This window comes from Dasypus novemcinctus, chromosome X, assembly GCF_030445035.2.
Source record: "Dasypus novemcinctus isolate mDasNov1 chromosome X, mDasNov1.1.hap2, whole genome shotgun sequence".
Lineage (NCBI taxonomy): Eukaryota > Metazoa > Chordata > Mammalia > Cingulata > Dasypodidae > Dasypus > Dasypus novemcinctus.
Genome location: NC_080704.1, coordinates 136767569 through 136839657, shown reverse-complemented (window position 1 = coordinate 136839657; position 72089 = coordinate 136767569).

Genomic DNA, 72089 nt, shown 5'->3' with positions numbered 1-72089 from the left:
AAGAGAAAAGAAAACCATCACATACAAGGGAAGCTCAATTAGATTAAGTGCTGATTTCTCTTCTGAAACCATGGAGGCAAGAAGACAGTGGTATGATATAGTCAAGGTACTAAAGGAAAAAAATTTCCAACCAAGAATACTCTATCCAGCTAAACTAGCATTCAAACATGATGGAGAGTTCAAAATATTCGCAGACAAACAGAAACTGAAAGAGTATACCAACAAGAAACCTCCCCTTCAAGAAATTCTAAAGGGAGTTCTGCAGGAAGAAAGGAAAAAACAGGAAAGGCAAAGTTGGAGGAGAGTATAAGACCAACAACAACAACAAAAAAGACAAAAAAATATATACAGTCAAAATATGACAAACAAATCCAATCAAAATATGGCTAACACAAATAATTCCTTGACAGTAATAACACTGAATGTCAACGGATTAAACTCACCTATCAAAAGATTCAGACTGGGACATTGGATAGGGAAATATGACCCATCCATATGCTGTCTACAAGAGACACATCTTAGACCCAGAGATGCATGGAGATTGAAAGTGAATGGCTGGAAAACAATCATACAAGCTAACAATAACCAAAAAAAGGCAGGAGTAGCTATATTAATATCAGACAAAATAGACTTTAAATGTGAAACAATTGTGAGAGACAAAGAAGGATACTACATTTTAATCAAAGGGAAAATCTGTCAAGAAGATCGAACAATCATAAATATCTATGCCCCTAACAAGGGTGCCTCTAAATACGTCAGGCAAACGCTGGAAAAACTAAGTGAAAGAATAGATACATCTACAATTATAGTGGGGGATTTTAATACACCACTATCAACTCTGGACAGAACATCTCAAAAGAGAATCACCAAAGAAACAAAACATCTGAATAGTATATTAGAGGAGCTCGATCTAATAGACATATATAGATCGCTACACCCAAACACAGCAGGATTTACATTTTTCTCAAGCGCACATGGATCATTCTCCAAGATAGATCACATGCTAGGCCACGAAGAAAGGCTGAACGAATTCAGAAAGATTGAAATCATACAAAACATTATCTCTGACCACAGTGGAGTCAAGCTGGAGATTTGCAAGGGACAGAAGCCCAGATTTCACACCACGATTTGGAAATTAAACAGCACACTCTTAGAAAAACAGTGGGTCAAAGAGGAAATCTCAAAAGAAATCAATGACTACCTTGAAACAAATGATAATGATAACACAACATACCAAAATTTATGGGATGCAGCAAAAGCAGTACTGAGAGGGAAGTTTATAGCCATAAATTCATATATCAAAAAAGAAGAAAGAGCAAAAATTGAAGAACTAACTGCACATTTGAAGGAATTAGAAAAACAACAACAAAGTAACCCAACAGGAAGAAGAAGGAAGGAAATAACAAAGATAAGAGCAGAACTAAATGAAATAGAAAATAAGAAAGCACTTGAACAGATAAACAAGACCAAGAGCTGGTTTTTTGAGAAGATTAACAAAATTGACAAACCTTTAGCAACACTAACAAAGAAAAAAAGAGAGAAGATGCAAATACACAAAATAAGAAATGAGAAAGGCGATATCACCACTGACCCCACAGAAATAAAGACTATCATAAGAGGATATTTTGAAAAACTATATTCCAACAAAAATGACAATCTAGAGGAAATGGACAAATTCCTAGAAACACATAAGCAGCCCATATTGACAAAAGAAGAAATTGATGATCTTAACAAACCAATCACAAGCAGAGAGATAGAATCAGTTATTAAAAATCTCCCAACTAAGAAGAGCCCAGGGCCAGATGGCTTCACAGGTGAATTCTACAAAACATTCCGGAAAGAACTGACACCAATCCTGCTGAAACTATTCCAAAACATCGAAATAGAAAGAACATTACCCAACTCCTTCTATGATGCCAACATTACCCTAGTACCAAAGACAAACAAAGACATCACAAGAAAGGAAAATTACAGACCAATTTCTCTAATGAACCTAGACGCAAAAATACTTAACAAAATACTTGCTAATCGTATTCAACAACACATTAAACGTATTATACACCACGACCAAGTGGGATTCATCCCAGGTATGCAAGGATGGTTCAACATAAGAAAATCAATCAACGTAATACACCATATAAACAGATTGAAGGAAAAAAATCACATGATTATATCTATTGATGCAGAAAAAGCATTTGACAAAATACAGCACCCTTTCTTGATAAAAACACTCCAAAAGATTGGAATACAAGGGAATTTTTTGAACATGATAAAGAGTATATATGAAAAACCTAAAGCCAATATTGTTTACAATGGAGAAATCCTAGACTCCTTCCCTCTAAACTCAGGAACAAGACAAGGATGCCCACTGTCTCCACTCCTATTTAACATTGTCTTAGAAGTACTTGCTCGAGCACTGAGGCAAGAACCAGAAATAAAAGGCATTCAAATTGGAAAGGAAGAAGTCAAAATTTCATTATTTGCAGATGACATGATCCTATACATAGAAAACCCTGAGAGATCTACAACGAAGATTCTAGAACTCATAAATGAGTTTAGTAAAGTCACAGGTTATAAGATCAATGCGCAAAAATCAGTAGCATTTCTGTACACCAATAATGAGCAAGATCAGGAGGAAATCAAGAAACAAATACCATTCACAATAGTAAATTAAAAAATCAAATACTTAGGAATAAATTTAACTAAAGAGGTAAAGAACTTATACACTGAGAACTATACAAGATTGTTCAAGGAAATCAAAGAAGACCTAAATAAATGGAAGACTATTCCTTGTTCATGGATAGGAAGACTGAACATTATTAAGATGTCTATCCTACCAAAACTGATCTACACATTCAATGCAATCCCAATAAAAATCAACGCAGCCTTCTTTAAGGAACTAGAAAAACTAACTATGAAATTTATTTGGAAAGGAAAGAGACCCCGAATAGCCAAAGACATACTGAAAAAGAAAAACGAAATTGGAGGAATCACACTACCTGACTTCAAAACATACTATAAAGCTACGGTGGTGAAAACAGCATGGTATTGGCATAAGGAGAGACACATAGACCAATGGAATCGAATTGAAAACTCTGATATAGAACCTCACATATACAACCACATAATATTCGATAAAGCCACCAAACCCTCTCAACTGGGAGAGAGTGGCCTATTCAACAAATGGTGTCTGGAGAACTGGATAGCTATATGTAGAAGAATGAAAGAGGATTACCATCTCACACCTTATACAAAGATCAACTCAAGATGGATCAAAGACCTAAATATAAGAGCGAAGACCATAAAAACCTTAGAAAGCAGTGTAGGGAAACATCTACGGGACCTTGTAATATGAAATGGATTTATGAATATCTCACCAAAAGCACGAGCAGCAAAAGAACTAATAGATAAATGGGACTTCCTCAAAATTAAAGCCTTCTGCACCTCAAAGGAGTTTGTCAAGAAAGTAAAAAGGGAGCCCACACAGTGGGAGAAAATATTTGGCAATCATATATCTGATAAGAAACTTATAACTTGCATATATAAAGAACTCCTATATCTTGAAAATAAAAAGATAAACAACCCATTTAAAAAATGGGAAAAAGATTTGAACAGACACGTCTCCAAAGAAGATATACAAATGGCAAGAAAGCACATGAAAAAATGCTCAAAATCACTAGCTATTAGGGAAATGCAAATCAAAGAAACAATGAGATACCATCTTACTCCCAGAAGACTGACAGCTGTCAAAAAATCAGAAGAATACAAGTGCTGGAGAGGATGTGAAGGAACGGGAACTCTCATCCACTGCTGGTGTGAGTGCAGAAGGATCCAATCATTCTGGAGGACAGTTTGATGGTTTTTCTAAAAACTAGCTATAGATCTGCCATATGACCCAGCAATTCCCCTGCTGGATATTTACCCAGTAGAACTGAAAACAAGGACACGAACTGATATATGCACACCAGTGTTCATGCCAGCACTATTCACTATTGCCAAAAGTTGGAATCAGTGCAAATGCCCATCAACAGATGAGTGGATAAATAAAATGTGGTATATACATACAATGGAATATTTCTCAGCTATAAGAATGAATACAGTAAAAACACATATGATAACATGAATGAATCTTGAGAACCTTACGTTGAGTGAAGCAACCCAGGCATTGAAGGACAAATACATGACTTCTCTGGTATGAAATAAGTAAACCAAGCTTATTTCTCAGAGAGCTAGAGACTGGATGACAGGCTTAAAGGAAATTGGGGATAAAGGAAGATGACACCTACCTGGATGAAATCTATGATAAGATGGAGGTAAGTATTTGTACAGGGAAGGGATAAAATGGGAGCATAGGGATACCTTTGGGTGGGGCTTTGTGGGCTTGAAGGGGGCTAGGGATGGGAGGAAGGGTCAGGTGGCCCAAGAAATTTGGGGGAGGGTGGGGGATACATTTGAACATAGGAGATTGCCAGGTATATGGTTGAAATTATAATGTAAAGAAAACTCTTTAGAAAATACAATAAGGAAGGTTACCTGTTTAAGATGCTTATGGGGGGGGGATCATCTGACACAGGGCAAACTTCTAGGGAGTGTGGGAGTGCTCATTTTGTCATAGTGGGTTATATCATTGTGTGGAGACACATACAATGGGAGTGAAGGTATACCCACATCCTGGGGAGGATTGATGTTCTCAAACAGAGGGAATTGTATCTCTCGAGAGAATTGGTGTTTCCCAATGGGTTAGGGCAGTCTAGTATGTCAAGCCCTCAACATTGTTGCAAGCATCTCAGAATATGTTCCTTCAAGTAATGAAGATTGATTGTCACAGTGGACCCTGAGGGGAGGGGGAAAGAGGTATTGAATACATGGAATCAGTGTAACTGTGGGGCAATGGAAGTGTTCCTCAAGATCATGCAATGATAGATATAGCACATGTAAAATTACACCAAAAATGTCTAAAAATCTATAAGCTAAAATGTAAACTATAATGTAAATCCATAAGGAACCATGTTTGAAAGCTATTGTCTCAATATCTGTATATCAGCTGCAGCAAATATAATATGAATCTTGAAAAATATCATTGTTTGGAAAGGGACAAAGTGTTTGATGTTGGATATGTGGGAATACCATAACTTGCATATGTGAATTACTGTGATCTAAAACACATGTGAAGACAAACTTAATACTTAGAAGAAAAAAACAAAGAAAGGATGTAGACGCCGAGGAAGAAATGGAAGAAATTGCCTTGCCACTCTACATAAAGGGCAACACCTATAGCAGTGATGAAAGGCAAAATGTCAAAAACAAAGCTTTTTCATTTTTTCATTTTTTGATACCCCAATTTATTTTTATTTTATTCAGTTTTTCTAAATTATATGTATGCTATATCTAACATTTAAACTCTTCACTATATCCCATTTTACTATTAATGGAAACTGGCAAAATATTGGGCTTCCTTTTTAAAGAAGTTTTGGACTACAGAGTGGTTCAACTATGGCAGGGGAGGAACACTGGTGTGAGGTGTTATTGATGGGGGCACATGGTTGGGAGGGATTTCTCCAGGGCATGCATACAGGGTACATAAAAATATTTAGATATTTTCATAGTGGTTTCAGTTAAAAATGACAACTGAGAGAGTGTTGAGTTACTAGCCAGGGGAACTCTATCACATTCCCCAATGCAACAGCAACAATCCTCCAAGGCAATGGCAAAGAACAATAAAGATGGATGGTCCAACAATAAGCCCTTGATACTGATGGCTATGATTGTGAGCCTGTGTGCCTGAAATATAAATTAGGCCTAGAGCTGCAGGGAGCATAAGAGTTACATCCCGAGAACCTCCATGTTGCTCAAATGTGGCCACTCTCTAAGCCAAACTCAGCATGTAAATGTATTCCCTTCCCCCTAGTATAGGACATGACTCCCAGGGATGAGCCTCCCTGTTGCTAAGGGATTACTACCAACCACCAGCTGATGATGTAACAGAAAAGGACCTTGAATAAAAGAGTCAACTCAGACCAGCAGAACATCTCAGCCTACATTGTAATATCAGATGTTAAAAGCTGCTTTTTCACTTTGGATAAAAGGGGGACATGGAAGGGACAAATGAGTTTATATGGTTATGAATCTCCAAAAAAGAGTTGGGAGTTCATCAGAGGGGTAATGCTTATGCATGCCTCAGCAGGGTACCAGAGATGGCCAAAGTAAATAGAAGCCCAGGTACTGGTTCTCCTAAGGGCTACAGAGACCCACAGGTTCTAAGGTCATGACAGATGACTCTGGAGTTCATTGCCATATCAGTTGGCCCTACTTTGGAGTTTGTGTTCCTGAGTGTGATGGAGTTGGACTCAGATATGACCTTTCTACACATGCCCCTTCTGTTACTTTTACCGGACCTGTGGTTGGCGTTGGGGTTGGTGTATATTCAGGAGACCTGAATCTCTGGACTGTCCATGTGACAGCCAGATCCTGAGCCTCAGCAGACTTGCAACTCCTACCCTCTGGTTTATTGGACTTATCCCGGCCACCTAACAGGGAGATGAACAAGTTCAATCACCACACCAGGTAGCCAAGAGTGCCTACAGCTGCAAGCAGGAGAATTGCCTCCATCATCCATGTGGAATCTAAGCCCCCTCTTGATGTAGAGGGGGACTGGACATAACCATCCCAGGGTCCACAGGATGGAGGAATAGAGTATGGAGTACAATGGACTTACTGGTGTTCTACTGGGGAACTATTGTGATTAGTAATGGAAGAAATTGTAGTATTTATGTGAAAAAAGTGGCCATGGCAGCTGCTGATGCTAAGGAGACAGAAGAAGAGATATGGTGTGGGGGCATTTTCAGGATTTGGTGTTGTCCTGGGTGGTGCTGCAGGGACAGATGCTGGACATTGTGTATCCTGCCACAGCCCATTGTGTGGACTGGGGGAGAGAGTAGACTACAATGTAAACCACTGTGCATGTGGTGCAGCAGTGCTCCAAAATGTATCTACCAGGTGCAGTGAATGTGCCATGATGATGGAAGAGGTTGTTGATGTGGGAGGAGTGGGGTGAGGGGGGTAGGGGGTATGTGGGGACCTCATATTTTTTGAGTGTAACATTTAAAAGAAAATTAAGAAAAAAAAAAAGATGAGGTTCCCGTATATCCCCACCCCCGACCCTACTCCTCCCACACCAACAACCTCCTCTATCATTGTGGCATACTCATCACACTTGGTGAAAACATTTTGGAGCACTGCTGTACCACATAGATAATAGTTTACCCTGTAGTTCACACTCTCCCCCAGTACATTCAGTGGTTTGTGGCAGGATATATAAAGTCCAGCATCTGACTACTATAAAACTATTGTGACTAGTAGTAGAAGAAATTGTAGCAATGAGGTGGAGAAAGTGGCCACAGTATTTGCTGAAGACAGGAAGAGGGAAAAAGTGATGTGATATGGGGGCATTTTTGGGACTTTGAGTTGTCCTAAATGAATGTTCATTTAATAATGTACAAAATAAGTTAAAAAAATTTTTTTTAAAAACTGAAAAAAAATAAATATTTATGTGCATGATAAAATTTGATATAAGACTTTTTCTTGTTATAACCTGGTAGGGAGATTGTGAAAAACTAAATAGCGCTCATTCATCTCAAATTCAAACTTTTGTGGCTACCATTATCTTCCCATAAACAAATATAGATAAAATCAAATTGATTAAGGACAGTTTGTAACACATGGTAATTGCTCAGTGAATGTTTATTGTTATTATTACATTTCACAAAGAATTTAATTCGAACCTGCCACACAGAGGGAAAAGGGTTTGGATTTCCTTATAATGCAAATAGAAATTTCAAATAACCACACATGTATGACCAGACCAAGTAAAAACCCATGGAGTGTACTTTTCAGAAGCCCACTACCACACATGCATAACTAAAAACACTGCAAGGAAAGGGGTTGGAAACCCATCAAATAGCTTTGCATAGTAATATAAATCCTATTCTTAATCACAAAAGCAAATGTACTAACTCCCAGTGGGTAAAGAATGTTTCTGGAAGTCAGATGGTGTTTAAGCTCCATTTTAAAATAATACATCTTTATCCTTGTAAATGCTTTTTACTTTATTTTTTTCTTTTTTAAATATTTTTATTAAAGTTAATAGATCACAAAGAATGTTACATTAAAAACATAAAAAAACAAGAAACATAGAGGTTCCCATATAACCCACTCCCCACCCCCCACCACATCATTTTTGTAAATTTTATTTTTTTGAAGATATATATATCACAAAAAAATATATGAGGCTCCTGTAGACCCCCACCCCCCTCACCCCACTCCTCCCACCACAACAACTTCTCTCATCATTGCAGCACACTCATCACACTCAGTGAACACATTTTGGGGCACTGCTACACTACACAGATAGTAGTTTATCCTGTAGTTCACATTCTCCCCCAGTACATTCAGTGGGTTATGACAAGATATATAAGATTCAGCATCTGACCCTGCAATATCATTAAGGACAACTCAAAATCCCAAAAATGTCCCCACATCACATCTCTTCTACCCTCTCCCTGCCCTCAGCAACTACTGTGGCCACTTTCTCCACCTCGATGCTAAAATTTCTTCTATTACTTGTCACAATAGTTTTATAGTAGAATTTCAGTAAGCATGTTCACACAGCTGATCATTTTACTTTCTCCACATCAATGTAAGATAGACAGGGAAGGCATTATTCTTATTGTATAGATGAGGAAACTGAGCCACAGTGAAAGGGAATAAATTGACTAAAGGAACGCGTGGACTCACATGTTCTAATTCTCTGCACAAGGTTTTATTCAATGCAAATTCAAGTTGGTATATATTTAGGTTCAATTGGGGTACCAACTAGGAGAATATCACAATTTTGAGGCAAAAAAAAAAAAAACCCAAAACCATGTGAAGCCAAGAGGAAAATATATGATGCATTATTTCCCCAATAGAGTCACACTTTTTCTTTTTCACATTGTAACAACTTTGGTAACATTCAGAGGCAACATCCAAATGTAGATTCAAATCAGAAAACCATGCCACCACTGCTGCAAAATCACACCACCCTACCAGAAGCCAAAGTCATTGGCCTTTACTGTTATGATGAACAGGCCACTAAATGTGAACTCAGAACCACAGAATATCAAGCCTCCACCCTACCTTAAGAGTAGAAGCAATGTGGGCTAGAATGGTAATCCAAATGAGATCACCTGAAACTCAGTGTCAGGACCGAAGCTTGGAAGCTGCTAACTGGATGGGAGTTAGCAAAAAGGGAGTGACTCTGCTTGGAAATTCCTTCCCTTAAGCTGAAAACAGTTCTTTTCTCCCATTACCTATGTACTTTTAGTTTGTGCTATTTAATAAGTATAAAACTGGAAAACATCTATGAATATCTTCTTATGAGCCGAGACTATAATAGGATAATTCAGAATAGCACACATAAGAAGTGGCAAGTACCATTACTGCTCTAAAAAGAGTTTTACTATCAGGTTGTGGAGAAAAGATATTTACATACATTTAACAATGAGCCCAGTGTACAGGGCATTAGATAATAAAAGTCTGTTATGTAATAAAGAGTAGGGAACATAAAATGTCAGAAAAGAGGCAGTAAGGAAGGGAATTAATTTTATACTTATAGTAAGCCTATGAGTTAGACACTAGTTATATTCTGGTTTTACAGATGAGGAAACTAAAACTAAGGACTAAGAGATGCTATATAATTTTCCAAGGAAACAAGGTAGTAAGCAGGAGTGTTGTTAGTTGAACCAAGGTCTGTCTGAATCCCAAGAGAACTGGAGAATTCAGAGAATGTTTCCTGGAGGAACTAAGGGTTGAACAAGTCCTTAAAATATGGGAAAGGCTTAAAGTATGAAGGGTCTTGAAAATAGGAAGGAATTTGGCAACCATCAAAAGTCCTTGTGTGACTTCTGGCTCAGCCATAAGTTGGCATAAGATGATCCAGTGTGCCATTCCCTCACAAAATCTTTGAACAACTACCAAAATCTGGCAGAGCCATCATCGTCCAAAACTCCAGAAAGCTGTTAATGGTTATGAATTACTGAGTAAGTGTTAATTCAAGAAAATGCGCCCACCCAGTCTACGGCGCGGCGGCTCCTTTAAGAGCCCGTGGTGTTTGGGGAGCGCACGAGGACCTGCTGGCGTGTTCTGGGGGTGCCGCCCGGGACCCCGAGAGCAGGAGGGACGTGTCGTCGGCCGGCGTGGGGGGCTGCGGGGAGGGCTCGGCTCCGCGCCCCGGGACCCCGTCCGTGTCCTTGGCCCGCGGTAGCATTGTAGATACTCTCGGTTCCCTGGTGTGGCTGTTGACCATTCTCCACTTCCCTGTCAGCTGACCTGGTTTTGGCTGCTATGCACTTGCCCTAGGAATTGATAGACACAATTTCATTTGTCTTGGATAAATTTCTTGGAGTGGAATTAGCAAGAATTATGGTCCTACAGGAAATACCTCACATTTGCTGGGTTTCCTCACCCTCCACTGCCTCATTTCTCTGTGAATAGATTTAGCCTATCTACACTATCCCCTTTCCCCTACAACTTGATATCCTCCACCATCTGCTATCTCTCCTATATTCCATCTCCCTTTCTTTGATCCACAAAGTGTCTAACTCTTAATTTCTAATACCTTTGTTTAGTTTTCCATCTGGTATTCGTCCCTGAAACTATTACCTTTCTTTTCTCTTTCCCTCTCTCACGAAAACAATAGCCTCTTAGTACATACCACATTCCTCCCATATTCAGTCGTCTACCTCATTATAGGTACTTTCCTACTACTATAACTCTACACAATTTACATGATCTAACCTCCATCCTCCCAGAACTCATATTGTTGCTTTGTAAACATATATCACCAATACTACTTCACACTTTCTCCTTCCTTACACAATTGACTTTCCCCAGCACTAATACTTTCCTTTAAAGTGAGCTTAACTAGCAATAAGAAATTGGAATAAGAAGAACAAAGTGACAAAGAGAAGATATAACACTTACGCAAAAACAACAGCTAATTAACCTCCAAGACTAGACAAAGAAGCTAAGGAACTGATTAAACCCGTCAAAGAAAAAATGTTGACAAGACAGAAACAAAAATCTACAAACCAAACCAGTAATCAGGAAAACATGGCTGAATCCAATCAACAAACTGAAAATCAGGAAGGGGGGTAGGACTTCGCACAAGCAATGAAAGATCTCAGAACATTTATCACTGACAAATTTGATGAAGTAATGAAAGAGGTTAACAGCGTGAAGACAACACTTGGAGGGGAAATTGCAGACATGCGCAAAAAAATAACAGATATGATGGAAATGAACACCACAATTCAAGAAATCAGAAATAAACTTGCAGCAAATATCAGCAGACTAGAAGAGGCAGAGCAGAGAATTAGTGATGTGGAAGACAGTGCATTGGAAATCAAACAGATAGTAGAAGTGGTCAATAAAAAGGTAGAAAAAATCCAGATAGGACTTAGGGACCTGAACGATAATGCAAAACACTCAAACATACGTATTATAGGCATTCCAGAAGGAGAAGAGAAGGGAAAGCGGTCAGAAGGAGTGTTGCAGGAAATAATGAATGAAAACTTCCCAAATCTACTGAAAGAGACAGATGTACATATCCAAGAAGCACAGCGCACTCCACTGGTCATAAACCCCAACAGGCCCACCCCAAGACATATACTTGTCAAATTATCCAATGCTCAAGACAAAGACAAAATTCTAAAAGCAGCAAGAGAAAAGAAAACCATCACATACAAGGGAAACTCCATAAGATTAAGTGCTGATTTCTCATCTGAAACGATGGAGGCAAGAAGGCAGTGGTATGATATAGTCAAGGTACTAAAGGAAAAAAATTTCCAACCAAGAATACTCTATCCAGCTAAACTAGCATTCAAAAATGATGGAGAGTTCAAAATATTCACAGATAAACAGAAACTAAAAGAGTATATCAACAAGAAACCTCCCCTTCAAGAAATTCTTAAGGGAATTCTGCAGGAAGAAAGGAAAAAACAGGACAGTCAGAGATGGAGGAGAGTGTAAAAGCAACAAGAAAGACAAAAATAGAAGGGGAAAATAAAATAATACAAACAAAATATAACAAACACAAATCCAACCAAAATATGGCTACCATAAATAACTCTCTAAACGTAATAACACTGAATGTCAATGGATTAAACTCACCTATCAAAAGATTCAGACTGGGACACTGGATAAGGAAATACGACCCATCTATATGCTGCCTACAAGAGACACATCTTAGACCCAGAGACTCATGGAGGTTGAAAGTGAATGGCTGGAAAACAATCATACAAGCAAACAACAACCAAAAAAAGGCAGGAGTAGCTATATTAATATCAGACAAAATAGACTTTAAATGCGAAACAATTGTAAGAGACAAAGAAGGATACTATATTTTAGTGAAAGGGACAATTTGTCAAGAAGATCGAACAATCATAAATATTTATGCTCCTAACAAGGGCGCCTCTAAATATGTGAGGCAAACGCTGGAAAAACTAAGTGAAAGAATAGATGCATCTACAATTATAGTGCGGGATTTTAATACACCACTATCAACTCTGGACAGAACATCTCAAAAGAGAATCACTAAAGAAACAAAACATTTGAACAGTATATTAGAAGAGCTGGATCTAATAGACATATATAGATCATTACACCCAAACACAGCAGGATATACATTTTTCTCAAGCGCACATGGAACATTCTCCAAGATTGACCATATGCTAGGCCACAAAGAAAGGCTTAATGAATTCAGAAAGATCGAAATCATACAAAACAATATCTCTGACCACAGTGGAGTCAAGCTGGAAATTTGCAAGGGACAGAGACCCAGACTTCACATGACAATTTGGAAATTAAACAGCACACTCTTAGAAAAACAGTGGGTCAAAGAGGAAATCTCAAAAGAAATCAATGACTACCTTGAAACAAATGATAATGATAACACAACATACCAAAATTTATGGGATGCAGCAAAAGTGGTACTGAGAGGGAAATTTATAGCCATAAATTCATATATCAAAAAAGAAGAAAGAGCAGAAATTGAAGAATTAACTGCACATTTGAAGGAATTAGAAAAACAACAACAAAGTAACCCAACAGGAAGAAGAAGGAAGGAAATAACAAAGATAAGAGCAGAACTAAATGAAATAGAAAATAAGAAAGCACTTGAAAAAATAAACAAGACCAAGAGCTGGTTTTTTGAGAAGATCAACAAAATTGACAAACCTTTAGCGAGACTAACAAAGAAAAAAAGAGAAAAGATGCAAATACACAAAATAAGAAATGAGAAAGGTGATATCACCACTGACCCCACAGAAATAAAGACTATCATAAGAGGATACTTTGAAAAACTATATTCCAACAAAAATGACAATTTAAAGGAAATGGACAAATTCCTAGAAATACATAAGCAGCCCATACTGACGAAAGAAGAAATTGATGATCTTAACAAACCAATCACAAGCAAAGAGATAGAATCAGTCATTAAAAATCTCCCAACTAAGAAGAGCCCAGGGCCAGACGGCTTCACAGGGGAATTCTACAAAACATTCCGGAAAGAACTAACACCAATCCTGTTGAAACTATTCCAAAAAATTGAAACAGAAGGAACACTGCCTAATTCCTTCTATGATGCCAACATTACCCTAGTACCAAAGCCAAACAAAGACACCACAAGAAAGGAAAATTACAGACCAATTTCTCTAATGAACCTAGACGCAAAAATACTTAACAAAATACTTGCTAATCGTATTCAACAACACATTAAACGAATTATACACCATGACCAAGTGGGATTTATTCCAGGTATGCAAGGATGGTTCAACATAAGAAAATCAATCAATGTAATACACCATATAAACAGATTGAGAGAAAAAAACCACATGATTTTATCTATAGATGCAGAAAAGGCATTTGACAAAATACAGCACCCCTTCCTGATAAAAACACTCCAAAAGATCGGAATACAAGGAAACTTTTTGAACATGATAAAGAGTATATATGAAAAACCTAAAGCCAACATTGTTTACAATGGCGAAATCCTGAAATCCTTCCCTCTAAAATCAGGAACAAGACAAGGATGCCCATTGTCTCCGCTCCTATTTAACATTGTCTTGGAAGTACTGGCTCGAGCACTGAGACAAGAACCAGATATAAAAGGCATTCAAATTGGAAGGGAAGAAGTCAAAATTTCATTATTTGCAGATGACATGATCCTATATATAGAAAACCCTGAGAGATCTACGACAAAGCTCCTAGAACTCATAAATGAGTTTAGCAAAGTCACAGGTTATAAGATCAATGCACAAAAATCAGTAGCATTTCTATACACCAATAATGAGCAAGATCAGGAGGAAATCAAGAAACAAATACCATTCACAATAGTAAATAAAAAAATCAAATACTTAGGAATAAATTTAACTAAAGAGGTAAAAAACTTATACATCGAGATCTATACAAGATTGTTCAAGGAAATCAAAGAAGACCTAAATAAATGGAAGAATATTCCCTGTTCATGGATAGGAAGACTGAATATTATTAAGATGTCTATCCTACCAAAACTGATCTATACATTCAATGCAATCCCAATAAAAATCAACACAGCCTTCTTTAAGGAACTAGAAAAACTAACTATGAAATTTATTTGGAATAAAAAGAGGCCCCGAATAGCCAAAGACATATTGAAAAAGGAAAACGAAATAGGAGGAATCACACTTCCTGACTTCAAAACATACTACAAAGCTACAGTAGTGAAAACAGCATGGTACTGGCATAAGGAGAGACACACAGACCAATGGAATCGAATTGAAAGTTCAGATATAGAACCTCATGTATATAGCCATATAATATTCGATAAAGCCACCAAACCCTCACAACTGGGAGAGAATGGCCTATTCAACAAATGGTGCCTGGAGAACTGGATAGCTATATGTAGAAGAATGAAAGAGGATTACCATCTCACACCTTATACAAAGATCAACTCAAGATGGATCAAAGAATCTCTGGACTGACAATGTGATAGCCAGATCCTGAGCCTCAACAGACTCCAGCACCTACAATCTGATTTATTGGACTTACCACACTCAGCTAAGATGGAGGTGAAGAAGGACAACCACCACACCATGGAGCCTAGAGTGATTACAACTGAAAATGGGAGGATTGCATCCAGCATCCAGGTGGAATCTGAGCCTCCTCTTGACATAAAGGTGCAATGGACACAACCAATCCAGTGTCCACATAGAAGAGGTGGCATTGGATTGGGAAAAGTGGACATAATGGACAAAGGGTATGGGGAAAGGCAGGAAGAGATGAGAGGTGGAGGCGTCTTCGGGACATGGAGCTGCCCTGGATGGTGCTTCAGAGGTAATCACCGGACATTGTAAATCCTCACAGGGCCTACATGATGGAATAGAGGAGAGTATGGGCCATGATGTGAACCAATGTATATGAGGTGCAGAGGTGCCCAAAGATGTACTTACCAAATCCAATGGATGTGTCATGATGATGGGAACGAGTGTTGTTGGGGGGGGGGAGAGGGGGGGTGGGGGGGTGGGGTTGAATGGGACCTCACATATATATTTTTAATGTAATATTATTACAAAGTCAATAAAAAATAAAAAAATAAATAAAAATAAAAATAAAAAAAAAGATGGATCAAAGACCTAAATATAAGAGCCAAGACCATGAAGACCTTAGAAAGCAGTGTAGGGAAACATCTACAGGACCTTGTAATAGGAAATGGCTTCATGAATATCACACCAAAAGCACGAGCAGCAAAAGAACAAGTAGATAAATGGGACTACCTCAAAATTAAAGCCTTCTGCACCTCAAAGGAGTTTGTCAGGAAAGTAAAAAGGGAACCCACACAATGGGAGAAAATATTTGGCAACCATATATCTGATAAGAGACTTATAACTTGCATATATAAAGAACTCATAGGTCTCGAAAACAAAAAGATAAACAACCCATTTAAAAAATGGGAAAAAGATTTAAACAGACACTTCTCCAAAGAAGAAATACAAATGGCTAAAAAGCACATGAAAAAATGCTCCAAATCCCTAGCTATCAGGGAAATGCAAATCAAAACTACAATGAGATACCATCTTACTCCCATAAGATTGGCAGCCATGAAAAAAACAGTAGAATACAAATGCTGGAGAGGATGTGAAGAAAGGGGAACACTCATCCATTGCTGGTGGGAATGCAGAAGGATCCAACCATTCTGGAGGACAGTTTGGCAGATCTCAAAAAATTATCAATAGATTTGCCATATGACCCAGCAATACCACTGCTGGGTATATACCCATCAGATCTGAAAACAAGGACACAAACCGATATATGTACACCAATGTTCATAGCAGCATTGTTCACCATCGCCAAAAGTTGGAATCAATCCAAAAGTCCATCAACAGATGAGTGGATCAATAAAATGTGGTATATACACACAATGGAATACTACTCAGCTGTAAGAACCAATACATTACAATCGCACGTGATAACATGGATGAACCTTGAGAATCTTATGTTGAGTGAAGCAACCCAGGCATTGAAGGACAAATACTATATGACCTCAATGATATGAAATAAGTTAACTGCCTCAGAGAGCTATAGTCTGGAAAAGTGGCTTACTGGAAATCGGGGGGTGGAGGAAGGCTGTGAGGTAATGTCTGTAGGAGTGGAATCTGTGATGAGCTGGGGGTAAGTATGAGCACAAAGAAGGGACAAAATGGGGGCAAGGGGTTACCTTTGGGTGGGGTTTTCTGGGTTTGAGGGGGGCTGGGGATGGGAAGAGGGGTAATATGGTCCAAGAAATAGGTGGGAGGGAGGGGCAACATACAAACATGGGAGAGTGCCAGAAGTTCATTGAGAACTAAATGTTGAGTAAAACATATCAAAGTATAAGTAGGAGGGTTACCTGGTTAGGACGCTCAGGGGGTATGGTCTGATGCGGGACGGACTCCGGAGGGAATAGCTGAAGGCTCATTTTGCCAAGGTGGGTTCTACCATTGGGTGGGGTGGACCCATATCCTGGGGAAGACTAATGCTGTCGAATAGAGAGAACTGTATCTCTCGTGAGAAAGGACGGCTCCCAGGGCATTAGATTGGCAGGCGTTGTGGGCCCTAAGGGGAGGGGAAAATGGACGTGCAATGGATGGAACAAAGGTAAATAAGGGGGCAAAAGAGGAGTTATGTGAGAGTACACGAGGATGAATATAAAACAGCTAATATTACACCAAAAACATATAGGGGACGACAGACTAATAACGAAAACCATAAGACAAAACATAGGATAACTAAAAAATTTAGAAAACTGTACAACCTAAAGTATGGACCACATAGTAAGCACAAATGTTACCTTGTTTGAAAACTATAGTTTCGGAATCTGTACATCAGTTTCAGGAAATATGATATGAATAAGTTAAAAGATTATTGCTGTGGAAGGGAAAAGGTTTTATGGTGGATCTGGGGAAATACTGTATATTGTATATATGAATTTTGGTGATCTAAGACTCTTCTGAAGCTGGCATTATGTTGGGATTCACTTTACGGGAAGTTTTGGATCACAGAGTGGTTCAACAATGGCAGCGGAGGAATACTGATATGGGATGTTATTGACAGGATATATATGGTTGACAGGGAGTTATACAGGGCATATGCCCAGGGTATATGGTAATGTCTATATATACTCATAGTGGAAACAATTAAAAACAACAGCGGGGGGGTACTGGGCTCCTGGCCGGGGGGTCACTGTTGTGGGCCCTGGGAGAGCAGTGGCAATCCTCCAGGTGCAACGGCAAGAACCAGGAAGGAAGGAGGGCCCAACAGTGGGCTCTTGATACTAATGGCAACACTTTTGAGCCTATGCACCTGCAATAAGAACAAGGCCTAGAGTAGCATTGTGCCTGGGGGTTTCCTCCTGACAGCCTTCATGTTACTCAAATGTGGCCACTCTCACAGCCAAACTCAGCGTGTAGATATGATGCATTCCCCCCAGCGTGGGACACGACACCCGGGGATGAGCCTCCCTGGCACCGAGGAATCACTACCACATACCAGCTGAAGAAGCAACTAGAAAATGACCTTGAATTAAAGATTCAATGCGGAACAGCAGAATATACCTATCTACATATAATAACATGACTTGGGGAAGCGGTTTGACCTAATGTAAGGGGGAAATGGAAAGGAGAAATGAGATTATAAGGCTGTGAGTCTCTAAAAAAGAGTCTGGAGGTTGTCAGAAGGAATACCCCTATGTACAACTGAACAGAGTCTAAGAGACAGATAAGGTAGATACAACCCCAGGTATTGGTTCTTTTGAGGGATAAAGAGACCCACGGGTTCTATGGTCATGGCAGAAGGGGTTCACTGCCATGACAGATGGCCCTTCTTTGGAGCTGGTGTTTCTGCGTGATGGAAATGGACTCAGAGGGGATCTCTTTTCACAAGACTTGCATGCTACTTTATTGGAATTGTAGTTGGTGCTGGGTTTAAGATATATGTAGGGGATTTGAATCTCTGGACTGATAATATGACACCCAGGCCCAGAGCCTCAACAGACTTCAGCTCCTACACTTTGACTTATTGGACTTACTCCACCCATCTGGCATGGAGTTGAAGAAGGTCAACCACCACAACATGGAGCCTAGAGTGTCTACAACTAGAAGCGGGAAGAGTGCATCCAGTACCCATGTGCAATCTAAGCCCTCACTTGACATAGGTGTGCAATGGACACAACCAATCCAATGTCCACAAAGAAAATGTGGAATGGGTGTGAGAAGGGTAGCCATGATGGCTGCTGGGTTTGGGGAATGGGAGGAAGAGATGAGATGTGGAGGCGTTTTCGGGACAAGGAGATGTCCTGGGTGGTGCTTCACAGACAATTACGGGACATTGTAGATCCCCCCAGGGCCCACTGGATGGAACGTGGGAGAGTCTGGGCTATGATGTGGACCATTGACTATGGGGTGCAGTGATGCTCAGAGATGAACTTACCAGGTGCAATGGATGTATCACGATGATGGGAGAGAGTGTTGCTGTGGGGGGAGTGGGGGGCGGGGGCGGTGGGGTTGAATGGGACCTCATATTTTTTTTAATGTAATTAAAAATAATAATAAATAAATATTTTTAAAAAAATAAAAATAAAAAAAATAAAAAAAAAGAAAATGCAGCTGTAAAAATGGTAGGAGAAGCTCACAGTTCTCTTGCTTGCCCCTCTCCAGCATGGTGAGGATCCAACCTGCATTACCATTTTGGGTCCCTGGATCTGTTCCAGAAGGAGAAGAGATAAAGGAGTTGACTCAACAAGAAATCAATTATGAATATATATACCTAATGAGAGAGCCCCAAAATATATGAAGCAAATATTGACAGATTTGAAGGGAGAAAGAGACAGTTCTACATTCATAGTAAGAGAGTTCAATACACCACTTTGAATAATGGATAGAACATCTAGACAGAACATTAATAAGGAAATAGAAAATATGAAAGATACTATAAACTAACTAGATGTAACAGATATATATTGACCACATCAACTCAACAGAATACACATTCTTCTCTTATATATGTGGGTCATTCTGCAGGATAGACTACATTTTAAGTCACAAAACAAGTCTCACTAAATCTGAAAAGATGGGACTCATATAATATATCTTTTTCCAACCACAGTGGAATGAAGCTGGTAATCACTGACAGAGAGAGAACTGGAAAACTCACAAATACGTGAAAATTAAACAACCATCAGGTCAAAGAAGAAATCAAAAAGTAAGTTAGGAAACACCTTGAGGTGAATTAAAATGAAAGCAAAACATAGCAAAATTTATGGAATGCAGAAAAATCAGTACTAGGGGGAAAGTTATAGCTCTAAAAAAAAGAACAATGATATAAAACCATAGATAAATCTCATAACCGGAGAATCTAGAAAAATAAGAGTAAACAAAATCCAAGCAATAAGAAGGAAGGAAACAAATAGTAGAGCAGAAATGAATGATGTACAGAATTAAAAAAACAATGGAAAGAATCAGTGAAACCAAAACTTGGTTCTCTCAAAGGGTCAATAAAATTGACGAACCTTTAATTAGACTGACAAAGAAGAAAAGGGAGAGGATGCAAATAACTAAAATCAGAAAAGAATGGAGGGAGTTACAACTGACTCACCAGAAATAAGATTATAAAAGGATACTATGAACATCTATACATCAACAATTTAGATAACCTAGACAAAATGGAAAAATTGCTAAAAACACACCAACTACCTATACTGACTTAAGAAGATTTAGAATATTTGAACAGATGAATAACAAGAGTAAGGATTAAATCAATAATCTATAACTGCCCAACAAAAAAAGCCCAGGACAAGATGGCATGACTGATGAATTTTACTGAACATTCAAAGATAAATTAACACCAATCTGGCTCAAACTGTTCCAGAAAATTGAAAAGGAGGGAACACTTCCTGACTCATTCTATGAGACCAGCATCATCCTAATACCAAAGCCAGATAGAGATACTACAAGAATAGAAAATTATAGGCCAATATTCTTTATGAATTTAGATGCAAAAAATCCTCAAAAAAAATACAAGCCATCAGAATCCAACATCACATTAAAAGAATTATACAATGTGATCAAGTGGATTTTATCCCAGATATGCAATGGTGGTTCAACATAAGAACACCAATTAATGTAATTCAGCATATTAACAGAATGAAGGGGGGAAACACAGGATCATCTCAATTGATGAAAGAAAAAAAAAAGGATTAGGCAAAATCCAGCACCTCTTTTTGATTAAAAAAAAAAATCTCTTAGAAAAGAAAATGGAATAAAAGGAAATTTCCCCAACAAGATAAAGGGCAAATATGAAACAACCACAGCTAACATCATACTTAATGGGGAAAAACTGAAAGCTTTCCCTTTCAGTTCAGATAAGGAGCAAGGCAAGAATGCCCATTGTGACCACTGCTATGCAACATTGTACTAGAAGTTCTAACTAGTTCTAATTTACATAATAGGAGAATATATTTGGAAAACACATATCCAATAAGGGCTTAATATCCAGAATATATAAAGAAATGCAATAACTTTACAACAAAAAAGACAATCACATTAAAAAAGGGTAAAGGTCTGCATAAATTCCCGAGAGCAACTGGTACTAAAGGGCAGAAAGCTACAAGGAGGCAAACTTTGGCCAGCAATTTAAGCAATTATAACTAATGGGATACATTTAATTCTCGCAGAGGCTGGTCAGTTACCTCTTAAGACTTGTTAATGCTTTTGTTACCTGAAAGCAAAGATCTGACCAGCCTTCTCTAAAACAGTAAGTTACACATCTCAGAAACAAAACAAGAGGAAGTGCTAGAATAGACTAGAACCTTTAGGGTGTCAGGCTGGCATAGAGCTATTTTAAATCTGTTATACAGGTAGAATATAAATTCTATGGAGATGAGCTAATATTTGGGGACACGATGTCCCCAATAAAAGATGCTGCAGATTACCAAATAAGGGGGAAACTGGCATTGAGAGATGTTTCTCTTGCTTTAGAACAGCAGTAACAGTTGAATTTAAGCCACCTCACATTTGTTTGAAAATTACTCTGCCTTTAATTGTATCAGATGGGAAGAGCTTAGCCTGGGCTCTTAGGAGTCCTACATGGAGAGTTGAAGGAGACTTGTACAAAGTAGCAGGATTGAAATACATTCTTGGTTGGATGCGCAGAAACAGGGGAGTGCACTTCTTCACCACCTTACTAATAAGGTGGTGGGAATGTACCTTTGACATTCAGAAAAGTATTTAGCCACATAAGAGTTGGAAATAAAGATTCCCAACTGGAAATGTTGCAAGGGCCCTGAAAGTGTCTCAATAAAAGCTATTTTAAAAGAAAAAAATAAAAATAAAAAAAATAAATAAATAAAAAAGGGTAAAGGTTTTCATAGACATTTCTCCCGAGAATATATACAAATTGCCAATAAGCACATAAAGAAATGATCAACATTATTAGTTAGTAGGAAAATGCAAATCCAAATCTCAAAGAGATGCCATTTCATACCAACTAAATTGTCTATTATTAAAAAAATAAAAATTACAAATTTTGGAGAGGATATGGAGAAATAAGAACACTGATTCATTGTTGGTGGGAATGTAAAATAGTTCAGCCACTGTGGAAACAATTTGGCAATTCCTCAGAAAGTTAAGGATAGATTTACCGTGTGATCTGGTAATTCTACTTCTTGGTATACACCTAAGATTGTTAGATTTATATGTCAACTTGGCTATGAAATGGTGCCCAGGTGTTTGGTCAAGCAAGTTCCAGCCTGATTGTACTGCAAGGACATTTCATGGACTTATATCATTAGTGAGCTGATTGCATCTATGGCTGATTACATCTATAATCAACTTAGGAGACTTTCATCCAATCAGTTGAAGGCCTTAAAAGGAAGAGTGATGTCAGTATTCAGAGAGAATTCCCATCTCTGCTTTAGTCAACCAGCTTCTCCTGGGGAACTCAATAAGGACCTTCATTGGAGTTCTTGACTTGCAGCCTGCCCTATGGAATTTGGACTCATGCACACCCATGGTTGCATGAGACAATTTTATAAAATCTCATAATATTTACTGAACTCTCCTGTCAGTTCTGTTTCCCAAGAGAACCTTTACTAATACAATACCCCCTCAAAAAATGAAAGCAGGAACCAAAGATATTTTTGCATACTATTGTTTATAGCAACATTGTTCACAATTGCCAAAGGATTGCAGCAACCCAAACGTCCATCAGCACATGAATGGATTAACAAATTGTGGTGTGTGTATACACACACACACACACACACACATATTACAGCGGAATAGTGTTCAGTCATAAAAGGAATGAAATTCTGATACGTGTGATAACATGGATGGATCTCAAAGACATCATGTTGAATGAAATAAGCCAGACACAAAAGGACAATTACTGTATGATCTCACTGATATGTTAAGAAATAATTAGAATAAACAAATTCATAGAGTCAGAAACAAGAATACAGGTTACCAGGGCTCAGGATAGTTGTAGGGATTAGCAAATTAATACTTAATTGGTACCAAGTTTCTTTTTGGGTTAATGGAGAAGTTCTGGAAATGGATGGTAGATGAGGGTGGTACATATTGTGAATATAATTATGACAACCAAATTATATACTTGAATGTGGTGAAAGAGAAATTTTAGATTGTATATATGTTGCTAGAATAAAATTTGGAAAAAAAAATCATAGAACTTACAACACAACCAGAGACCCTAATGTAAACTATGGACTACAGTTAACAGTATAATCATAATGATAGTTCCTTCAATTTACTAAAGGTACCACACTAATGCAAATTGTTAACAATAGGTAAAAATGCATGTGAGGGGAGTATATGGGAACTCAGTATCTTCTGCATGATTTTTCTGTAAACCTACAACTTCTCTAATAAAAAGAATATTTTCAAAAAAAAATTTTAAGACAAGGAATCAATTTCCCGTTTAAAAAAAAAAGTCCTGGTGCATTATCTTAGGAATATAAAGCTACAGTGCTATGCAGAATGACCTGGAAGAAGGGAAGACTGAAATCAGGAAGCCAGCCAGAAAAGCTGTTGCAGAATGTAGGTATGCAATGCTGTGGACCAGCCTGAACTAAGATGGTAGGGGAAATAGTGGAGTAGAAGAAAAATATCTCAGGGGAAAAAAATGGTGAGGTGATTTTTTTTAGAATTCAGAGTGAAGGAAAAGGAATTGCAGGAATTTTAGCTGAAGTACTATGAGAATGCTGGTACCATATGACAGACATAATGTTGTCAGAAGGGGGAGAAACCTGGAACACTTTGTTTAGAACAAATTGAGATTGATATGTGGACAAAAGAAATCTAAGTAGAAATGCCAGGTGACATTTGAAGTAGTAGGTCTATAGCTCAGATGAGGTCAGAGCTAGAAGCCTCATTCAATTTCAGAGAAATTCACATTCAAGTGCAAGTTGGAATCATGAATATTGATTAGTTACTGTAACAAACATTGTGATTTACTTGCCAAAAAGCTGTTTCTCATTTCTTCCTTGTTCATAAAATCCCAATTATGTCCTATAGCAGGTATTCATGTTATAAAGGGAGGCTGTGAATTCAACCTGCTCTAGAATCAGATCGAAGCAAGTGGCTCTTAACCTTGACTGCACAGAGGAATCACCTTGGGAGCCTTAAATAAGTTCATGCCTGGGGTCCACTCTCAGTGACTCTAGCTTAACTGGTCTAGGAAGTACCTGGGCATGGGTTTTTTTAAAAAGCTCTCCTGGTGATTCTCAAATGCAGTGAAAATTGAGATCCACTGATGTAAGCCAATCATGATACTTTCATTCTCCTGCTCAGTTACTGGTTTATGTAATCCTAGTTAATGTGTTCTGAAGGGAAGTTGGGTGATGGCTTTGAAGACAGGATTTTCTTACTCAAAATTAAATGCTTTGGAGGAAACACCTTTTATTTAGGTCAACATCATTTCTACATGTGATGCCTGAAACTGCTGCAGCTATTTTGCAATCCTGAAAGGGATATGCTATAGATAGCAGATGCAAAGATGGAAAACACCTGGTCTTTAATGAGGTCATTGAACTACTGAATTGACCAACTCTGGAACCTCCCTGGCTTCAGACAACCTTCAATAAGAAATATTTGTCCTCATTTTTTAAGTCATTTTAAACCAAGTTTTTTGTTACTTGCAGCTGCAAGTATACCAATTGTAAACACAGATAGATGCCCCTGCCATGGGTTCCCATAGAACAATTCATATATATTTCATAGTAAATATTACACCATAATGTATTCATTGATTTCCTGCCAGTTGCCTGTCTCCTTTCCCTGTTTTTGAGATCCCAGAAGGCAAGCATTGTGTCTAATACACTTCTGCAACCCCAGAGAACAATAAATGTCTTAAAACATAAATATTTAAACATTTTTAAAATGTGTATTAAATGTGTATTAATTAATGGATAGATGCAAGTGTAGAGGCAAAGGCACTAAGAAAAGAGGAAGGCACTAAGAACAGGGTCTTTAGTAAAATCCACAGATAGAATGAAGAAAAGAAGAAACAAGCATTAAAACAGAGATGTAGTCAAAAGAATAAAAGGGGGAAGTGGATGTGGCTCAACCAGTTGTGCACCTGCCTACCACAAAGGAGGTCCCGGGTTTGGGTACTGGTGCCTCCTAAAGAAGACAAGCAGATGCTTCACCCACTGCAATGAGCTAGATGCTGCACCACTGAAATGAGCAGATGCCGTAAGCCAGCAGATGCCGCAGCCTTCGAGGAGCGGATGTGGCTCAGGCCATTGGGCAATTGTTTCCCATATGGGAGGTCCCAGTTTCAGTTCCAGTGCCTCCTGAAGAAGGTGAAAAAGCCAATGAGCAGAGAGATGAGAGAACCATCTTGGGGGGGGGGTAAATTTAATTTTTTTTTAAAAAGTAAACAAAAAGAATAAAAGGAAAACTAGCATAGGGCTGGATCACTGAAGCCAATTAAGAAAAAAATTAAGACATTAGAATGAACAGTCAGTGTCAATGGAGATGAGATAAACAAGGGAGTGAAGGAAAAGCTATTGCAGTTTGGTGAGAAAGAGATGTTTGGGAACTTTAAGTATTTATTTTCCCAAGCAGAATCCAAGCCTCATGAGGAACTATTTCTCAACAATCTAAGTTACTCATCCTCTGCAAATGGAATCTTCTCCATGGTCAAGTGCTTTGGCTGAAATTATTATATGTTGAGGATTGAATCATGTCTTCCACAGAAGGCATGTTCACGTTCCAAACCCTTGCCCTTTGGGTGTGAACCCATTTGCAAATAGGAACTTTGAGGATATTGTTAGTTAAGGCATGCCCAAACTGAATGAGGGTGGACCTTAATCTAACATAGTTGAAGCCCTTATATGTGAAGGAAATTGGATACAGAAGGAGAAGCCACAACCAGAAGTTGGAAGTCAACAAAAACCTGAAGAGAAAGAAGATGCTGCCATGTTCATTTCCATGTGATGAAAAGCCATGGAACCCCAAAGATTGCCAGCCAGCCAGAAGATACAGACCCCAGGAGGAAGCTACCTTCTCTCATTTGAAACCATTAGCCAATAAATACAAACCTCTTGTTAAGCCAACCCATTGTATGGGTTTAAATGGCTAGGAAACTAAAACACTGTAATTAATCAATGCAGTGTTTGATGAAATTTCAATAACCTTCTGTGACTTGTCTTCAGTTTGGTTTCTGATGATCTTGTCAGCTTCAAGACCCTATACTAACAGAGATTAGAGTTATTATAATCATCATGAAATATAGCAAAATATCCATAGAGGAAGAAGTGATCAAATTTTCTCTGTAGGTAAGTCTGGCACTTTGTGTGTCAATTTCTTCAAACACAGCACAAATACACTGGGCAGCATGAAAAAGTCACCTGCTTACAATCTTACTTTCTTTTTTTTTTCTTTTTTTTTTTAATGTTACATTAAAAAAATATGAGGTCCCATATACCCCCCACCCCCCTCACCCCACTCCTTCCCCCATAACAACAACCTCCTCCAACATCATGAGATATTCCTTGCATTTGGTGAATATATCTCTGAGCACCACTGCACCTCATGGTCAATGGTCCACATCATAGCCCACACTCTCCCACACTCCACCCAGTGGACCCAGTGTCCGGTAACTGTCCCTGCAGCACCACCTAGGACAACTCTAAGTCCCCAAAATGCCTCCACATCACATCCCTTCCTCCCACTCCCTACCCCCAGCAGCCACCATGGCCACTTTCTCCACACCAATGCCACATTTTCTTCAATTACTAATCACAATAGTTCATGAATAGAATATCAGTAAGTCCACTCTAATCCATACTCTATTCCTCCATCCTGTGGACCTTGGAATGGTTGTGTCCACTCCACATCTATATCAAGAGGGGGCTTAGATTCCGCATGGATGCTGGATGTAATTCTCCTGCTTTCAGTTGTAGGCACTCTTGGCTCCCTGGTGTGATGGTTGACCTTCTTCGCCTCCATGTTAGATGAGTGGGTAAGTCCAGTAAACCAGAGTGTAGGAGCTGAAGTCTTTTGAGGCTCAGGGCCTGGCTATCATATGGTCAGTCCAGAGATTCAGGTCCCCTGGATATATATCAAACCCTAGCACCAACTACAGTCCTGGTAAAAGTAACAGGAGAGGCTTGTGAAAAAAGATCACATCTGAGTCCAGCTCCATCACACAGAAACACAAACTCCAAAGTAGGGCCGACTGACATGGCACTGAACTTGTCCATAGAACCTGTGGGTCTCTGTAACCCTCAGAAGAACCAATACCCGGGATTGTATCTACTTTATCTGTCTCTGGGACTCTGCTGAGGTGTGCATTAGGGCAACCCCTCTGATAACATCCTGGCTCTTTTTGGAGACTCATAGCCATATAAACTCATTTGTCCTTTCCATTTCCCCCTTTTATTCAGGTCAAAAAGCATTTTTACCTCCTGGTATTATATGTATATTGAGATATTCTGCTGGTCTGAGTTGACCCTTTTATTCAAGGTCATTTTCTAGTTACATCATCAGCTGGTACTTGGTAGTAATCCCTCGGCGCCAGGGAGGCTCATCCCCAGGAGTCATGTTCCATGCTGGGGGGAAGGCAACACATTTACATGCTGAGTTTGGCTTCGAGACTGGCCACATTTCTTGCTCACAAATTAACAGGAGTTTTCCCAGAGTGATAACACTCTCATGTAGCACATTCTGGAAATTACCATTTCAAATGATAGGTTATCTCTAATTTTAATAAACAAATAAGTTTAACCCACTGTAATCTAATTCTTTGGTATGACTTTGGGCTCTCTGAGAATTGTATGTTTCTGGGAAGGTGCCTTGGGGATATTACCCTTCTTCAGTGCCCAAGCCCATCCTCCTTCTCCATCCAGGAGTTTTTACCACTGCCCCCCAGTAGAGAGCATCAGACTTTTATGTAATAAGATCCCTCTAGAATTCTGTGGTATCTGTAAGACCCCACACTAACCTTTAAGCATGTAGCTGAGAAATGTCAGGAACTCCTCAAATCCAATCAAGTTGGATTCTGGCATAGTCCTAGAAGACTACAATTTTGTTAATACATTTAATACCATAGTTCAGTGTTTCCCGTTGGAAAATTACTGATGGTAGATAGAATAACAAAGACCCAATGATGTCCACATTCTTATCCCTGAAGCCCATGAATATATTACCTTATATGGAAAAAAAGGACTCTGAAGATGTGATTAAGTTAAGGATCTTGACATGAAAAGATTATCCTGGATTATCCTGGTGGTACCAATGTAATCACAAGAGTCCTTAGAAGAGAAAGATAGGAGTGTCATGGTCAGAAGAAGGAGATGTTATGAGGAAGCAGACCTCAAAGAGAGGGGGGAGGGAAAAAGGGAGGGAAATAGAGGAAAGGATATATATAGAGAGATTTGAAGATGCTATTCTGGCTTCAAAGATGGAGAAAGGGGCCACAAGCCAAGGACATAGGTAGCCTGTAGAGGATAGAAAAAGCAAAGAAATTGATTCCTCCATAGAACATCTAGAAGGAATGCAGCCCTAAATTTTTATTTTAGGACTTTTGAACTACAGTACTAAAAGATAATAAATTTGTGTTGTTTTAAGCCTCTAATTTTGTGGTAATTTGTTACAACAGCAATAGGAAATGAATATACTCCCCCTCATAACTTCCTTTGAAAAATAAAACTAAGTCATCAAATAAGTTTGCAGTCTCTAACCTTCTCTTGGAGGTTCACAGTGCACATTGGTTCACTAAAATCTCTCAGAAGTCCTATGGGAAAGAAACATATTTAATTTGACTTTAGTATTGACCACAGAAGAATTTTTTAACTGCAAAACATCAGTTATCCTACAGAACATGTTCCTTTCTCCAAACTTTGTTTTGGAGCAATGCTGCTGATACCTCATTGTACTATAATTTGACTGAAGCTGAAGATAGATGTGTTAACCAAAGGAGAGGTTAGTGTGGAGAAAGTGAGTCAAAGAGAAAGAAACTCTAAACATATTGCTTAACTGGTCCAGGGGAGCTCATCGTAACAAACAAATAAGATTATTTAGTCCCTGCTCTCTGATCTATCCCTAGGGTGGGACTATCACAGATGAATAACAGATGCCTATAAGACCATTCAAGGAGTTCCCTTAGTTCTCTTTCCTTTCTCCGCAAATTAACTTCTGCTATCATTTAGCTTCCCTTTCAGGTTTGCCCTGACCTGCTGATATGCCAATCCCAGTTTGATTAACCTATTTGTACAAATGAAGTAAAAAAAATTGGAATTCTGGCTTTGCATTTTTATCCCTTGAGATTTATATTCAGTAAGCACGAGTATATCTTCAGGAGATTACTGACCTCTGTTAATGCCTGCATTGGGCATTACCAGAAGACCCCTTTCCAAGGAGAAGTTTTCCAGACGACAAAAATAACTGCCTTCAGGGGTTTCCAAGAAAATGAAACTCACCTTCCAGTGTCACTAATAAGCAACACCTGGTGATACAACACCTGTTGATACACCTCAGTCCAGTAGAGAGTATATCAGAATGATCAAGAATACAATAATAATCACTGTGTATCTGCTTCCCACATTTTAAGACCCTTCCCCATGAAAAATTGAAAATGTCAGCCAATCAGAACATTTCCTCACTTGCTTCTGCATTCACACTCTATATTTCCACCCCCTCAATGGCACTCCCTTCTACTTTGTGAATTGGATGCTGCCCAACTCATGAATCACTCAGTAAAGCTGTGAGATCCCAGACTGCATGAAAAACAGAAAACAAACTTTCTGATAAAATTGGTTTTCTGGGCCTATGTAGTACCCTATGTGATCCTGCCTAAATCACCAGATAGACAAACTTCCTTGATAACACATACACTCTGCCTAGATCCCCTATCTTCCACATTTGCACTTAAGGGCAACTTCTTTGTCCACATCAGTTCTGCCACCATGTCTAGGAAAAGCTCCTTGAAAGTGACTGAGTTCACCTGAAGGAAGAGGTCAAGTAGCATTGGATATGAGCAGGAAAGGGCTACAGGGGCAGAGAGCAGTGGGCAGCTTGAAACATATATGAAAATCTCCCTTTGGACCAATATAATTATGAGTGTAGATGAACCTACCAGATCCATGTCCTATATGGATAGAAGAAGGAGGTTAAAGCAGAGATGACAAATAGGCTTCAAACTAATTTATCAATTCTGATCACTTGGTAGAAGCTGAGTTGAATGCTATGTTAAGGTATCGTGGACAGCTATTGTCATTACAATACATCATTTCAAGGATTTTTCCCTTCCTTTCCCTTCCCTTCCCTTCCCTTCCCTTCCCTTCCCTTCCCTTCCCTTCCCTTCCCTCCCCTTCCCTTCCCTTCCCTTCCCTTCCCTTCCTCTATCCACATGGTATCAGTGGGGACTGCATATTCCTACAATGTGACTTTCAGCCCTCTGTCTATAGTTTTGTGTATCCCTCTTTAAGGAGTGACATTTGGTTAGCAAAAGTTGATCCCCAGGAGTTAGGTTCCAGAATCACCTAAGCTGAGTTGATAAATCCCTTCCCTTAAAGGGGATTTTTATATAGAGGAACCAGTTTCTTTCTCTGGGTAGTCAAATCCATAATATGAAAAACGTGGGTGATCTTAGCCACCATGTTTTCATCCACATGTTTTAGAAAGAGAAATCTGGTCTAAAGTAAGAGAGAACAATGAAACATAGGTACAAAGAGGTGCAGAAGCAGGTAGTGGAAAGAAAGAATCCAGACAACATTTAGCCCATGGTTATAGTTCATCTTTGAAGGTCATTTATATTCATGAACTTGAATGTTATGAATCCTTGTATTTTAAAAAATCCTCTTTTTATTTAACCTGTAAAACTGAGACAATAACCCTCCTTCTTTGATTAATTTTTTAAAGTCTATATGTAATTCATAAATTTGTAAAGACTTTAGAGCCTATTTGACAAATAGTAAGTGCTAGATAAAGTTTGTTTTCTGTCATTGCAACCAATAAAATTCTATCTAGTAAGAGAAGGATTCAAAGGGCATACCCAGTCTCAGGGAGAAAGAAGACTGTGATCAAATAACAGTGTCAGCCAAGGGCACAAAAAGTGAGGGGAAAGCACATATATCATGAGCAACAAGTATATTCACTTTATCAAATCAGGATACAAATATTAAAATTTTTTAAAGTTAAAATTATTATGACTCTGAGTTTTACATACCCATATTGACAGGAAATTCAGCCTTTGTCTTGGAGTACCTTAGAATGCAAAGTATCAGATACACCCCCTGAAACTAACCCACAGCTTTGCCTGCCTGCTATTCTAGGTTAGCTCTAGCACATCCTCTCCCACAGAAATTGTCATGGAAACATGGGTCATGGTTGCCCTAGATAAATGTTCCAAGATAAAGTAGGCCTGGGCTCTTTGAAATTTTTTATGCACACTAATCTTTGCTTGTAGTTTAAACCTACCCCATGAAGGAATTGTGCAGAGGCAGATTCTGGTATTGGCAACCTCAAGAGTCTTGGGAGAAGCATTCCCCTATCCCTCTTGCACCACAAGGCCCCCAGTGCAGGGGTCAGCCACCTGGCCCTGTTTCCTTCTACCTTTTTTTAAAAATGCTTTTTTAAAAATTAATTTATTGAAGTATATCACTCCATATAAGCATACCTAAACAATAAGTGTATAATAATAGTTGTGAACTTACAAAACAAACATACATAACATCATACAGGACTCTCATAACTCACCCTACCACCAATAACTTGAATTGTTAAACCTTTTTAAATAATGATTAAAGAGCATTGTCAAATTGTCAAAATGTTACCACTAACCAAAGTATTTTTCCACAAACCAATACTATTATTATCTTTATATCATTTATATATTGTAGCAGTTTGATATGGTTATGAATTCCAAAAAGATTTTGGATTATGTTTGTGATCTGGTCTGTACCTGGCAATGATTGAATTATGATTGGGGCTTTGATTGGGCCATGCCTTTAGGGCACTGCCCTAAAAATAAAAGACATGGCAAAGGACAGAGTTGGGGTTTTTGATGTTGGAGTTTTGATGTTGGAGTTTGATGCTGAAGCCTTAAACTTGAGCTCTGGGAAGTAAGCTCACAGAAGGAAGAGAAGCTAGGCCCAAGAAGAGAGGAACCCTGAGCCCAGAAACAGGCAAGCCCTGGGAAGAAAGGAACCTTGAACCTGGAGAGAAGCAAGACCCTGGAAGGGATGAACCCTCATAGCCATCGGCAGCCATCTTGCTCCAACACATGAAAATAGACTTTGGTGAGGGATGTAACTTATGCTTTTTTTGCTTTCTTTTAAGATTTATTTATTTATTTATTTATTTCCCCTTCCCCCCCCCCACAAGTTGTCTGCTCTCTGTGTCCATCCGTTGTGTGTTCTTCTGTGTCCACTTGTATTCTTGTCAGTGGCACCCAGAATCTGTGTCTCTTTTTTTGCGTCATCTTGCTGCATCAGTTCTCCATGTGTGCAGTACCATTCCTGGGCAGGCTGCACTTTTTTCACGCTGGGCAGCTCTCCTTATGGGGTGCAATCCTTGTGCATGGGTTCCCCTATGTGGGGGAAAACCCTGTGTGGCACAACACTCCTTGTGCACATCAGCACTGCACGTGAGCCAGCTCATCACATGGGTCAGGAGGCCCTGTCTTTGAACCTTGGACCTCCCACGTGGTAGGCAGATGCCCTATCTGTTGGGCCAAATCCGCTTCCCTAACTTACGCTTTATGGCCTGGTATCTGTAAGCTCCTACCCCAAATAAATACCCTTTACACAAAACAATCAATTTCTGGTACTTTGCCTAAGCACCCCTTTAGCTGACTAATACATATATGAACAAACATGAACAATTAGTGTATAGTAAAAGTTGTAAACTTAGGAAGCAAACATACATAACATCATACAGGGATCCCATACATCAACCCTCCACCAACAACTTGCATTGTTGTGAGATATTTGCTACAAATTATGAAAGAATGTTGTCAAAATCTTACTAGTAATCATAGTCCTTATCTTACATTTGGAGTGATTTTCCCCAACCCAACCTATTACTATTTTTTAAATATACCTTTTATGACAGAAGTTGTAAACTTATAAAACAATCATACACATGTGCAGAATTCCCAAACAACATACCTCCATCAACACACCACACAGTAATGGGACATTTGCTACAGATAAGATAATATCATCTAATTGTTAACCATGGCCATAGTGTACATTTGGCTCACATTTTCCATACTGCCACATTATCAAAGCAGAACATCTTTCACATAGACGCAAGAATATTATATTATTACTGGTATCCACAGTCCATAGGTCACTCCAGCTCTATTTTTCCATGCTTCTCCACATTCCCAATACCTGCAGTAGTGATGTACATTTTGTCTAGCTCACAAAGGACATTCTTGCATCTGTACCACCAACCACAATTCTCATTCACCTCTTGGTTTACTGTACTATTCAGGTCCTAGATTAGTCTCTGGTATTCTGTCAATTGGCATTTGCATATCTGGACTACCACTTTCAGCCACATCCCCATTTATAAACTAGCTTTTACTCCCCATGTGATACCATCCACTCTACACATTTCCACATTTTTACAGTAAAGTTAATTAAAATTTCTACATACATTAAACATCAGTAGCCCATTTCAGTCCTACTCTTATCTCCTTTAGGAATCCATCACAGGGTCCACAGGATGGAGGAATAGAGTATGGATTAGAGTGGACTTACTAGTGTTCTGCTGGGGAACTTTGTGATTAGTAAGGGAAGAAATTGTAATAGTGATATGGAAAGGGTGGCCACGGTGGCTGCTGATGGTAAAGAGACAGAAGAAGAGATATGGTGTGGGGGCATTTTCAGGATTTGGAGTTGTCCTGGATGGTGCTGCAGGAATGGATGCTGGATGTTGTGTGTCCTGCCATGGCCCACTGGGTGGACTGGAGGAGAGTGAGGATTACAATGTGGACCACTGTCCATGTGATGCCGTGGTGCTCCAGAATGTATTTGCCAGGTGCAGTGGATGTGCTGCAATGATGGAAGAGGTTGTTGATGTGGAAAGGGTGGGGTGGGGGCATTTGGGGACCTCATTTGTTTTAATGTAACATTTAAAAGAAAATAAAGAAGAAGAAAAAGAATCCATCACCTACCACCAGGTCTTGGAGATATTTTCCTACAATTTCTTCTACAAGTTTTAAGGTTCTTGCTTTTATTTTTAGGTTTTTAATCCATATTGAGTTAATTTTTGGATAAGGTGTGAGATAGGGATCCTCTTTCCTTCTTTTGGCTATGGATATCCAGTTCTTTCAGCACCATTTGTTGAATGGACTGTTCTGACTGAGCTGTGTGGATTTGACAGGCTAGTCAAAAATCACTTAACCATACAAGTGAGGGTCTGTTTCCGAACTATCAATTTGGTTCCATTTGTCTATATGAATGTCTTTATGTCAGTGTCATGGTGTTTTTCCCACTATAGCTAGGTAATATGATTTAAAGTCTGGAGGTGAGGGGGTCACTTTTCCTTTTTATGATGTTTCTAGCTATTCAGGATGCCTTACCCTTCCAAATAAATTTGATGATTGTGTTTTCAATTTTTTTTTAATGCTGGTGTAATTTTTATTGGGATTGCAATGAATCTGGGATTGCAATTTGAGTAGAATTGACATCTTAATGATATTTAGTCTTCCAGTACATGGGCATGGAATGTTCTTCCAGTTATTTAGACCTTTTTTTGATTTCTTTTAACATTGAGTTGCAGTTTTCTGAATACAAGTGCTTTACATCATTGGTTACGTTTATTCCTGACTATTTGAGTTTTATCTGTCAGATTTTATTTTCACCATGCTTTTGACACTTTTAATTACTTTTATTGATATAATCTTCATTTCTAGACTCTCTTCCAGGCCTCTCTCTCCTGTCCTTTCTTTTCAAGCTCTAGCACACCCTTTTGTATTTCCTGAAAATCTGGTCTCTTGTTAGAAATTCTCTCAGTTTCTGTTTATCTGTGAACATTCTAATCTTGCCCTCATTTTTGAAAGACAGTCTTGCTGGATATAAGATTCTTGGCTGGAAGTCGATCTCTCATAGTATCTTAAATATATCAGACCACTGTTTTCTTGCCTCCATGGTTTCTGTTGAGAAATCAGCACTTAAACTTATTGGTTATGCATTGTTATGTATTGTTTTCCTCTTGCTGTTCTCAGAATTCTCTCTTTGTCTTTGGAATTTGACATTCTGATGATCATGTGTCTCAAACTTGATCTATTTGGATTTTCTTGGATGGGAGTACCTTGTGCTTCTTGGGTATGGATATCTATGCCCTTCAATAGGGTTGGGAAATTTTTTACCATTATTTCTTCAAATATTCCTTCTGACTCTTTTCCTTTCTCTTCTGTAACTGGGACACCCATTGACACGTATGTTTGCATGCGTTTTGCTTTCATTTAGCTCCCTGAAACTTTTTTCAATTTTTTCCATTCTTTTCTATGTTTGCGTTCAGAGGCCATTTCTTCAAGCTCACCAATCCTTTCTTCTGCCTCCTCAAATCTGCTATTACATGGTTCCAATGTTTTTTTAAATTTCATTAATTGCACCTTTCATTCCCATAAGTTCTACTATTTTTCTGTGTATGCTTTCAAATCCTTCTTTGTGTTCATTCAGTTTCTTCTTAATATCCTTAATCTCTTCAGCCGTCTCATTGAATTTATTAAGGAGATTTGTTTTAATATCTATGATTGGTTGTCTCAACTCCTTTATGTCACCTAGAGGCTTATCTTGTTCCTTTACCTGGGCCATAGCTTCCTGTTTCTTGGTGTGGATTGTAACTTTTTGTTGGTGTCTTGGTATGTGGCTTACTAGAGTTTTATTCTAGGTGCAGTTTTTATCTTTAGTTTAGGGCTTTCTGCCCTTTCTCCCTTGCCAGTTGTGCAGTAGGAGCCAAGGTTGTAATTGGTACTGTAAGCTGTGGAGGCTCAAGCTGCCCTCCCTCACTGCACCAGGGACACATGAAGCGTCTTTCAACTTTCTCCTTTGCTAGGGGTAGGGACCAAGTCACAGCTGTGTGGAATAATCCAAGTCGTACAGGCCTAGACTGTAGTTACCCAGAGAGACTGATGAAACTTCACACCCCTTTCTCCCCTTCCTGGGGCAGGGATGGACCTGCAGCAATCTATGCAGTGTGGGTCCACGATGACCGCAGTTGCCCTGGTAGACATCTGATTTTCAGTCTATGCCAGCCAAAGTTACCTGCAATTACCTGAATAGGCTGGTGCAGGGTCCACCAGCCTCCTCCCTGCCAGAGGCAGTGCTGAAGCCTAGTCTAGTGCTGCAGACCAATCTGGATTTAAAAAAACTGAATCCTACCTTCACTGTGATTTTTGGTCAGCCCTGCTTCCCCTCAAACTGAGGGCAGTCAAAATGGTGGCCACTAGCCTCTTTCTGACTTGTGCAGATTCATACTCCAGCTGTTCCCAGTGTTATATCTTAGCCAGCTGTGTCTACAAATAAGTAGCCGAAATTGGCAGCCAACCATCTCCTCTTCATCTGTTTTTGGGAAATGGAGCTTCCAATTCCAGCCATAGAATAGCTGCTGGGGCCGCTCATGCTGCTAGAGTAGGATAATCACTGTCCTCCACAGCTTGGGCAGTAATTTCCAAGAGAGGCTGGCCCGCAGACCCCTGCAACATCCTTCCTGCTGGAAGTGGCACTGGGACCTAGGCTAGAGCTTCAATCTGATCTGGATGGAAAGAAGTTGGACCACATCAGCACTGTGATTTTCAGTCTGCCCAGCTTCCCCTCATGCCAGGCATAGAGTTAAGATGGTTCAAACTTTAGCTGTTCTCAGGATTATACTTTAGCCCACTGAATTTACTCATCAGTAGCTGGAGTTGGTGTTCAACTGTCTCTTCATTCCCCATTTTTGGGAAGTGGAGCTATCAATTCCAGCCACGGAACAGCTCCCAAGTTGGCTTGTGCCTACAGTGGAGGATGGGCACCAGCTCCATGACATGCAACACTCTACTTAAGTGTCTTCTCTGCAAATGGGCAGTCTCCTCATTCCATTCCTTCAAGGATGTTGCAGGATGCTCTTCTGGCCTCCTAAAGCCCCCAAACAGGTGCTTCAGCTAGCTCCAAATAGCTCTGGGTGATTACTAACTGCCTTATAGCAGGAGCTGACTCTAGGAGCTTCTTACTCTGCCGCCATCTTACTGCTTGCCCCCTCATAGTGCTTTTTAACTCAGAAGTTTCACTGCCCTTTCTTGACCCCTGAAATTGTCCAGGGCCACCCTATCCATCCCAAAATGTTATAATAACTTTGGATCTCAAATATAAAGGGCCAGGATCTCAGTCAGAATTTCAGGATCTCAATCTAAGTCACAAACAGAATCTCCACAGCTCCTTATGCAAATTTCTCCATTGCTTCCTGGCAACTTTCAGTATCCTATATTAATGGGCATGTGATGCTTTACATTTGTGTAACTGAAGTGTCATTCTGGTGACAGAAAACTTTGGCATAAACCAGATCATCAATTACAAAAGCAGGTAGGTCACAACTCTACGAGCACCTTGAACTCAGGAAATTCTGAGAAAGCACAGAACATCTGGAGGGTAGGATAAGCTAGAAAATACTTTAGCAGAAAAGAATTGCATTTGAGTTCACAGTACAGTCTCAAGGGGTCCTAGCTGCTATAGTTTCTGAAAATGAGAATTGTATTATTTCTCTGTAAGTAAACTCCTGCTGATGTGGGCTATGGGTGGAAGGCTCTTTGTCTCTTCAGAAATAACTAAGCTGTTTGACTTGTGTCTCTTCAGAAATAACTAAGTTGTTTGACTTGTGGGTGTGGAACGGTAAGAGGCTGCAGTCCTGCCCTTAGGGACGGTGACAGCAGGCTCCAGTCCCAGGAAATGTTTAACAAAGCAAGGGCTATAAACTTTAAGTATTTAGGGGAAATGCAAAAACCAAGGCTTATCTAAAATGTCTGGAGTCCTTGCTAAAAGCTTACCTAAGATGTGGAAGAGATATATGCTAATTGAAGCCTATTGAGAACTGAAACAAAGGGACGATTTGGCCTTTCCTCTCTGTATAAAAGACGTTTGAAAATCTTGTTCCGGGCTCGGGATTCAAACAGAAAGCTCCCGAGTCCGGCCGGCCATCAATAAACCATTTTTCCTTCTCAAAATCATTACTGAGTCCTGGCCTCTCTATACTAAAATAATTGAACTTCTCTTAAATTCCACAACATTAATGGCGACCACGAAGGGACAAAAATGAAGGCCAGAGACGGTAGCATTTTGCTGCCCCTTCCAAATCCCCGAGGAAGCCGGGAGGACTCGGGTGAACCCCAAATCTGGGCGCCCCTGGATTAAATTTAATCCAGAAAAGATGTGGGCTCCACCAGAATCTTCCCGACAAAAATCGAGGGCAATGGAAGGTCTGAAGAGAAAGATTCTGGGAACGAAAAAGAACTCCGAACATGGAAGAAGGTAAGACTCCCCGGGTGAGCAGAGTCTGGAAGGCCCTAGCTTTAATTGCTAGGAAGGGGAGGCTGATCACCTCCCGAGAGAACCCTAGTAGCCCCAGAAGGCTGGGGGGAAGCCGTTCTCTCTAGGCTTGGGAAAAAGAGGAAAACCGGGGAAAAGCCCTGGTGTTTTGGGTTTGTCTAACTGCATGTTAGAATCTGGTACTGGTCTTATATCCACTAAAGGAGTGGAGTCTCGATTTTAATAGGAAGGGTATTTATAGGTTCGAGTCCTAATATCCTGGAAATTGGTCTAGATTAAGGAAAACAAAACTTGGTTACAGGAAAATGGATCGGCTTTTCTGGTGAAGCTTGGTCTGGGTGTAAAGTTTAAACAGTGGAAAAGTCTAGCTGAAATCTTTTGTTATGGTGCTAATTTGTGAATGAATTTGCTTTATACCAAATGTTAAGTGTTCTGAGGTTTGTGATGGCTGTGGGGGCAGCCGTGGTGAAAATAAATATATAAACTTGTGAGTCAGATTAGTGACCTTTGTGCTTCTGTCTGTGTCAGCTCAATGTTAGTGTTGGAGTTGTGTCCTTACATGAAGTAGAATTACAGCTGAGCTGGAGCCCTCCCTTGCCATTGGCAAGGGGGTGAAATGATTCTGGGGCAAAAGCTGAGGAGTCTAGATGTTTGTGCATGTTCTGGTGTCTTGTCTCTGGTCTGGCCCTTTGCCGGGGCTTGGAGGCCATCTGTGTCCGCGCCAAGCACCCAAGTCTGTTGGGAATGTCCCAGTCAGGGCGGCTGGGTTCCTGGGAGAGTTGCCAAATTTGAGTAGGTTCTGTCTGCCCATTTTGGCTGAAAGCTGGAAAGGGGGGAGCGGCTTGCCCCTTTCCAGTGAGTCCACCCTTCTATTCATAAGCCGCATTCCTGTTTGTTGTGCACCCGACTGCCTGGAAGGGGGGGAAGTGAAGGAGGTGAAAAGCAGAATCAGAATAAATGCAGTAAAGTTCCCTCCTTAGGGTGTCAAAGCCAAAATACGTTTGCATTCTGCTCAGGTTCTTAGAAGGTATTGTAGTAACCTTAAGTAAGAGAATGTGTTCTGTGAAGGTAAACTTTGTATTAAGGGTATAAATAATTATAAAAGTTTTACAAAGCATTGTTTAAGGTATTTAAGTGGCTAATTGCAGAAAGTCATTATTTAACAAAACTGAATTGATAATAATAATAATAAAAGGCAATTTTATAACAAACTTATTCGGCAGCCAATCTCCCCTGCCAACTTACTTCCAAAAAAACTGTTTCTGGTATTACATGCTACTAAGTATTTAAAGTGAAGAAAAGTTCATTATTTTAACAAACTTGGTTAGTATTAATGGCAATTATATGTTGCAAGACGTTTGCCTGGTAACTTAGTATGTGGGATATATGGAGTGTGTTTTTATTGTTAAGGCAACAGAAGATGATTTTGTCCTAAGATAAAATGATTGATTATTGGAAAGAGTAGAGTGTGGGACAGAACCTGAATGAATACTGAAAGTGTAGAAGGTTTGTGGAAGGGAAATTTTTATGATTAAATTGAGTAAGATCAATATACAAAGAAAATCTTTTATCAATAGCTTCTTGTGCTTTAACCTCATCATATCCTCAATGTTTGAAGAAGAGTTCTTTTAAAAGAACATTTTATGTTCTAGAAATCAAATCCTGAAAAGTAGCCTTTTATTTCAAACTAACTGCAAGAGATTTATTCTTTCACTTTAAAGGAAAAATTAAAGTAATGGTTAAGTTCATTTAATATGTTATAAGTTGAATGAAAGGTATTTAAAGGTGTTATAAAATTAATAGGTTTTAAAAAATTAATAAAAACTGTAACTAAGAGTTAAAATCATTTATAAATGCATTTATATTGTAAAACAGTGGAAAGACAATAACTGAGATTATAGCTGGGTGAATTTAGCCTGAAACTATTATTTAAGTGTAAATTCTACACTAACCTTTCCTTTGTTTATGGTTGCTTCAGGCCTAACCTCGCCCTTTGCCTTTGCCTGTGGTTATTTCATAATTGAGAAGAGCTGGGACATCACTGTCTCCTCTTCTGGTATTAGTAACCCTTTCTCTCATGAATTCAAGTGTAAACTAAATAAATTGCTGCCTGATAGAATAAGGTTAAATGGCCACTGGAGTTTTATTATCTCCAAAATCAAAAAGGGGGGTGGAGGGGGAGAAGTCTCCTGCCTTGACGGTCAGTGTTCCTAAGAGTGGCAATTCATGAGAGAAAGCAGTCTGTCTCCCTGAGGCTTCAAATAGCCTCGGTAAATATATAAAGTTAATCTTGTGGCTTATCCAAAATTCTGCTGATTTCAAGGTAAAATATAAAGTTCTAAAACAAAATGGTGCTAAGGCATTGAGAACATTTTGGTTATTACAATCCATTAAGTAAGAAAGAAAATTCTTGTGGTAAACTGCATGGTCATAGTGCAAATTAAGAAGAGTTTCAAAACTCTTTGAAAAGTTTAAAGTAACTAAAGTCATGTTGCTGTGTCAAACTATTCATGTCTGCCTATTTGCTCAAATTGTTAAAAATTAAATATGCAGTTATACTTATAAATATTCTTAAAGCCCAAATTGAACTAAGCAGGATGAAAAAGTCATAGAAATCTGATTATGGAAACAATTGGGAAAGGGCCTCCTCTTTGCAAGAGCTTTTAAGGCAAGACTAGGTGTGGCAGATTAAACCTATCTACTAGGCTAGGGAATTAAGAATCAGTTTGCCTGGTAATTTCCCAGTTTAAACCTTTGTCAGCCATAAATTGGAAAAAAAAAAAACAAAACAAAGATTAGGTTAATTTTCACAGAAGAAAAATGTTGATGTAACCTGGCGGCCTGCTGCCTCAGTCTCCCACTCCCGGGTTGGACAGCAGTGGAGGAGACCAGTTTAGGCCAGTCCTATGGGCAGTGGAAGGATGCCCAAGAAGGAGCTAAGTCAGTGCCATTTCAGCACTAAATTCTATTCCTTATTTGACAAAGGGGGGGAGCAGGTAAAAACTAAAATGGTTGGAATGTGATAGAAGAAGCAGTTAAATCAAACTTTTGCGTGGGAAAGTTAAATCTCAGCTGTAACTTCTGAAGTATCCAATCTATGGAAAAACAGGAAGAGCTTGCATGCTAGGCTTAGGGGTATAAATTGTGTCATTTTTCTTTGTTCGGGGCACCAGCCATATCTGGCTCTGCGCCCCTTCTTGCAAGATTGAGAATAAAGTATTTTCTTCTCCACAATCTGGTGAGCCTTATTTTCTTCCAGAAGATTTCTTTCCAACAAAATAAGGTAATTAGTGGCTCTATTAACAAATTTCAGTAAGTAAAGGAAAGTCCATAAAAACTATAGAGAGATCTTTCCTGGGTTATGATTTTAAAAAAATTAAGTAATTGTGTAATGTGTTTTAAAACCTGGTAGTCAGTATGCTTTTAATTTAATAATTTTGATAACTTAAAGAAAAGAAGTTTTTAGCTTCCTGTAAGGGAAAAAGAGAACATTCCTTGCATAAACTATTATGGTTTCAATTTTATTTAACTTGAGTGTAATCTCCCATAGTTAATTTATAAACTAAATTAACATATGTACAAAATCTTTACAGTAATGAAAATTGTAAGTGAAAATTGTAAGTTCACATTGGTGAAATTAGGCTAAAGGGAAAAGATTGTAGATATGCTCTCTTAAATAAAGAGTAAATTTCTTTCATTGGTAATTGTAATTTAATAAGTTTATTTAAACATGAGGTGGCTAGTCAATGTGGTTATAGTCAATTATAAAGAGTTTGTAAAACATCTTCCAAACTGAAAATGTTTAAATAGTTCTAGTTGTAGAAGTTATTGTTAACTAAAGAAACTTAGATTGGTATTGGTAGCAGAAATAACTTCATGATAATAAACCTGTCTGAAGGCCACTGCAAAATACACATTTAAGTAAATGGTAATAAAAAGTTGTCTTGATTCTATTGGAAAAATTGTTTTCATTCTAACAATGAAAAATAATATTTTTCCTCTATTACTAAAGTAAAGCACCTACTGTTATCTTCATAGTAAAATTGTGTAAGTAAATAGTCATTTGATATATGTATTGCGTTAAGTTGTTTAAGATATATATAAAACAAGGAATAAACTTTAACATTGTCAAACTCTTGTGCATTCAAACCAGGCCTTGTATACATTACAGGTGGCCTCTCCATGTGAGTTATTGGCTAGGCTGGTCACTGACCCCTCAATTAAAAATATGTGCTATATCAGTCTCTGGTTCTGCTCCTGAAGTCGATGGAAACTATATTGCAGTTTCAAGCTCCTGCAGCCAATAATGACTCGGTACAGCCAAGTGTACAATGGATATCGCCTCCAGACTGGCACTGTTCCATGGTGCCAGAGAGCACTATGCACCAGGCTAGTAGAATACTGGAAAATCTCTGGAATACTGGAAGGATGCTGCAACTTGCTCACTGCGTTGAAGAACATGCTAAGTGGAGCCATGATACCAGGAGACTGTAAGTAAAACTTAAACACAATTGGCATTATGGCCTGCTCTCATGGAGAGATAACATGTAAAGTATTACAAACCTGAAACTCAAAACTAATAATGGCAACTCTGAATCCTTATGCATTAAGTAATACATTAGTTAATATTAAGTGCTGTACTTTTATCCTGTACTAAATATATGCCTAGTAATTGTAATGTTATCTTTTCTATTTTGGATCAAGTGCAGAAGTATATTAGACATGTTAAATTCCTGGTAAAATCATTTTCTAAACAGTTAATAACATGTCTATAGAATAAGGTGGCAGTCTCAGCCAGTCTCAGTTAGCAAAAGTGAGGCTTGCTTGCTGATGGTGAGTCACCTATTGAACAAGTCAAAATTGCTAGAAATTGTACAATGAAAACCAAGGTGTAAAAATCTTTATTCTGTAGTTCTGATCACTCCCACAGGTGAAAACTAAGAATATTTCCAAATTAGTGTTCTAATCCTGAGTGAAGCCAGTTGCCCAAGGAGTGCCAGTTCACCAGGAGCATCTGACAGAGCGAATGAGTGTCAATCATTGAACAGCTTGGAATGTGTCTTCAGACAAAGCTAAGTGTCTGTTGCAATTTCTCTCTAAAGATGGATAACTTAAAAAAGAATATATATGCTGTTCCCACCAGCTTTTAAGGAATGCCATCTTTATAGGCATCTAATCTTGTCTATCTCTGTAATCCAATGTGTCCTCTTTTAAAAACGGGTATTCCAAATTTTTAATTAAGTTTGTTTCTTTCAGAGTGAACATCTTATTAACCATATGAAAACTTCATCCAACTTCGTACAGAATGCCAGATCCATCTTCCTCCAGTTAGAATAAATTAAAGAGTTTTTACACCTTATTAGGCAATGACTACAGCCCATGGCCAGCAGGAAGCAGTTACAGAAAAGAGATCGTCTCCCTTCAGCACCCCTTTTAAATTAAAGGTGTAAACTCTTTAAGAATAAAATAAAAGTAATAGATGGATCTGGAACCTGACTGGAAATCCACGTGAGTGCCAGTGGCAGCAGAATAACTGCGGGAGGCCCCTGCCCAAGATTCTGCTGTCCAGAATGAAAAGTTCTAAACTTCTAAAAACGGTCCTTGATGCTGTACTAAAGACTGATAAATAATCAGTCAAGACAACAAACAGTCATCCACCTCATAGCTACAACAATAATTATGCCAAAGCTTAGCAAGTAAACTTTGACAAAGGGGGGAATGATGTGGGCTATGGGTGGAAGGCTCTTTGTCTCTTCAGAAATAACTAAGCTGTTTGACTTGTGTCTCTTCAGAAATAACTAAGTTGTTTGACTTGTGGGTGTGGAACGGTAAGAGGCTGCAGTCCTGCCCTTAGGGACGGTGACAGCAGGCTCCAGTCCCAGGAAATGTTTAACAAAGCAAGGGCTATAAACTTTAAGTATTTAGGGGAAATGCAAAAACCAAGGCTTATCTAAAATGTCTGGAGTCCTTGCTAAAAGCTTACCTAAGATGTGGAAGAGATATATGCTAATTGAAGCCTATTGAGAACTGAAACAAAGGGACGATTTGGCCTTTCCTCTCTGTATAAAAGACGTTTGAAAATCTTGTTCCGGGCTCGGGATTCAAACAGAAAGCTCCCGAGTCCGGCCGGCCGTCAATAAACCATTTTTCCTTCTCAAAATCATTACTGAGTCCTGGCCTCTCTATACTAAAATAATTGAACTTCTCTTAAATTCCACAACACTGCCTTGGACCCGTAAGGCACCTTTGTGCAAATCAGAAGAAAGCACCCTTCCTTGGATTGGATGTAGGTATGCACCTGAGTACATAACTTGGAGCATGGATCCCAGGCTGGAGTTCAGCCCTCACTCACCCACCTCAGCTGGGTACAAGTTGCTCAACCCTTTATGGCAGCTCTGAGTCATCCTTGTGACTTATATGCCTGTTTTGTCCGCTAACTTGGAGCAATTCCAATTGCTTACACTCTGCTTTGTTTCAGGGTCCAGGACATCAATGGGGGCACCCTGCCCCCACCAGTCAAGGATCATTTTCTAAAGCCATAGTTGTCAAAAGCATCCCTGTGCAAATTCCTTTGTTCGGAATGGTAGCATTCAAGTTCAATTGCACACAAAATTGTCTTGTTAAAGAAGCAACTTTCTCTATATAAAAAGGGAGGGGCAAGAGAAATTGAAGGATCTGATTAGTTAATAAGAATTCTGAGTAGTGAAATTCTGTATTAGCATAAAACAATTTTTTGTTCAGAGCACGTGCAGTTCCACAGTAAAAGAATTCTTTTCTTCATTTTTTTGTTAAACCATTTTGTTCTAAAATAGTACAATCACAATAAGATATTCCAATGTGTGAATTATAGTATATTAAGTCATGACTAATTGCATTGATTTGCATTCAGGGATTTTTAACATCTGTGTGGTAATTATCCTAATCCAATTTGTTATGCAGAATGCAATCAATGTTATGTATGTTTGTGTTTAGGGTCCCAACACAATTTCCTGTAATAAAAGAATGAAATACAAAGGTAGCTCAGGTGGAAAGACAAGCACATCTTTTATAGATATCAAGCTCCCTTTCTTGATCTCCAAAATTAGCTGAAGGGGAGGGGGGAGTGGAGATCAAGCAAATTTAATTAGCATTTTAAAAGGAGGCCCAAGAAAAAAAGAGAAAGAAGAAAAAGGCTTGTAAGAATGAGCAAGAGCAAGCTGTTTTAAACCCTCAGGAAGGAGATTTTTTTTCTAACAGGCTGTGGCTTTCAGAAGCTGCCAGAAATGATGTCCTGACCTTGCCTGATAATGAGCCCATGAGACCATATTATGCTGACATAGTGCTATTTTCGTAAGGGTTGCATCTTACCTGATAGTCTGGATTTAACTTTAAATCTTTCATTTTTCTTTTCTTTTAAGAAAAATATAGAACTCTGCCTAATGTCTGCCAGAAAGTTCCTGGAACCTAGGGCATAGACAAAGAATCTGAGTCGACTTTAGACATAGCCAGAGGAAGTGGCCAACTATATCTGTGTAATTTACAAGGATTCTAAAGAGCCCTACACCTCCTATCTGCCCACCCCACAAAAAAACTTGCTATTCCCTCTCAGATGCCTGAATTTCCTACTTTGTGACATCTTCTTTAAATTCTGGACTTGTTCCTTTTTAAAAAATGCCAATCTACCTTATCAAAAATAAAAACCTTAGTGAGCAATACTTAACCAGCCTCTTTCAAGAGAAAAAGTATTAATTTAGAAAAGAATAGAAAGAAGGTAAGGATCACAGATGACTGAGTGGCAACAGAGGCCTCAAGGAGTAGAAAAGGCCTGAGAAGCAAAGATGACAGATATTGCTGATAATATTGACTTTATCATCTTGCAGAGTACAGAGATCCTAGTGCCTTCTGAAGCTGGATAGTAAGAGAGGGAATAATAGATTCCAGGTTCTGGAACCTGGCAAGAAGTCCACATGGACGTCAATAACCCCAAGATGACAGCTGGAAGACCCTCCCCAAGATTCTGCCATTCAGAATAAGAATTCCTCCGGAAGCCAGGAGAAGGCCCAGATATTTCCCAAGGACTTTATCATTGGACCCTCCCAGAGGATTGATGGGTGGTAATCAATCAAAACAGTAAACACCTGGAACTCTCCCCTGCTATTAGGAAAGGGGTGGAATAATTAACAGTGCAAAGAGCAAGCACAAGGCCAGACCATGTTCTCTCACCTTTGGAACCCTGCTCTCACCTTCGCCTTGTCACAATGCCAGTCCTGGTGTCAGTCTGTGTGTGTGTTCCAACCATCTGCACCCTCCACTTGCCATTTTTCCCCTGCCATGATGGCCACACAAGTAAATGCTGGGCATTTATAATCTATAATGGGAAACTGTGGACTGTGAATCAGCCCACTTTATTACTTTTCAGCCCCTTCCTCTCTACCCAGGACCCATGATCTACTATTGTCTCCCATTTCTCTTTCCTTCCTACCTTAATAAATTACTGGACTAACTCACCCGACATGCTCTTGAAATTCATTTCTGCAGCATCGTCAAGAACCTGGACAAAATCCGGTAACACTTCCACAGGTGGAACCCATATCTATGAGGAAAGGGAGCAGAGTAGTGACTGCATACCCTCCATCCTCCCCTACTTACCTCCCAACCCCTTCCTAACAACCAGTACCCATGCCCTTTCCATTATCCTTTCTTTAAGTCTGAAATGTAAATCCATGGGTCCAAAGCCTGACTAATAATAAGAATCACCAGGAAAACTGGTTAAATATATAGATGCCTCATCCCCTCCTCATTAATTCAGATTTGGTAGGTATGGGATAGAGCCCAGGCATAGACATTTTTAGTCTATTCCCCAGGTGGTCCATTGGGCAAACACTGGCATCAGCTGAGTTTCCCACCAGGAGTACCTGACTGTGAGAGGAACAGGATGTGCAAATGCTAGGCATAATGAGCAAAATTTAGCCCCCTGCAAAACAGACACTTAGGGAGAAATGACCTCTGCCAGACACAGGAGGCTCCATTTAACCAGCTAAAATTTCTAGTTAGTCAAGTTCTGCTCCAGCTCCCTAAATGGGACTCTGGTGGCTCCACCAAAGTGTCTAATAGACAAGCAGGAAAGAGCCTGCTAAGTACTGGCAGTCATTTGGGGAATTTACTGGCAGTTTTCATGAGCAAAGTTCTGAAATTCCCATCATTCAAACATGCATTTACTGAGAATTTACTCTGGCCTTGCCCTGTGCTAGAAACTAGGGAATAAGACTAGGCCCCTTGACTCTCAAAACTCACAGAAAAGCAGAGAAGACAGACAAGTAAACAGACAATTAAAACACACTTGAGGGCTGTGACCAACTTGTAGCCATTTGCTGGAAGGTAAGGAGCTAATCATGGCAACTAACCAGCAAAGATGTCTTCCATTGGATCATGTCTCTAAGTTGGTTCCTTCACTTTGTTTACCTTTGCAGAGCTTCTTCTGCTTCCTACTTGTCCTTCACAACAACATCCCAGAGCACACTTTGTTCCGAGGGGTTCCTTCTAACCCTCAGCACATTGACCCTCCCATGGCTAACAACTGCCTACAAGATGAAGACCAAAATCCATGGTGCTGAAAGAGTAGTTCAGTCCCCATGGGCATTGTCAATCAGCAAGCCATGCAGACATCTATCTCATGAAGTTAAAAGACAGATCAATGCAGAACATTCTCTGATTTCCTGAGTCCACACAGACTGCACTGGACCTTGGCCACTGGGGAAAAAATACCGGAGAGAATTTTGGACATCAGAGAAAAGAGAGACACTGGGATCAGGAGGGAATCTGAGGAACAAAAGTAAAGCAAAAGAGAGACAAGAGAAGCTGTTGTAGAATTTGAGAGAGGCTTAATTATTTGCGTATAGAGAGGCCAGGACTCAGGAATGATTTTGAGAAGGAAAAATGGTTTATTGACGGCTGGCCAGACTCGAGAACTTTCTGTATTAATCCCGAGCCCCGAACAAGATTTTTGAGTCCCTTTTATACAGAGAGGAGAGGCCAAATGGTCCTTTTGTTTCAGTTCTCAATAGGCTTGAATTAGCATATATTTCCACATCTTAGGTAAGCTTTTAGCATGGACCTCAAGTATTCTAGATAAGCTTTTAGCATATTTTGTTTGCATTTCCCCTGAATACTTAAAGTTTATAGACTTTGCATTGTTAAACTGTTTCCTGGTCACCAAGGGCAGGAATGCAGCCTTTTATCATCCCACACCCACAAGTCACAGATAGTTTAGGTTATCTCTGAAGAGACAAAGAGCCTCCCACCCATAGCCCACATCATTTCCCCCCTTTGCCAAAGTTTAACTTGTTAAGCATTGGCATAATTATTGTTGGAGCTATGAGATGGATGGCTGTTCGTTGTTTTGATTGATTATTTATCAATCTTTAGTGTAGCATCCAGGACTGTTTTTAGAAGTTTAGAAGTTTTATTCTGGACAGCAGAATCCTGGGGCAGGGACCCACTGCAGTCATCTTGGGACCACCGGTGCTTACGTGGATTTCCAGTTAGGTTCCAGATTCATCTATTAATTTTGTTTTACCCTAAAAGAGTTTACACCTTTAATCTAAAAGGGATGCTGAAGGGAGATGATTTTTTTATTGTAACTGCTTCCTGCTGGCCATGGGCTGTAGTCATTGCTTAACAAGGTGTAAACTTCTTATTTTAACTGGAGGAAGATGGATCCAGCATTCTGTACGAAGTTGGATGAAGTTTTCATATGGTTAATAAGATGTTCACTCTGAAAGAAACAAACTTAATTAAAAATTTGAAATACCTGTTTTTAAAAGACGACATTGGATTACAGAGGTAGACAAGGTTAGGTGCCTATAAAGATGGCACTCCTTCTTAAAAGCTGGTGGGAAGAGCATATATATTCTTTTTTAAGTTATTTATCTTTAGAGAGAAATTGCAACAGACACTTAGCTTTGTCTGAAGACACATTCTAAGCTGTTCAATGATTGGCACTCATTCGCTTCATTAGATGCTCCTGGTGAACTGGCATTCCTTGGGCAACTGGCTTTATTCAGGATTAGAACACTAAGTTGGAAATTTTCTTAGTTTTCAGCTGTGGGAGTGATTAGAACTACAGAATATAGGTTTTTTTACACCTTGGTTTTAATTGTACAATTTCTAGCAATTGACCTGTTCAATAGGTGACTTACCATCAGCAAGCAAGCCTCGCCTTTGCTACACAGCAGAGTACAGCAAAATATAGTAAGTTGACTGAGCCTGACTGAGACTGCCACCTTATTCTATAGACATGTTTATTAACTGTTTAGAAAATGAATTTACTAGGAATTTAACATGTCCAATATACTTTCACACTTGATCCAAAATAAAAAAGATAATGTTATAATTATTAGGTATATATTTAGTACAGCTTAAGAGTACAGCACTTAACATTAACTAATGTATTACTTAATGCATAAGGATTCAGAGTTGCAATTATTAGTTTTAAGTTTTAGGTTTGTAATACTTTACATGTTATCTCTTTATGAGAGCAGGCCATAATGCCAATTGTGTTTAAGTTTTACTTACAGTATCCTGGTATCATGGCTCCACTTAGTATGTTCTTCATGCAGTGAGCAAGTGGCAGCATCGTTGATCCCAGAGATTTTTCAGTATTCTACTAGCCTGGTGCATAGAGCTCTCCGGCACTATGGAACAGTGCCAGTCTGGAGGCAATGTCCATTGTACACTTGGCTGTACTGAGTCATCATTGGCTGCTGCAGGAGCTTGAAACTGCAACGTTGTTTCCATTGACTTTAGGAGCAGAACCAGAGGCTGATATAGCAAATATTTTTTAATTGAGGGGTCAGTGAGCCTAGCCAATAACTCACATGGAGAGGCAAAATGCAATGTATACAAGGCTTGGTTTGAATGCACAAAAGAGTTTGATAATGTTAAAGTTTATTCCTTGTTTTTATATATATATTTTAAACAATTTAATGCAACATATCATATATTAAATGACTGTTTATTTATACAATTTTACCGTGAAGATAACAGTAGGTACTTTACTTTAGTAATAGAGGAAAAAAAATTATTTTTCATTGTTAAAATGAAAACAGAATATTTCCAATAGAATTAAGATAACTTTTCATTACCATTTACTTAAATACATACTTTGTGGTGGCCTTCAGACAGGTTTTATTATTACAAAGTTATTTTTTTGCAACCAATATCAATCTAAGTTTTAGTTAACAATGACTTTTAAGAACTGGAACTATTTAAACGTTTTTAGTTTGGAAGATGTTTTACAAACTCTTTATAATTGTCTATAACTACATTGACTAGCCACTTCATGTTTAAATAAACTTATTAAATTATAATTACCAAAGAAATTTAATCTATTTATTTAAGAGAGCATATCTACAATTTTTTCTTTTAGCCTAATTTCACTAATGTGAACTTATAATTTTATTACTCTAAAGATTTGGTACATGTTAATTTAGTTTATAAATTAACTATAGGAGATTACACTCAAGTTAAATAAAATTGAAACCATTGTAGTTTATGCAAGGAATGTTTTCTTTTTCCCTTACAGGAAGCTAAAAACTTTTTTTTAAGTTATGGAAATCAATAATTTAAAAGCATACTGACTACCAGGTTTTAAAACACATTACACAATTACTTAATTTGTTTAATCATAATTTAGGAAAGATTTTTTCATAGTTTTTATGGACTTTCCTTTACTTACTGAAATTTGTTAATAGAGCCACTAATTACCTTTATTTTGTTGGAAAGAAATCTTCTGGAAGAAAATAAGGTTCACCAGATTGTGGAGAAGAAAAGAATTTATTCTCAATCTTGCAAGAAGGGGCGCAGAGTCAAATATGGCTGGTGCCCTGAACAAAGAAAAATGACACAATTTATACCCCTAAGTCTAGCATGCAAGCTTTTTCTGTTTTTCTATAGATTGGATACTTCAGAAGTTAGAGCTTATCTGAGATCTAACTTTCCCCGCACAAAAGTTTGTGATTTAACTGCTCCCTTTATTACATTCTAACCATTTTAGTTTTTATTTGCTCCCCTTTGTCAAATAAGGAATAGAATTTAGTGCTGATATGGCACCGACTTAGCTCCTTCTTGGGCATCCTTCCACTGCCCATAGGACTGGCCTAAACTGGTCTCCTCCACTGCTGTCCAACCCGCGAGTGGGAGACTGAGGTAGCAGGCCGCCACGTTACATCAACATTTTTTTTATGTGAAAATTAACCTAATCTTTGTTTTTTACATTTTATGGCTGACAAAAGGTTTGAACTGGGAAACTACTGGGCAAACTGTTTCTTAATTCCCTAGCCTAGTAGACAGGCTTAATCTGCCACACCTAGTCTTGCCTTTAAAGCTCTTGCAAAGAGGCCCTTTCCTAATTGTTTCTATAATCAGATTTCTATGATTTTTTTATCCTGCTTAGTTTAATTTGGGCTTTAAGAATATTTACTTACATATATAACTGCATATTTAATTTTTCACAATTTGAATAGAACTCTTTTAAGAATTTTCATTTGTTAATTTGATATTATTCTGATGTATGAAGACATACACTGAGCAAATGGGCAGACACAAAAAGTTAGACACAGAAACACAACTCACTGATATTACTTGTAATTTGCATTATTTTATATACTCTTTAGCTTAATTTGGGGTCTAGAAATATATATTACTTATATAACTGCATATTTAACCTCAACAATTTGAGCAAATAGGAAGACATGAATAGTTTGACACAAAAACATAACTTTAGTTACTTTAAACTTCTAATTTTTACAAAACAAGTGTGACTGCAAAACATTTTAAAGACTTCTGAAACTCTTCTTAATTTGCACTATGACTGTGCAGTTTTATACTATGACTATGCAGTTTTACACAAGAATTTTCTTTCTTAATTAATGGATTGTAACCAAAATGTTTTCAATGCTTTAGCACTATTTTTTGTTTCAGAACTTTATATTTTACTTTGAATTTAGCAGAATTTTGGATAAGCAACAAGATTAATCTTATATATATTTACTGAGGCTATTTGAAGCCTCTGGGAGACAGACTGGTTTCTCTCATGAATTGCCACTCTTAGGAACACTGACAGGCAGGAGGCTTCTCCCCCTCCACCCCCCTTTTTGATTTTGGAGATAATAAAACTCCAGTGGTCATTTAACCTTATTTCATCAGGCAGCAATTTATTTAGTTTACACTTGAATTCATGAGAGAAAGGGTTACTAATGCCAGGACAGGAGACAGTGATGTCCCAGCTCTTCTCTGGCCTGTAGGGGCAGAAGCTATTATGAAATAACCATAGGCAAAGGCAAGGGGTGAGGTTAGGCTTGAAGTAACCATAAACAAAGGAAAGGTTAGTTTAGAATTTACACTTAAATAATAGTTTCAGGCTAAATTCACCCAGCTATAATTTCAGTTACTATCTTTTCACTGTTTTATAATATAAATGCATTTATAAATGATTTTAACTCTTAGTTACAGTTTTTATTAATTTTTTTTAAAAACTTAATTTTATAACACCTTTAAACATCTTTCATTTGACTTATAACGTATTAAATGAACTTAACCATTACTTTAATTTTTCTTTTAAGGTAAAAGAATAACTCTCTTGCAGTTAGTTTGAAATAAAAAGCTAATTTTCAGGATTTGATTTCTAGAACATAATTGTTCTGTTTTTTTAAAAAAAGAGATAAGACCCTTTCTTCTTCAAACACTGAGGAAATGATGAGGTTAAAGCACAAGAAGCTATTTTGATAAAAGATATTCTTTTATATTGATCTTACTCAATTTTAATCATAAAAATTTTCCTTAACAATAAAAACACATTCCACATATCCTACATACTAAGTTACCAGGCAAACTTCTTACAACATATAATTGCCATTAATACTAAACAAGCTTGTTAAAATAATGAACTTTTCTTCACTTTAAATACTTAGTAGCATGTAATATCAGAAAGTTTTTTTTTGGAAGCAAGTTGGCAGGGGAGGATAGCTGCCAACAAGTTTCTTTGTTATAAAATTACTTTTTATTATTATTATTATCAATTCAGTTTTTGTTTAATAATGACTTTTTGTAATTAGCCATTTAAATATTTTAATTTAAACAATGCTTTGTTAAACTTTTATAATTATTTATACCCTTAAGACAAATCTTACTTTTACAGAACAGATTCTCTTACTTAAAGTTACTACAATACCTTCTAAGACCCTGGGCAGAATGCAAAGGTATTTTGGCTTTGACACCCTAGGGAGGGAAATTTACTGCATTTATTTTGATTCTGCTTTTTACCCCCTTCACTTCCCCCCCTTCCAGGCAGTCAGGTGAACAACAATCAAATAGTAATGTGACTTATGAATAGAAGGTGTGGACTCACTGGAAAGGGGCAAGCCCCTCCCCCCTTTCCAGCTTTAGCCAAAATGGGCAGACAGAACCTACTCAAATTCAGCAACTTCCCCAGGGAACCAGCCACCCTGATTGGGGCAGCCCTAACAAACTTGGGTGCGTGGCACAGACAGATGGCCTTCAAGCCCCGGCAAAGGGACAGACCAGAGACAAGACCGCAGAGCATGCACAAACATCTAGACTCCCCAAACATCCAGACTCCTCAGTTTTGCCTCATAATCATTTCACTCCCTTGCCAATGGCAAGAGAGGGTTCCACCTAAACAGAATTCTACTTTACATAACCACACAACTCTAACACTAGCATTGAGCTGACACAGACAGCTAATCTGAAGTGACACAAAGGTCACTTATCTGAACCACAAGTTCTACATATATTTTTTCAACATGGCTGCCCCCACAGCCATCACAAACCTTAGAACACTTAACATTTGGTATAAAGCAAATTCATTCACAATTTAGCACCATAACAAAAGCTTTCAGCTAGACTTTTTCCACTGTTTTAACTTTACACCCAGACCAAGGTCCACTAGAAAAGCCGATCCATTTTCCTGTAACTAAGATTTTTTAAAAATCCAGACCAATTTCCAGGACATTGACTCGAACTTATAAACAACCCTTCCTATTAAAATCAAGCCTCCACTCCTTTAGTGGATATAAGACTAGTACCGGATTCTAACATGCAGTTAGACAAACCCAAAACACCAGGGCTTTTTCCTGGTTTTTCTCCAGGACATTAGAACTCGAACCTATAAACTGCCCTTCCTATAAAAACAAAGACTCCACTCCTTTAGTGGATATAAGACTAGTACCAGATTATAACATGCAGTTAGACAAATCCAAAACACCAGGGCTTTTCCCCGGTTTTTCTCCTTTTCCCAAGCCTAGAGAGAACGGCTTCCCCCCAACTTTCTGGGGCTACTAGGGTTCTCTCAGGAGGTGATTAGCCTCCCCTTCCTAGCAATTAAAGCTAGGGCCTTCCAGACTGTGTTCACCCAGGGAGTCTTACCTTCTTCCATGTTCAGAGTTCTTTTTCGTTCCCAGAATCTTTCTCTTCAGACCTTCCATTGCCCTCGATTTTTGTCAAGAAGACTCTGGCGGAGCCCACATCTTTTCTGGATTAAATTTAATCCAGGGGCGCCCAGATTTGGGCTTCACCTGAGTCCCCCCAGCTTCCTCGGGGATTTGGAAGGGGCAGCTAAATGCTACCATCTCTGGCCTTCGTTTGCAGTCCCATCTGGGTCACCAAAAATGTTGTAGAATTTGAGAGAGGTTCAATTATTTGCGTATAGAGAGGCCAGGACTCAGGAATGATTTTGAGAAGGAAAAATGGTTTATTGACGGCTGGCCAGACTCAGGAACTTTCTGTATTAATCCTGAGCCCCGAACAAGATTTTTGAGTCCCTTTTATACAGAGAGGAGAGGCCAAATGGTCCTTTTGTTTCAGTTCTCAATAGGCTTGAATTAGCATATATTTCCACATCTTAGGTAAGCTTTTAGCATGGACCTCAAGTATTCTAGATAAGCTTTTAGCATATTTTGTTTGCATTTCCCCTGAATACTTAAAGTTTATAGACTTTGCATTGTTAAACTGTTTCCTGGTCACCAAGGGCAGGAATGCAGCCTTTTATCATCTCACACCCACAAGTCACAGATAGTTTAGGTTATTTCTGAAGAGACAAAGAGCCTCCCACCCATAGCCCACATCAAAGCTGCTAGTGCTGTCAATGCCTCTAACCAGCTCCATCCCAGAAAGGAGCTTGGCATGCCAGCTATGGTGTTTCCCTTCCCAGCAACCAAACTTTTCTATCTCCTCCAAAAGCCTCAACAAAAGAGGCATCAGGATGAACTACTAGAAGCTATAGGGAGCAGGAAAGTACCCAGATATCTGGGGTTCTAGTTGGTCCCTGACTCAAACACTACCTTGTAAAGAAACCATAAGGCCTCTTTCTTCATGTCCTCACCAGTAAAGTAGAAATGACACTGCCACCTGCCATCCTTCCTACCTCATGGACAAACAGTGAGAGTGCAGTGAAATTGAGGACTTCAAAATGTGTTGTGAAATGTAGCCAGCCATTCAGGTATGAGGGATTCTTAGGACTATTCTTATGGGCACTGTAAGGCATACTGCAAAGGTTTTACAACAACGTGCAAAGGTAACAGGTTGCTTCCAGGAAAAGGAAAAAAAGAAAGACAATACTGAATCAGACACTGGTCTCCAAGTTCAGCTCTCACAAAGGGACTGGGTGCTTGGTGAAATAGACTCTGCTGCCACCTCCCCAACCCTGTCAATATAGCAGCAAACTCCTGCCAAGATCTAACCATGTGAGGCAATTGACTGGTGTGGTGCTGAAAATTCCAACTCTCCTAAGGGAGCTAGCAGTAGAAAGTGCTTAATAACCTTCCAAGGGCTTATTTAGTGTCCCCTGGGAGAAGGGGAAGTCTGGAAGAGGGTTGAGAGTCATTTATCTGTGGTGAGTTCTGGTACCAGGCTCCCATTTGAATTTCAGAAGGGAATTCAACCTCACCAGGAGAGGTGAGGGGGGATACAATCACACAGGATATTGCATCCTGCTGCCCTCAGAGAGAAAGCAATAAGAATAGAAAGGGGGCAGGATCAGAGAGGCTCTAATCAGCAGGAATCTACCCAACTACAAGAAGTCAAACATGTCCTAGGGAAAGTGAGTGGATAGCTCTCTAGCTAACTGCCCCAATGAGAAAGTTTAGCTCAGGGGAGGAGTCTCACTTTGAATATATGAGGCCCCTGACTCTATTCCAGGCTCTCCCTAGAGTAGTGATCCACCGGGTTATCAAATACCCAGCTGATACAGGGAACACATAGACAGTGTTTTGGTATTAGTTTCTCTTTGGTCTATGATTTTTCTTTTAAAAGGTTCCTTTCTTTAAATTTAACTTAGTGTCCTGAGTGGTGCTGCAGGGACAATTGCCGGACATTGTATGTCCTCCCATGGCCCACTGGATGGAACGTGGGAGAGTGTGGTCTATGGTGTGGACCACAGGTCATGGGGTGCAGTGATGCCCAGAGATGTACTCGCCAGATGCAATGGATGTGCCATGATGATGGGGGAGAGTGTTACTGGGGGGGAAGTGGTGGGGTGGGGGCAGTGGGGGTGAATGGGGACCTCATATTTTTTGAAAGTAATATTTTTTTTTAATGAATAAATAAAATAAAATTTAAAAAAATAAATTTAACTTAGTTTACTCCCTAATGCCTGATTCAAAACCTGCAGAGGGCAGGCTACAGGGTAATTGATTGACAATACAAGCAGCCTGAGAAGCTCCTCAGAGGCCTAAGAGGGAAGGCACTTTTTCCAAAGTTTTTTTTTGAGTGCTTGTTTGAGTGTTTGTTTTTTGTATTTTCCCCCCTCTCTTTCTGCCCACCCCATCTTTTTAAATTAGGTATTGCTATCTTCTTTCCTGTTTGCTGTGTTTCCCCCTTCCTTTGATTCCCCCTTTTTTGTATACCAGTTTTGCCTACCTATGCTATTTATTTTCCTTCCTTCATCTTCCTATATTCTGATTTCTGTTTTTATTTTTATGTTCCACTTCTCTTTGTTTAGTCTTCAGTTTTTCTTCTTTTTATTTCTATCTCTATTCTGTTTTATTTATTTTCCTAATTTTCTTTCATATTGTCTTTTCTTTTCTCTTTCCCTCTCTTCTATCATTCTTTCCTTTTAATTCATTCTAGATATTTTCCTCTACTCAGTTTTACATTTCATTGTTTGTACACCACTTTTTTATTCTTATTCTGCTGCACTTCTTACATGAGTTAATTATTAATTTTCATAGGTCTTATATGGTTTCTCTTCTAACTCTTACTATTATTATTACTATTATCCTTTTTATCTTCTTACTTCTTTCCCTTTCTCTGGCCCTAATCTTTTTTATTTTAGGAAACATAGACAACAGCAAGAAAACAGAATAAGAGGGGAAAAATGTCAAAGAGAATTCTTACCACACACACACCAAAAAAAAACAGCAACTAAATAAAACCCTAGAACTGACTATGTGATAACCAGGTCCTGAGCCTCAACAGACTCCAGCACCTACAATCTGACTTATTGGGCTCACCACACTCAGCTAAGATGGAGTTGAAGAAGGACAACCACCACACCATGGAGCCTAGAGTGATTACAACTGAAAGTGGGAGGATTGCATCCAGCATCCATGTGGAATCTGAGCCTCCTCTTGACATAGAGGTGCAATGGACACAACCAATCCAATGTCCACATAGAAAAGGTGGCATTGGATTGAGAAAAGTGGACATGATGACTGATGGGTATGGGGAAAGGCAGGAAGAGATGAGAGGTGGAGGCGTCTTTGGGACATGGAGCTGCCCTGGATGGTGCTTCAGGGGCAATCACTGGACATTGTAAATCCTCACAGGGCCCACTGGATGGAATGGGGGAGAGTGTGGGCCATGGTGTGGACTGTTGACCATGGGGTGCGGGGGTGCCCAGAGATGTACTTGCCAAATGCAATGGATGTGTCATGATGATGGGAGGGAGTGTTGCTGGGGGGGGGGGGAGAGGTGGGGTGGGGGTGGTAGGGTTCAATGGGACCTCATACATATATATTTTTAATGTAATATTATTACAAAGTCAATAAAAAAATTAACACTGATAAAAAAATAAAAATAAAAATAAAAAATAAAAAAATAAAATAAAACCCTAGAGTAGAGAGAGAAACTAATCAACTGAATAAAACCCATCAAGATAAAGAGATGTTTAAACACTGGAAAAAATTGTAAACCATACTAAGAAACAGGAAAACATGACCCAGTCAAATGAACAATCTAAAAAACAGGAGGAGATGCAGAACATGGAATAACTAATCAGAGCTGCCCAAACAAATATCATGAACCACCTTAATGAAGTGAAGGAAGAGATTAAGGATACCAAGAAGACACTGTGAGAACATACTGAAGAAATTATAAACATACATAAAAAGATAATGGTTATGATGGTGATGAATGGCATATTCCAAGAAATAAAAAATATACTGGAAGCACATAACAGCAGAATTGAACAGGCAGAGGAAAGAATTAGTAATGTGGAATACAGTACATCTGAACTCAAACAGATAGTAGATTGATAGATAAAAAGATAGAAAAAATCCAGCAGGGACTTAGGGATCTGAACGACAACATAAAAAATGCATATACATATTATAGGCATCCCACGGAGAGAGAAGAAGGGAAAGAGGAAAGAAGGAGTGTTGGAGGAAATAATACCTGAAAAATTTCCAACCCTATTCAGGGAGATGGATGTATAAATTCAGAAAGTGCAGTATACCCCAAATAGTATAAATCCCAACAGGCCTACTCCAAGACATATACTTGTCAAATTGTCCAATGCTCAAGACAAAGAAAGAATACTGAAAGCAGCAAAAGAAAAGAAAGCCATAGCATACAAGGGAAGCTCAATAAGATTAAGTGCTGATCTCTAACCTGAAACCATGGAGGCAAGAAGGCAGTGGTATGACATAGTTAAGCTGCTAAAAGAAAAAAACACCCAGTCAAGAATTGTCTAACCAGCAAGGCTGGCATTCAGAAATGATGGAGAATTCATACTATTCATAGATAAACAGGAATTGAGAGAGTATGCCAGTAAGAAACCTGTCCTTCAATAAATACTACAGGGAGTGATGCAGGCTGAAAGGGAAAAAAAAGGAGAGAGTTGGAAGAGAGTGTAAGAAAAATAATAGAAAAATAAAAACAACATAAGACATACATAAACCCAAAGAAAATAAGGCTAATGTAAGTAATTCCTTGACAGAAATAACATTGAATGTTAATGGATTAAACTCACCTTAAAGAGACACAGATTGGCAGAATGGCTAAAGAAATATGTCCCATCTATATGCTGTCTACAAGAAACCCACCTTAGACCCAGGGATTCAAGGAGGTGAAAGTGAATGTCTGGAAACAAATTTTACAAGTAAATGACAACCAAAAAGGGTGGGAGTAGTTATACTGATATCAGACAAAATAAGCTTTAAATACAAAACTGTTTTAAGAGACAAAGATGGGCACTACATACTAGTAAAAGGGGCAATCTTTCAAGGAGAAAGAAGAATCATAAATATTTATGCACCTAACCAGGGTGCCTCAAAATACATGAGTCAAACACTGGAAAAACTATATAGAGAAATAGATGTCTCTACAAATATAGTGAGAACTGTAATATACCATTTTCACCATTAGAAAGAACATCTTGACAGAGAATCAGTAAAGAAGCTTTGAAAAAAAACTTTGGAGGATCTGCACCTAATAGAAATATACAGAACACTACACCCAAATACTGCAAGATATACTTTCTTCTCAAGTTCCCATAGATCATTCTCCAAAATAGAACACATACTAGCCACAGAGCAACTCTCAATGAATTCAGAAAGATTTAAATTATACAGGGTAATTTCTCTGACCACAATGGAATGAAGCTGGAAATTAGTAAGGGAAAGAGAACCAGATTAGACACAGAGATATAGAAGTTAAACAACACAGTCTTAGAAAAACACTGGGTCAAGGAGGAAATTTTAAAAGAAATCTGTAACTACCTTGAAACAAATGAAAATGACAACACAACATACCAAAACATATGGGATGCAGCAAAAGCTGTACCAAGAAGGAAATTCATAGCTATAAACACATATAGCAAAAAAAAAAAAGAAGAAAGAGCTAAAATCAAAGACCTAGCTGCATACAGAGGAATTAGAAAAAGAACAGCAAACTACCCCCAAAGCAAGTAGAAAGAAGGAAATAATAAAGATTAAAGCAGAAATAAATGAAATAGAAAATTTTAAAATGCACTAGGAAAAAAAAACAAAAAGCTCGTTCTTTGAGAAGATCAATAAAACTGACAAACCCTTAGCTAGACTAACAAAGAAAAATGAGAGAAGACAAAAATACACAAAATATGGAAGCTGCTGTGGCTCCCGTCTACCATATGGGAGGCTCTGGGTTTGCATCCTGGGACCTCCTTGTGAAGGCAGGCTTACCCACAGGCTGTGGAGAGCTGCTGGACTGGGCACCGCAGAATGCTACCTGCCCTCAAGCACCACAGAGAGTCGAATCAACTAGGTGATGCAACAAAAAAGGGAGACCAAAAAAATGCAGAAGAACATGCAGCAAAAGGACACAAAGAGCAGAAAGCAAGCAATCCTCAAAGGGGGGGGGGGGGCGCAAATAAATAAGTAAATAAAATACACAAAATAAGAACTAAAGAAAGGTATATCACTACTGAACCCACAGAAATAAAAAGTATTATAAGAAGATACTATGAAAAATTATGTGCCAACATCTAGGATAATTTAGAGGAAATGGAAAATTCCTAGAAACACACAAGCAGCCTACATTGACAAAAGAATAAATTGATGAAGTAAATAGGACAATCACAAGTAACAAGATTGAATTAGTCATCAAAAACCCCACAACTAAGAAGAGGCCAGGACCAGATGGATTCACAGGTGAATTCTACCAAACATTTCAGAAAGAACAAATACCAAACCTGCTTAAACTCTTCCAAAAAATAAGAGTAGAAAGAACACTGCCTAACTCATTCTATGATGCTAACGTTACCCTAATAACAAAAACAAAAAAAGATGCCACAAAAAAGGAGAGTCACCAAGAACATTCTAATGAATGTAGATGCTAAAATCCTCAACAAAATAATTGCTAATTGTATTCAATAACACATCAAACTAATTATACACCATGACCAAGTGGAGTTCATCGCTGGTATGCAAGGAGGTTTCAAAATAAAGAAATCAATCAATGTAATACACTACAAAAACAATTGAAAGAAAAAAATCACATGATCATCTCTATAGATGCAGAAAAAGAATTCAACAAAATACAGCACCCTCTCCTGATAAAAACACTGCAAAGATAGGAATAAAAGGAAACTTCCTCAACATGACAAAGGGTATATATGAAAAACTCATATCTAATATCATATAAAATGATGAAATCCTAAAAGCTTTCCCTCAAAGATTGGGAGCAAGACAAGGAGACCATTGTCACTGCTCCTATTTAACATTAAGTTAGAAGTACTTACTCAAGCACTCAGGCAATTAAAAGATATAAAAGACATCCAAATTGGAAAGGAAGAAGTAAAAATTTCACTATTTGCAGATGACATGTTCCTATACATAGAAAGCCCTGAAAAAATCTACTACAAAGCTTCTAGAGGTTATAAATGAGTTCAGTAATGTCACAGTTTATAAGATCAATGCACAAAAATCTGTATAGCATTTCCATACACCAATAATGGGCAAACTGAGGAGGAAATCAAGAAAAAAATTCAATTTACAATAGCAACTAAAAGAAGCAAGTGCCTAGGAATAAAAATTTAACTAAATATGTAAATTATTTTTATGCAGAAAAATGCACAACATTGTTAAAGGAAATCAAAAAAGACTTAAATAAATGGAAGAATATTCCCTGTTCATGTATGAGAAGATTAGACACCATTAAGATATCTATCCTACCCAAAATGATTTACAGATTTAATGCAATCCCAATGAAAATCAATGCAGCATTTTTTTACCAAATTGAAAAAACTAACTATGAAATTTATTTGGAAGGTCAAGAGGCCCCAAATAGCCAAAGACATATTGAAAAAGAGAAATGAAATTGGAGGACTCAAACTACCTGACTTTAAAACATACTACAAAGCTACAGTGGTCAAAACTGTAAGGTATTGGCACTAGGGTAGATGTAGTGCCCAATGGAACCAAAATGAGAGTTCTAATACAGATCCTCACACATACAATTATCTGATATTTGTCAAGGCCACCAACCCCACTCAACTGGGAGAGAATGGCCTCTTTAACAAATGTACTTGGAGAACTGGATATCCATACCCAAAAGCAGGAGAGGGGAACACCACCTCACACCTTAAACAAAAGTCAACTAAAGATGGAACAAAGATCTATATAGAAGAGCTAAGATAACAAAGACCTTGGAAAATAATGTAGGGAAGCATCTACAGGACCTTGTAATAGGAAATTGTTTCATGAATTTCACACCCACAGCACAAGCAATGAAAGAAAAAATAGATAAATGGGACCTCCTCAAAATTAAAAACTTTTGCACCTCAAAGGATTTTGTCATGAAAGTGAAAAGACAGCTTACCCAATGGGAGAAAATATTTGGTAACCATATAACTGATAGGAGCCTAGTATCCAGCATATACATATCACTCATATATTTCAAAAATAAAAGGCAAACAACCCATTTTAAAAATGGTCAAGTGATTTGAACAGACACTTCTCCAAAGAAATACAAATGGCTAAATACATATGAAAAGATGCTCAACATCACTAGATATTAGGGATATGCAAATCAAAATTACAATGAGATATCATCTTACACCCATTAGACTGGTGGCCATTGCAGATGGCTCTGGAGTTCAGTGCCTTGTCAGTGGGCTCTACGTTGGAATTTGTGTTCCTGAGTGTGATGGAGTTAGACTCAGATGTGACCTTTCTACACATGCCTTTTCTGCCACTTTTACTGAATCTGTGATTGATGCTGGGGTTGGTGTATGCTCAGGAGACTTGAATCTCTGTCCTGGCCATGTGCCAGCTGGGACCTGAGCCTCAGTGTTTCAACTCCTACTTTCCAGTTGGTTGGACTTACCCAGGTCAGTTAACAGGGAGGTGAAGATGGTCAACCACCACACCAGGGAACCAAGAGTGCCTACAACTGCAACAGGAGAATCACATCTACCAGCCATGTGGGATCTAAGCCCCCTCTCTACTTAGAGGTGGAGTGGACATCACCATCAAAGGGTCCATATGATGGAGGAATAAAATATGGATTAGAATGGATTTACTGGTATTCTACTATAGAATTATTGTGACTCTAACAATTGAAGAAATTGTGTCATTGATGTGGAGACAGTGGCCACAGGAGTTGCTGAGGGCAGGGAGAGGGAAGAAGAGTTGTGATGTGGGGGCATTTTGGGGACTTGGAGTTGTCCTAAATGATATTGCAGGGACAGATACGGGACATTATATATCCTGCCATAACCCACTGAATTGACTGGGGGAGAGTGTAAACTACAATGTAAATTATAATCCATGTGGTGCAGGAGTGCTCCAAAATATATTCACCAAATGCAATGAATGTGCCACAATGATGAAAAAAGTTGTTGATGTGGGAGGAGTGGGCTGAGGGAGGGTGGGGGTATATGGGAACCTCATATTTTTTAATGTAACTTTTTCTGTGATCTATATCTTTTTTAAAAAAGGGCATTTAAATTAAAAATTTCAAGAAAAATAAAACAAAGCAAAAGGAAAAAAAAAACCCACAGGTCTATAAGTGTTGGAAAGGATCTGGAGGAGTGGGAACCCTCATCCACTGCTGGTCAGAATGTAGAACTGTCCAGCCTTTGTGGAGGACAGTTTGGTGGCTCCTCAAAAAACTAACTATAGAACTACCATATGATCCAGTAATTCCACCGCTGGGTATATACCCAGAATTGAAAGCAAGGACATGAACAGAAATTTGCACACCAGTGTTCATTACAGCATTATTTGCTATTGCCAAAAGATGGAATCAACCCAAATGCCCATCAACAGATGAATGGATAAACAGAAATAGTATACACATACAATGGAATATTACTCAGCTACAAGAAGGAATACAATACTAACACCCAGGATAACATGGATGAATCTTGAGGACCTTATGTTGAGTGATACAAGCCAAGCATTGAAGGACAAATATTACATGACCTCACTGATATGAATTAAGCCAGTCAATCAGACCCAGGCATCTAGAGTTTGGATGATAGGTTTACAGAAAAGAGATTTTATTTTTCATGGTCAAGGATGATTAAGATTTGATAGGTTTATAAGATTTTTAAGAGTTTTCTTATCAGACAGTATCTCTATGAAAAACTATTTGGTATTCTTTCTGTTAAAATGATAATGTATTCTTGGGTAATTGGTCTGCACTTGATAATAAATTTTTAAAAGGCTTTTCTAAAAAAAATAAAAAATGGAAAATAAAGGAAATATAAAGGGAGAAAAAGGTTGTGAGCCAATGCCCATATAGGCAAAATCTATGATAAGGTGGAATAAGTAGCTGTGCAGTGAAGAGATATGATAGGGATGTAGTGATACTATTGGGTTGAGTGGCACAAGTTTGACAGAGGGGTAGGGTAGGGATGGTAGGTTGGACAGTCCATGGAACTGGATTAAGGTTGGTGGAGGGAGCAGGTGAACACAGGATTGGCAGGTATCTGGTTGAAACTACAACATTTGAAAAGTTCTTTTAGTAATATAACAAGGAAGGGTCACTGGTTTAGGGGGTCGGATGGGGGGAGCATTCAGGACAAGGCAAACCAGGGGTAGCCTTTTAGAGAATGTGCATGTGATCATTTTATCATAGCATATTGTATCAGTGGGTGGAGACCCACATAATGAGAGGGAAGGTGTTGGGCTCCCATCCTGGAGAGGCCTGATATGTTCTCAAATAGAGCAGTGGGTGTCACCTTGAAAGCATGGATGGTTCCTAACAGGGGAAGACAGACCATTACGTCAAGCCCTCAGTGTTGTTGCAAGTATCTATGAATCTTTACCTTCAAGAAATGAAGCCTGATGGTCATGGTGGGCCCCAAGGGGTGGGGGATGGAGGAATAAAGTAGATGGAAGAGGAGGTATTTAGGGGGGAAAGGACGTGTTCTGCATGACCTTGCAATGATGGATACAGGCCATGTTGAATTTCATCAAAAATTTATAAAAGTGTGTGGTCTAGAGTGTAGACCATAATGTAAACCATTGACCATGGTTGATTGCTGTGTTCAATATTTGTACATCAGTTGAAACAAATGTACCATCCACATATATAAAGGTTGTTAATATGGAAAGGGGGGGAAAGGGGAGGATGTTTGGTTTACGGGAGTCCCATGTATTCTATATATGACTGTATTGTGACCTAAAACTACTTTGAAGACAAAATTAAAAACAAGTAAGACACTGGGGAAGAAATGAAGGAAAATGTCACTGTACATACAGAATAACAGATATTACAGTGATGAAAGGCAGAACATCAAAAAAAGTTTTAACTGAAAGCAGGAGGAGTGCATCCAGTATCCATGTGGAATCTAAGCCCCCACTTGACATAGATGTGCAATGGACACAACCAATCCAATGTCCACAGAGAAAATGTGGAATGGGTGTGGGATAGGTAGCCATGGTGGCTGCTGGGTTTGGGGAATGGGAGGAAGAGATGAGATATGGAGGCGTTTTCGGGACGTGGAGTTGTCCTGGGTGGTGCTTCAAGGACAATTACAGGACATTGTAGACCCCCCCAGGGCCCACTGGATGGAACGGGGGAGAGTGTGGGCTATGATGTGGACCATTGACTACGGGGTGCAGTGATGTTCAGAGATGTACTTACTGGGTGCAATGGATGTCTCACGATGATGGGAGAGAGTGTTGCTGTGGGGGGAGTAGGGGGTGGGGGCGGTGGGGTTGATTGGGACCTCGTATTTTTTGAATGTAATTCGTAAAAATAAATAATTTTAATTTTAAAAAAAAGAAAAAAAGAAAAAAAGAAAACAATTCTTAACAAAAAAAAAGATTACTTATTATATTAACTGTCTCTTTTGCTTTTTCCTTTACTATGAAATTTTGGATGGCATTCAGTGTTTTTGTTTGCTTCTTTTAGTGATTGAATTTAAGATTGTTGAAAACAGTTTTAAACATCATTGTATAAGTTACTGTAAAAAATAAAAAGAAATATATTAGCTTTCCTTTAAAAAAAAGTTTTAAAAATATTTTTCATTATTTTTAATATCTGAATTGTTTTTGTTTTATTTTAGTTTTAGTTTTGATAAATTATTATTTTATTTCTTATGTTTAAACCTATCATTATTATTTCATTTTCCCATTAACTGTATTTGGCAAAATTCCTGGCTTCATTTTTGGAAAAGTTTTGGGCCACAGAAGGGTTACAACTATGGCAGGGGAGGATCATTGGTGTGGGGTGTCAGAGATGGGGGAAACATGGGAGGAAGTTTACCTACACATTCTTATAAGGTATAAATGTGTTCAAGTGTTCATGGGGCACTGTTACAGTGGATGGAGATTCACACAAAACTGAAAAAATATTGAATTCCCATCCTGGGGAGGTCTGCCACATTCTCTAATGGAACAGCAACAATCCCCCAAGTGCAAGGGCAATGACTAGGGAAGAATGATGGTATATTGATGGACCCTTGATACAGACAATTATGCTTATGAGCCTTTGCTCTTGAAATTGCAACTTAGCCTGGTGTTTTAGGGTGCCTGAAATTTTCCTCCTGAGAGCCTCCATGCTGCTCAAATGTGGTTTCTCTCTAAGCAAAACTCAGCTTATAAATATATTATCTTCCCCCCAGCGTGGGACATAACTCCTGGGGATGAGCTTCCCTGACACTGAGGGATTACTACCAAGCACCAACTAGCAACGCAACTGGAAAAAGACCTTTAATAAAATGTGGTAAATGTAAAGGCAAATGTGTTTAGATGGCTAACAACAGACTTCAAAGTGAGTCCGGAGATCTTCCCAGAGGTAACACTTATGCACATCTCAGCAGGATCTCATAGACTGCCAAAGTAGGTACTACCCCATTAAGTGGGGCTCCTGAGAACTCTGGAGACACCCAGGCCCTACGGTCATGGCAGATAGCTCTGGAGTTTGGTGCCTTGCCAGTGGGGCCTTCATTGGAGTTTGTTCTCCCAAGTGTGGCAGAGTTGGACTCAGTTGTGACTTCTCTACATGTGCCTCTTCTGTCCCTTTTATTTGAACTTATAGTTGGTGTTGGAGTTGGTATGTATATGTCCAAGAGACTTGAATCTTTGGGCTATCCATGTAACAGCTGGGCCCTGAGCCTCATCAGAGTTGCAAAACCTACTATCCAGTTCACTGGACTCTAGGACAACTAACAAGGAGGTGAGGATGGACAATCACCACACCAAGGAACTGAGAGAGTCTACAACTGCAAGCAAGAGAATCCCATCCATCAGCCATATGAGATTGAGGCCCCCTCTCAATTACAGGTGGAATGGGCATCACCATCCCAGAATCCTCAGTATTGGGGAATAAAATATGAGCTAGAGTGGACTTTCTGGTGTTCTACTATAGACTTATGATTCTAGCAATGGAAGAAATTATATCAATGATTTGGAGACAGTGGCCACTGGAGATGCTGAAGGCAGGTAGAGGGAAGAAAAGGTGTAATATGGGGTCATTTTCAGGACTTAGGAATTGTCCTGAATGATACTGCAATAACAGATGCAGGCCATTATATATCCTGCCATAACCTACAGAACTGAGTGGGAAAGAGTGTAAACTACAATGTAAACTATAATCCATGCCTAGTGACAATGCTCCAAATGTGTTCATCAATTGCAATGAATGTACCACACTAATGAAAAAAGTTGTTAATGTAGGGAAGGGCGGGATGTATGGGGAATGGGGTATATGGGCATCATTTTTTTTTTAAATGTAACCTTCGTGTAATCTAAGTCTCTTTTAAAAAAATAAAAATATATATTTATAAAAAATATTTAACCATGTATAACTACTCAATGATCTCACCTTCTCTTTTTGAAAGCTTGTCATTATCACACTTGAAATCTTGGTCTTGGCATGCACTGAGTCATGGGACTTATCATGCTCATGGAGAAAGTCTTTGCAAATCTTCCTTCCCAAATTTTAACTTGCAGACCGGGCCACAGGCTAAAGAACTGGCAGAGGTACATCTGGTACACCTGAAACTTTTCAGCAAACTCCTCCCCACCTCTTCCTCATCCATTAAAATGTCTCTTCCCTGTCATCCTCTCAGGGTCCAGGAAAGAGACCTTGCTGATGAGATATTTGGCAAAGAAGTAAACAACTCTCCCTCCCTCAGAAGGGGAGGAGGCATCACAGACTTCCTGGACTTCCTGGAATATCCAGAAGGAGATTTTTTTTTTTTTAGGGGTGAAGAGTCCCATAATTTTGCAGTTTTCCTAAAACTCCACTCCATGGAGAACCGCCTGCTAGTAAAGAAGACCCTGCTTTGTCAGGTCTCTGAAAACCCACAAAATCTCCTTTGGTAATCAATGTTAGCCACTTATCTGCTTGCCCCAGCCCTAATGAATTTTGTGGTAATACCATAAATCAGTGCAACAAAAGAGAATTGTTATAGATTTCTATTCAGTGACACATATTTCAGGACTTCTTTAATTTTTCTTCTTTTCTATGCAACACATCAGACTGATTTGATAAAGGCCAAAGCCTGAAGAGAAAAGTAGCAAGGGTCTAACTGCCAACACCCCATTGACTTCTTTCCTTTCCTAACCATGACTTGGGGCTTCAAAAGGGGCTTGCAAGCTTAACACAGTCCAGAACAGAGACTGTGACTCTACACATACTAAACCATCTGTAAGGATGGGAGGTCAGGTCAGCAGAGGGTTTGTAGATAAGGCTCAGGTCATTGTGTGAACCCAGATATTTTAAAATATGGAAAATGCTTTCCTGTCCACCAGTCAAGATAAACAAGGGAAAAAGCAGAAAACTGGAGAGAAATGGAAGTGAAAAACAATGCAGGAAAATAGGGTAATATACTCAGATTATCCTCTGAGTGGGCTACACTTTGTGACCTTTTAACCTTTTTAAAAGGTTAGAATCTAGCCTAGTGATGTAGGCTATGGGTGGGGGCTGTTCATCTTTTCATAGATAGCCTGAGCTGTGTGTGTGTCTGGATGGTGAGAGCTGCAGCCCTACTCTTGGTAACAATGGCAACAACTCCAATCCCATAAGAACAATTAAGCGAGGTAAACTGTATAAACTTTAAATATTCAGGGAAAATGCAAACCAAATGTGTTAAAAGCTTACATGGAATGTATGAAGTTCATGCTAAAAGTTATCTAGAATGTGGAGGATATGTGTTAATTCAAACTTATTGAGCACTAAACTAAAGGACCATTTCACTCTTCCTCTGTATTAAAAGGAACTCAAAAATCTTATTAGGGGCTCGGGTTTTGAACAGAAAGCTCCCAAGCCTGGTCAGTCATAAATAAATTCTTTTTTTTTTTCTTCCTAAAATTATTACTGATTCCTGGCCTTTACATACCCAAATAATTGAAACTCTCTTGACATCTACAACATTTGGGGCCTGTCCCAGGACTTGCAAATGAAGGCCTGAGAAGGTAGCATTTTGCTACCCCTTCCAGATCCCTAAGGAAGCTGGAAGGACTTAGGTGAACTGCAAATCTAGTTGCCCCTGGGCTACATTCAGTCCAAAAATGATGTGGGCTCCACTGGAATGCTCCTGATGAAAATTGGATGCAACAGAAGGTCTGGAAAAATTCTGAAAACAAAAAAAGACTCCAAACATGGAAAAAGGTAAGACTCCCCCCAGGAGAATGTGTGTCAGGAAAACCCTAGCTTTAATTGTTAGGAAGGGAAGTCTGATCAACTTCCAAGAAAACCCCAGTACCTCCAGAAATTTGGGGGAATGCTGTTCTCTCAAGGTCTGAAAGGAAAAAAAGCAGGGGGGGGGGGGAAGCCTCTTGTTTGGATTTGGCTAACTGCATGTTAGCGTTTGGTTCTGCTCTTGCCTCCACTGAGGTGGTGAAGACTTGATTATAATTAGGAAAGCATGTTTATAGGTTCAAGTCCTAACATCCTGAAAATTGGTCTGGATTTAGAAAATCTTAGTTACAGGAAAATGAATTGGTTTCTAGTGAAGCTTGGCCTGGGTATAAAGTTAAACAGTGAAAAGGTTTAGCTGGAGTCTTTTGTTCTGGTGATGAATTGCAGATGAATTCGCTTTGTAAACAGCCAGGGTAAACAGAAAATTCTGTTAACTTTTAGTATTGAAAGTTCTCCTTTCTAAGGTTTGTAATGGTTGCAGGGGCAGCCATGTCTGGAAAATAGAAATTGTAAGTCAAATTAATAGGCTTTGTGCTTCTGCCTGTGTCTGTCCAGTGCTGGTGTTAAATTGTTAATTATGTAAAATGGTGAACTTGGTTAACTGGAACCCTCCCTTGCCATTAGTAAAGGTGTGAAATGATTGTAGTTTATAAGGCAAAACCATGGAGTCTGAATGTTTGTGCATGCTCTGCTGTCTGGTCCCATTTGCCAGGGCTCAGGGATTGTCTGTGTCCATGTCATGTACCCAAGTTAATTGAAACTGCCCCAGTCAGGGTAGCTGTGGAAACCAGTAACTTAAATCATAACCTTGCCAGGGCAGGGGTTCCCCCAGGAAGGCACCAAACCTGGAAGTTTCTTTTTCAAGCAGCCTGGAACTCACCACCATTACCTTCCCCTCCTCCTTTTAGGAGGATGCATAGCAAAAGCAGAGAGCTAGGAAAAGGGGGGAGCAGCTTGCCTCTTTCCAGTGAGTCCATGCCTTCTATTCATAAACTACATTCCTATCTATTCGCTAATCTACCTGGAAGGGGGGAAGTGAAAGGAGGGTGCTGAGCAGGACCAGGATAAATGCAATAAAAATTCCCTCCCTAAGATGTCAAAGGCCAAAATAAATTTGCATAATTAAATTCTGCCCAGGTTCTGCTTTTCTGAATCTCTCTCTCTTTGCAAGTCTATGAAAAAAATGATTTGAAATGTTTTAAAGCTGTAAAACTGGTAAAGTACCATTTATCTAAAGGAAGGAGGCTATTGCTTGAAACAATGAACCTCAAATCACTTGATAGCCTTTTTAATGGTTTGGCTGAGAACTATCAGCAGTAAAGGTCATAAAACTATGAAAAAAATGAAAAAAAAAAAAACAAATTTGGCTTGACAACATCATGACTAAATTTAATCAGCCTATCTCCCAATGCCCTGGAGATGCTAAAAATATGGAATTCTTCTATTTTAATCTGTGCTTAACTTTGTGTTCAATTCTAAAATCTGTGTTTGGCTTTTATCAGTTTGCTTGTGCCTAAAAATCACAGTAAGACAGTAACTTAAAAATAAATCTTTAAATGCCAGTGCTGTTTTGCTGATGAATTAAATGCATTGCTCACATATAAATTTGTTCAGTTACTAAGAAAAAAAGCTA